The sequence below is a fragment of the Rissa tridactyla genome, chromosome 3 (assembly GCF_028500815.1).
Source record: "Rissa tridactyla isolate bRisTri1 chromosome 3, bRisTri1.patW.cur.20221130, whole genome shotgun sequence".
NCBI lineage: Eukaryota > Metazoa > Chordata > Aves > Charadriiformes > Laridae > Rissa > Rissa tridactyla.
In genome coordinates, this window is record NC_071468.1 from 84,235,867 (window position 1) to 84,307,955 (window position 72,089).

A 72,089-nucleotide genomic window follows, 5' to 3' on the forward strand; every position below is an offset into this window, starting at 1 on the left:
ATACTTAGAATCTGAAAAGGTTATCCACCCCTTGGAGACTAATCTCCTAATATACTATTTTTGTCAGAAAGCACCTCAATTGCTTCTCAAACAAGCCCATTATTTTTGCCTCACAAATCATTCAGAGTGATGTTTATAACTGCCTGCTTATAGAAAAAGGTCCTTTTATGTGGGAATTCAAGTTTTATTTACTTTCAGTCACTTTCCTTTGTTCTATCATCTAAAGTGACAGCCTATATTTGAAACAGTGTCTTGTAATGTTCCTGCCCCGGAAGACAACCAGACCAGCAAGAGAGAAATCAGCACACTTCCCTCCCTTGGCCTTGTAGAAGAAACAGCCGGAATGGGGCAGACTATCAAAATACTTAGCTTTTTGGGCTGCTCACCACAAACAGTCTTTTCAGTTTTGCATCCACTGTAAAAGACCTTCTCTTCTCACTTTTTAGGCTTACTTTTTTCTTTCTCACTTTTCCACACATAGATATACACAAGTATATATGACATCGAGGGTACCAAATAACCTGGTGGTCCCAGCAACTTCGCCCTACACACTGAGAACAACAGCAGGAGTTCAGGTTTCATAGCCCCTTGATCTTTCCACTCAATGTAAAGTTTGGACTTTGAATTTCTTTTCAGATCCATTTGCAGCACTGCCATAGGAAGTATGGAAAAGAAATGTTGGTAAATGTTGCAGCCTGCTAGCTCCCCAACCTCACAGTCAGTTTTCATTTTTTATAGAGCACAGAACTTATATTCTTATCCCCTTCTGACATCCTCATGTCTCACCCTAATCTGTGGGAACTCATAGATCCTACTCTTTCTTTGGCACAGTTAAAAACATTGGCTATTGCTAGGTCATGTACTGCTCATTTTGAACCATGCTATACCAATCTGCCTACTTGTTTGCTTGCCATATGTTTTTATTTATTATTTTTTCTTAGGACAAATGCCTTTTTGAATTTTGAAATTCTCTCAAGCAGACTCTATGTCTTTATGAGGTCCACTGCATGGATTCTCAGTTCATGGACTGCTTCAGTGTACGTATGAAGAAATTCTCCCTTGTACATGTTCTTTTATATCTTTTTTATCTTTGTTTGATTTACAATTTTTGCTACAAATATGTCAAGTAATACAATAGAATATTTTGAGATTATAAGCCTAGAAAAAAGACTAGTCAAGGTTAAATTAAAATTAATTTAGAAGATCCCAGTTTGAAAGCAAATATAGAGCTCTCCAGAAAGCAATTACTGAAAAGGAGCTTTCAAACACAAGAAAATTGTACAATATCTGGTGTACTTGGAAACTACACAAAACCATGGTCTTATGGCTTCAGAGACTAATCCTCAGTGCAAGTTCAAAAGATACAAAGCCCTAGACAATCTTATACGTCAGTTCAATTTTTTAATGTTTATAAGTATTTGAATTAAAATTCACAATGATACTTCAAAATTTTCACTTCAAATATGATTGCAGACAGGCCAATCAGAAGTATTGGTATATTCCTTATGAACATGAATACCATCAATAAGTGGAGGCTAGATCCATTAAGGGATTTATATATCACCTAAGTCAAAGCACGTGGTCATGCAGAGGGAAAGAAAAACATTTGATTCCCCATAGCTATACTGAATAAAGCTTTTCAACTGAGAGTGGAAAGAGGCAGCATAAAGCAAGAAGGTGGTTGAAACCAATCCAGGGCTACCTGTTAGGGAATGCCAAGCATCAGCATACAACTGAAATTCCTCTTCATTCTGCATCCCAGAAGCATCATTCAAATGCCCTGTTTCAAGGCAGATACTTCTATCATGCCTTCTCCGTATGGCTGGCAGGATGAAGAGCAATGCGAAGGCAAGCTAATGTCAGCAGGTGAGAGCAACCAATAGAAACAAGCCAAGGAAAAGCATCACATCAGCTTGAAACAAACCTGGCTACTCAACAAGACTGAAACATCCTAAACAGCAGTGTCGTAGGCAGGAAACAACAAGAGTGCCCACTAGTTACCTCTCCAAAGGAAAGAGACTGCAAATTGTTATGGAGAGTTAGTTTTTCTTACCCTATTTACCAAACTTTACAGAGTTTTCTTCTCCTATTAATAAAAATACAGTTTGTTAGCTATGTGATTTGTATGTGCAAACTGAAGAGAGTTATCTCCCTGATCATCATTATGTTCAGTAAAATTTTTGTGGGTTTCTATGGGTTTTTTTGCAGTGATTTTCTTAAACTTGGACCAGGTCTTGTTGTTGACAATAAAGTCTGGCAGAGAGGTTATGCAGGCATTACTCTTTGCTAGTAGTTATATATATATGTGCTTTGTTAGTATTGCTATATAATAGCCCTACAGAAGTTGTCACATAAGTAGGATAAAAATTTGTCATCATCATTAGTCTGAGAAGATCTAAACATCAGAACTTTTTTTGCCACTTCCCAGAAGTGTCCTGAGCAGCTGCTTATAGGCTGCTCTTCGTGAAGAGACGCTTTCTCTCTCGCACTGCTCTACAGAAAAATATTGTCTCCTTGCATAGTTTCTAATCGAAAAATACCAAGATGCAATGCTGTATAACCAATAACTGGGTCTTCATTAGGGCAATCCAAGTGTCTTCTGTTTCAGAGACAAGAAAGAAGTCTACAGTGGTTGAGACAGTAAGAAGGTGATTACTTCCTTTCCAAGACGATCGTAACTATCAGGGCATTTAATAGAAAACCTCATGATGTAGATATTGGCTCTGTAGATATTGGTGGAGTTCAAAGGAATGACAAGGCAAATTTAGACAGAGAAAAGTTACTACCTGCATCTTGGAGGAACTTTACACTTATGGAGCTTCAGTCACAGTTTGTACTGGCACAAGTTTGGGGGTCTCCAGGATTTGTTTAAAATCATGTAAGATGTTTCAATATCTCATTTTACATAATGTCCTTTCAGGTTCAGCCCAAATTCTGTAGTTTCAGTTAGTCAGCATTTGAAATTAAATGGTAAGAATTTCAAGGCTGGTAAATTTCGTCAGAATTTTCCTAGATGTTTTTATGCTCTGATTGATTCTTCATTCTGGAATAGATTTGATCTTTAAATATCACTGTCTTTGTACGTATTTTGATAGTAACTCTGAATGATCCCTGACTGTAGCAAAAGCATCACTTCAGGTTGTTGGAAAATTCACTATGGAAGGTCATAATGAGAGTTCATTATTATAGAAAACATTATATAATTTCCATCAGAAAACTGCTTGACATAGGATATTGCAATACAGTCATGTCCACTTTTCACCAAATCTTAATAAGAATATCAGCTTTATAGGGAAGTCAGAAAAAACATGGACCTATATTGCAAAATAGCACAGAACACTTTGCAGTAAGAAAACTATGCATACCCAAGTTCCCAACATTTTAAAATAATTGAAAAGTATTCTTGTTCCCCAAAAGACTCTATGTACCTAATTTAAAATTAATGGAAATGATACTTTAACTTCTGAATCTATTTACTGACTATTTACTTAATCATCAGTTTCATGGAAGCAAAATGAGAAAGTAGAAAAACATGTAACAGACGGAGAGCAAATCTGACCCAAATGGCATCATATAGAAAAGCATACAGAGTTTGCAGGACAAAAGTAATTTACTACATAACATCTGGTGCCAGTTATGGACTGGCTTCCTTGGAATGCTGATGTAGAAAAGTGAGAAATAATGGCAGCCAATAACACTGTGGAACATCATCTCACTTATGGCTGATATACGGTCAGGGCTTCACCTGCAATTTAAGATGAATAAGACTATTTTGAACTTATACTTCTATAGTTTTTCTCTTTGCCAGTTCTGTCTGCAGAACAGCATTTTATTCAATAGAGAAGGAGGAAGATTCACTGTTTTGGAAGTCTGGTGGTCAAAAGAGAGACTTTAAAAGAGTTATATAAGCATAATAAATGCACTTTGTATTCTAATGTTGTTAAAGGTCATGCAAAGCCATACGAAGTATTTTGATTCCTAAGGCAAGTGTACCTCACCTGCATTCTTCACCATCACTGCTACCTGTTAATTCTTCCCGCTTTCCTTACCAGTGTCTCTGTAGGCAAGCTTTAGCTGTGATGGACTTCCATCACTCATTCCTGTGAAACAGCAGTGTATAGCAGGTCATATTTTCCTCCTTTTGGGGTCTGCATTCAAAAAAAAGCAGAGATGCTTCACTTACCCCATTCGCTACAGCTGCAAAATCAGAGTAGTTCACCTTCAGTGAAAGATATTAAAAAAGAGATGGAGACTGTAACACTCCTTTTTCTTCTTCTTTGGCACATGCTGTGAATTTTGTTGAAGTCAAAGCATTTCACAATAAGTTGAGCTGCAGCTGCAATGTGTCAACAAGATCTGTCTTCTCATACATTCTACAGCCAAACAGCAGGTGTATGACAAAATTTTTGGTTCAAAAACATGCATGCCACATACCACAAATTAGCTTAGCCATCTCTGACAGTTTGTATAAACATTTTGCATCTTAAGCAATGTCACACGTGGCATTCATAATCTGTTAGAAGACAAACTGTGCCCATTTTTGTTACCCTCTGAATCTGCCTACTTCCAAGGAGAAACAAATGCAAGGTTGGTTTGTTTGTTTGTTGGTGAGGAAGATTGTTGGAATTTTTCCTGGTTTGATTATTTTGCGTAAAAAATTCAGCTTTAGTAACACTATCCAAGCACTAGTTTGAGCTCAGCATGACAAAAGTAAAGTAGAAGAAATGGCCAGATCCTGTATGGGTGACTCAGAGAAGTAACATTTCCTGCTTGCTTTCTTTGTTCCTTTGTGTATGGGATTGAGATGGGAGGGAAAAGGCAGAAGGATGTAAATTACTGCAGTCCTTGAAAAGTCTATTATGGTCAGAGAATAAAGGCAGAACTCATACAGAAGCTCTGCTGACTCCCCTTACGTGTTTGCCTTCTCTCTGTCCAGTTACCGGAGAGCGGAGTCATTCAGAGACCAGTAGCTGTGCCCTGTAACAGACCTGATCCAGGTCCCAGGTGCATCTTCCTGCTCCATTCAGGTGCAAAGGGTACCAGGGAAGGGCTTTAGTCATACAACAAGATCAGTGTTAACACAACGGCACAGTAGGGAAAGGTGCCCTTTGTAGAGGACAATGCAATGTACAATGTTCCTGGAATTCAAGACATAAAAAAGTGTGAAACATCAAAAGTTATCACTTGAAGCATTTTTTATAGCAAGGGTTCAAATTTATCTTAAAAGAAAGAAAATGAGTGCAAAGATTTCAGGATGTGCAAGGGATTTTTTTCTTACTTTAAACTTTGGAAATGATCCTACAAATTAAATTCCTGATAGACTAGGAAAGTAGGAAAAAAATAAAGCCCAAGTATTTGCTAATATTCCTGCTAATGGGTATTTTATGGAGACTTTTATATTTAATATTCTCTTTCAAAATACTTCATTACATTTTTATATGTTAAATACTTATTTTATTACTGAAAAGAACAGTTACATGAAACTGAAAGAAGGATTCACAAGATGACATTAACTACCATTTGAATTACCAGTAGTGTGGCACTTGGAAAACCAAGCAAAACTAAATCGATTTTAGCAACATTTCTATTAGAATTAAGTAGCGAGGTATTGGAATAAGAAAATACATTGCATATCAGCTAGAGACTGTAGCAGAATCTGACACTGGAACATAAATAATGGTAAAAAGATAAAGAGTACATAGTAGACATGTATAGACTATATATACACCTGCCGTGATTTCAGTTCGGATAGAGTTAACTTTTTTACTAGCAGCGGGTATAGTGCTATGATTTTGGATTTGGGATGAGAAATACTTTTGATAGCTCACTGGTGGTTTTGGTTGTTGCTAGGCAATCAAGGCCAGCGATTAGGCTCGGGATGCACAAGAACCTGGGAGGCAATACAGCCAGGACAGAGCACCCCAACTGACCAAAGGGCTATTCCATACCATGTAACGTCACGCTCAGTGTATAAAGCTGGGGGAAGAAGAATGAAGAGGGGACGTTCAGAATGATGGTATTTGTCTTCCCAAGTAACAGTTATCCATTATGGAGCCCTGCTTTCCTGGAGATGGCTGAACACCTGCCTACTGATGGGAAGCAATGAATGATTTGTTTTGCTTTGCTTGCAGGCGCAGCTTTTGCTCAACCCAGGAGTTTTTCCTCACTTTTACTCTTCTGATTCCCTCCCCCATCGTGGCTTGGGGGAGTGAGAGAGTGGCTGCATGGTTCCAGTTGCCAGCTGGGGTTAAACCACAACACCATATATCACATTAAAGTTTCAGTCTTTATCATCTCATGTTTTGTCTTAATCATATGAGTTAACTATAGTGCAATATTTAGTTTTCCAAATTTATTTACCTTCTCAAGGTCCAGTATTAGTAGCATATTTTCAATTTGGGATGATCTGTATGTCCTTTATAGCTTCCACAGCTACTTGTGTAAGGAAAAAATAGGTAACGGGCTAGTAAATGCTTCTCCTAAAAAGGCAATTATATACTCTGTTTGCCTGCCCTCCGAACAAATGATTATAATGTAATATTTCTATACATGACCAAATCTCATTTGATATTTATATTATACACCTTGTCTACATAGGAAAACATTTTCTATATAAGCTCGGATGTTAATGGAAATCAACAATTTTATACTAATGCTAGCTATCCATGCAGATGTTTTTAACTTGTAGAAGGAAAGTTTTTATCATTCCACTTTATATCAGTAAGGATGAGTTTTAAGTTAAAGACGTAATTTTCTTTCTAAATAAGATTTTTATCATGGGGGATGAATTTCTAAGAAATGCAGAATTATATTGGTATAAGAAGTAAAACTTTTTCCATCAACAAAGCCTACAGCAAGATAACATGGGCTAATATTAGAGGTAAGGAATCAGAACAAAGCGCTTCAATGTAAAGGGCATTTGAATTAAAAGACTTTGAGCTCATAATGACAAGCCATGAGCCATGACTTTGTTTGTGTCAAGATTTTTCTCCGCAATAATTAATAGAAATGAAAACAGAATTACAAGAACAGTTGTAGAAAGAGAACATGTCTTGCATACAATCACCTACTTATTTGAGGTGCATGCATGGGCCATTTTATGAAGTTCTCAAGAGTGGGAAATAGAAGGGAATGAGCAAGAGCAGCCAGCAGTGGGCAGCTTGAAACTATTGTCAAAAACACCACCACCTACAGTATGGCAAAGCTTCAATCTAGGCATGTATATTTGGTCAATAATATTACATACTTCCAAAGACAGGCCATTTAAGCAGAATAAGAAGACTGAAGAAGGCAGAGCTTCAGAGAGACAGGTCTGGTGAAAATGTTAATGATGTGCAAAATGTTGTTATTCTGGAGAAGAGAAAAATGTTCCTTCCCTTATTCACATCTGAAATAAAATGAAGGATGGAAAGCCACAAGAACTGTAGAATTGCTGCTACATACAGTCAATTACTGATGATTGGAAGAAAAACAATAAGAAAAGGTGGACCAGCAATCACTTACTAGTATAGAAAATACTATTATTATGTAAGATTTGAGGATACCATGGTTTAAAACAGAAACAAAAGCAGGAAAAACTATAATGGAAAAAATTCTCCTTGAATCAACTGATCGCAAGAGGAATACAGAAAAAAAGACATACTCTTTATAAGTAGGATTAAGTACATCGATGCAAGTGTTTGCAATATGACAATTGGAGATTGAACCTTAAGTCAGCAAAACTATTAAAAAGTTCTGTGTAAAACATCAAAATGTTTCTTAAAAATCCAAACCAATTTTTTATACATAGCTTATGAACTTTGGAATTGTCATGACTTTTTTTGCAGGAAACTGAAAAAAGTTATGCTATTTTAAGTGTCCAAAGGACTTATCAAATTACAACAAAGGTGGAACAAACTTGAAAACCCGATATTTTCTTTGTAGGTAGTTCGCAAATATGGCAAGGGTTTAAATTCACCAAATACATATTTTCTTAATGCAGTTTATTAATGTATTTTGTTAATGCAATTCTTACACTTCTTTAATGTGTCTCACTCTCAGAAAGTCACTGTCTCATACATGTACGTAACTAAAAGCACACAGACACACATGCACAAAGACCCACCTCTCCACATACTTGAGTAGCTATGACATTGTCTCTTTAAAAGAGCAACCAGTATTTGCCTGCACTAGCCAGTACATTATACACTGAAGAGAAATAGGAACACATAGATCTGTTCGAATACACATGTAGAAGCTATGGCAAAGCCAATGAAATTTTTTATCCATGAAAATTACAAAATGAATGCATAATAGAAAATCTATTAAGCAAAGAAAACAGTAGCCAAAATTGGGTACTAGTCCAAATTTCATCTTTATTTACCCAATATACTTAATGTTTAGGCAGTTTTCTAAATTTATAAGTGTTTGCATAAATGGTCTTTTTCAATTACTGACCTGTAATTTACTACAATTGTTTGCCTTTGTGTTGCCAGCATTTGATATACCTCTTAACAGATTGGTCTATGTTCACATATGATATAGACATTTCAGCTTGAATAAATCCCAGAGGCCTGACCCTGGATATAGCCAATAAACAAGGTCTCAAAATCTGTTTTAATGCAATAAGTATGGATTTTTGTGTGCTAAACAATCTTAGAACCTAATCCCTTCAGTGTCTGATTAATCAATAATATAAACATTAATTGCTACCTCTTGTCTTATAGCATAGAACAAAAACAGTCTTTCAGTTTAAGAATCAGGGCTCAGCTCTCTGAAAATCTTTAATTAATGTAAGTTCATAGACAAGAAATTATAAATAGTAGTAGAAATATATATGTGTATTTAATCAGTGAGACACAGGCAATGATTAGTATGGAAACTGCAAAATATATTATTAGGATTCAGTCACGTGATTATAAATTTGACTGTGTAGTGCATGTAGGAAAAAGGGAATTGATGCAAAAGAAAAAGCTTTACCAGAAATTATGCATGCTGAATGTAGAAAGGTGTTTTGAAATTACTCAAATTCTGCCTCCCTGTGTATTCATGGAATTTCTCTTTTTCCAATCTGGTGTCTATGGACAGAAATTGAAGACAGAATGTGACCCTGCATTATTTTCATTGCTCAATTTACCTTTTTAGTGGTAAGTAGCATAGTAGTATTTTAGTGGTAGTAAGCACGCAAAGCAGAATGATATCTAATTTCATTAACAAACAACGCCTTATTAACTTAGGAGAGTTCCTGTCCATGTGTCTATCATTGCAGTGGCTGTGAGATAAGGTAGGACCCTTCTTGCTTCAAGAAAGACCTTGTTTCCACTGTGAACACAACATATCAGTGCCCATTCATTCACTCCAAGGATAAACAACAGAGCTTAGTTCACAAGCATTTGAAGAAACTCCTTTCCCCTCTTAAGACAGCATGGTCTTATTCATCCGGTCTTTTGGGAACTGTCCTGGTAAGGTATTATCTTCAGACCATGTCTGTGTATTATCTGGTGAGGGTGAGCTAGCTGATGCCAAACCCACGTCAGGAATCACGTTAAGAAACACTAAGGACATCAGCCAGTGCTTGAGCAAATGTGGACATCCCATTTTTCTTACCATTACTGCTGCAATCAGGGAGACCAGACGACAGCTGGTCGTCTCAGAGGAGAGTTTTATTTAATCAAACACACATGAGATTTGGGGAGCCACTATAGGTTACCCAAAAGGCTTCTCTGTGTGTTAGGCGTCCCCTTGGGCACATGACTGGGTCATCCTATGCTGATCAAGGGCCACAGATTTCTTTGCTCAGTTTCTTTTCTTTTGTAATGTGTCAAGCAAATATTAAGACCATTGTTTGAACATTCTTTTTACATCCCTCCGTGGGTGCACAGGCTGGTTCCCTGTAGCTGTCTGCCTAATAATTTAATGAACATGGTTGAAATTTTCTATAAGTATATGACTAGCAAAAGCAATCTAATTATCATGCCAGGTAATACAAATAGGAATTCAATCCTTTGCTTCAGATGCTAACACACCAAAGTGAAACTTTCACCTTTTCATTGTTCTATTTACTTTATGGTTGTTTTTAGTTTGGTTTTGTTTGGTTTTGTTTTTTTTTCCTGTAAGAAGACATCAGACATTAAGACAACTTTTATTCCAGTTTAAGCCTAGGAGATGCATATTTTTAGATATATACAAAGAGTTCTACTGCAGGATACTCTGCACTGCCTTTTTGCTTTCGGTGGTGTGAATCACTTTGCATGGTGCATAACAACAGAACTGATTCTGAGATAAAATATTCGACAAAAATTAGCAGCTAAGTTAAAAAGATGTGATTGGTTACAGATAGTAGCCAGATGAGGGATAATATTTCCTTACTGTAGTGTACAGAGATTGAGACCTAAATTGTGTCTAGCTCGCAGGGGATGAGTGGTATGTAGGCATGCATGGAGAGAGAAGAGTAGCTTCACTGTTGGAGATAATTGCCTTATTTCCACCAAAAAGCAGCTGGACATTTTAATGGACTGAACTGGAGGGAGGAAAACATGAACTGTCAAGTTTGAGTTAGAGTTTAGCCAGCAGCAGGTAAAAGAGACTCAATCTGTGTCTATGTGAGCCATATTGGATCCTATAGGAGCACAGCCTCGGTTTTGCCATTCAGCAGAGAGACCAGACTATGGACTGGGCTATCACAGGAAGGTGATGGCACTGCTTTACACCCTGGTGAATGCAGTACTCCTGAAACAGTCCTAGTAAGTTCCTTTGTTCACTTCTGAGCCACTGGGACTTTCCTCCTCAAGTGTCTTCTCTCTCAGTATCTCTGTATTTTGGTCTTCTGTAAAACATGGGCATCTCTTTGGACTTACGACAAGGCCACTGTTTAAGTCTGTTAAATGAGCCAAGAGATAATTCTCCTTCCAGCAAGACAGATGAGCTATGCAAGCTTCTCTCAACTGAAAATCACAAAATAGTTATCTATCCCCAATAAGACAAAGCAGTGTGAACATAATGGCTTGGTATTTACTGTCACTCAAGAACTGAATGACATGAAGCATGATGAGCTAGAGCTATATTTCTGTCCCTAAATATATACTATAAGATGATGAAAATAATGGAAACGCATATTTTCTACTAGAACATGCAAGTTCCACCGCATTCATGAAGATAAAACTTACAACGTGTCATGGCTAACATTTTGACTGAAGTTACCAAACTATTTCAAGACAATAAAACCCCTGCACTCTCTAGGTACTCTGTACATTTTCTCTAATTTTTGTTTCACTGTGATTTGGGAAGCAGTTATAAAATGATATAACATTTTTCCCAGAAGGAGGCTTAGATCTTTATTTTCCATTTACATGGCTTCATGAAACAATAGTACTTTGGTACTAAGGCAAACTAATCAGAGAGTCACCACTACTCACAGTGGTGTTCAGCAATAACCAGAGTGTAAAATTGTGTTGAATATCTCCTGCTGCTGTTTCCACACAGGAGCTTTAACTTTGCTGCTGCAGTGTGGATGGTTCTTGTTAGAAGGCAAAATGAATTTAGCAGATTGACTTCTTTTGAGGAAATATATTCTGACAAATATCTGGAAGCATTCTAGGGAAAGAAAGGCTCATGTCAAACACATTGATCAGTCGTATTGACACACACAGTGCTGTCAAAATTCCAGACAGCATTCCTCCCAACCAAATTACCCAAACTTTCAATGCATCGAAGTCAAAATATTTTGCAATGAACGTTTGAAATTTAAACTCCAATACTATTGGTTTTGGCTGTCCAGATGAACAGAGTTAGGAAATACTTCCCTGTTATTTCCAAGAACTTTTCTAGCTCATCTTATTTAGTAGTTTACTGGATATGCATTACAAAGGCTTGTCGAGTTTGGTGGAAGAGCCAATGCAGCAATAAATACATACATGCTGCTAATCAGAGGAGACATGTACAACAACAAGACAACTAGCAAGTGAATATGGGGAATATATTTTAGGTTCAAATGCACATAGCATGCTTTCCTTAAGACTGAAGAACAAGAATAATAATAATGGGAATGACAACAAGAAGTCCATTCAATTAAATTCTGGAGTGGGAACAGAAAATGTAAAGAAAATTGAAGTTCCAATCGCGATACAGCTTTAAGTGACGTCAGAAATCTTATCTAGGAGAAAAAAACATTGAAAAGATAAGAAGACAGAAACTCAGCTGGTATAAATCACAAGCAGTTTACTGCCTTCAGTGATTTCTGCTGGCTGGGAATCCGTTTCAAGGTCATTAGGTGTACACTGGTAATTCTTGAAAAGAAACTTTGAAGACCCTTGAAAGTAAGAAAGTCCACTTCCTATGAATGATTAACAATTTCAGACTCTACAGTTTGAACTGTCACAACTGTAGCCGTACTACCTTAGTTGCCTATAGACAAGAGAAAGCAGTCATATTCCCATCGCAGTGCTACTGATTAGCTTAGTCCCAGGATGATGCGCTAAAGGCCATTACAGTTCCAGGGTTGTCAGGCAGGAATAAATTTTCATCTGGTTTAATATAATATTTATGCTGAAATCAAGTGCCTTTCCTCATACCAGTCACCTGTAACTGTGGGAAATACCATTGTGGTGTTATTTTCCCAGTCGGTTGTATTCTGCATCTTAGTGCCTCCTGCTGATATTAGCCTCCATAAGGCTCCAAGGCTATAACATTTCCACAGAGTTTAAAGAGCCCTGTGGGACTACTTTTTCTGAAGCATCAATATAGTTTGAAAAATATACACTTTCAGGATTACTGTTAGCCCCAAAAAAATAAAGTGATAAGCTGATAAAAAAAAAAAAAGTTATAATAATGTTAAATCAAAGTTCCTTTGTGCTGTAACTTTAAAAATCTTATGATTTTAACAGGACAAATATTGTCTTTGGGTATCTCTTTATCATATAAGCTTAGTCACAAAACAAAATATGTAAGAGTTTTACCTGAAGTCAGGTATAGGATAAGTTTTACTGAATGAAAAGGGTATAAAATCTGTTCTCTGACAGGTAATAATTAAAAAAAAATTATTGCACCTAGCACCTCAGTTGACTGATTTGTTATATGATATAGAAAAAATGTTTACAAGAGTTTATAACCATTTATAATAGGTTATAGTTAGTATAAGCCTATTCCTATAATATTTAAATCAAAACTAAAGAGATCATTATCAAAATATAATTAATAATTTTTGCACTGAAATTGTTTGGGAGAAGAGAACAGTACTTAAAGGAACCGTGAGGAGACATCCTGTTGTTTTATTCTGTATCAGGACTTCAAGTCAGTGAAAAAGGCCGAGCTTGAAATGCTATAAAGATTAGAATACACTTACAGGCTTATTTCAAAATAAGGAAAATGTTTAACTCAGAACCCATCGAAAATCTAACTCATAGTTACAGGATCTAGAAGCTTATAACTGAAATCCTGATCACATTTTTTAGGATTTTTGTTCCAATTTGGCAATTTAGTAAGTTGCCTGGAAACTAGATTAAATGAAATCTTTTTACATAGAAAAAGAACATGTCTTTCATCAGAAAACAGAATTAAGATTAAGTGAAGGTATCATTGTAGATGGGGCAGTTGAAAGGCTCCATGGATTTCCTTCTGATGAGACACTGAGTGAGATTCTGTTCACTTGAATTGGAATAGAGTGCCGAAAAACTTCTTTAGGTTGCCCCTAAAGCAACTCAGTCTGTCTGGTTTTCAGACGCAGTTGAAGCTGCCACGCTATATCAGGAATCTCCCTGCCCACCCTGAGGATTTCCAAGGGCTCAGTTGCAGTCTTCCATGCACAGGTGTGGTCCCTGCTTTCAGGAATGCAAGTGCATTTAATATAAGACGAAAGAAAACAAGAGAGAATCCCAGGCGGGGAGACCTGTATCTTTCCTGACTGTAAATGCATGTCTTCAGTCTAGGACCAGGATTCCTTTCACCTGGCCCTGTGACTGGGAATGGCTGTTCAGAGCACTGGTAGCATTGTGGACCCCCAAGACAGGGCAGGGCCTGGAGCTCAGACCAGCTCTCTTCCCACATCCAGGTGTTCTAACCACAGAGACATGACTCTGTGTCATAGCAGGCAAGAAATTAGATACTAGTTGAAGAGACACACATAACATTTCTAGTTAATTTCCTTCTTTTTGGAAAAGAGAGACAGGTACCTATTTTTAGCCAGCTCCATCATCCTCTGAGGGTCTCTGCGTTTGCTAGGAAGAGAAAATGAAGACTACTCAGGTTGTAGGGATGGATCCTCCTCTGTGGGTCCTCAGAGATCGTAACGTCTCTTCATGGAGCATTTTGATGAAATGGATGCTGTCCCACTGCCTTCCCAGGGGCCAGGTATCAAACTTTGAGGTTGAAGATGGCTATTTATGTCAGACTTAGTCAAATTAATTTTTTGCAAATGTTATCTGATTTCTTGAAAATAAGTATGGTAAATACCTTCTTGTAAAATTATACTTTTGTTCTCTCCCATTGTACTCCTTGATACAATCTTTGGCGTGGCAATATTTATAAAGACCTTTTTTTTTTTTTTTTTTTTTAAACCAGCACATTATTGTTTGAAGCTGTAAAATCATTGGTCACTTTTAAATATTAGAATTAGTAACCCGAGTTTCTCCTTCTTCCCATTAGGACACGCATTTGTTTCATGAGAACTAGATTATCTGGAAACCAAGCTTCCATTTTATATTGATCTGCAGTGCTTATAAAATAATTCTTTACTCTTGAACTGCAAAGGAACTAACTTTATTGGGAGATTAAACCTAATAAAACTTTACACAGTGCAATAGCTCTCTGTTACTTTCAGCATAACTGTTTACACAGGCAGTATCTAAAGCAAACATTTCCTGACCCATTTTTGGCTCCTTTTCAGTATTGTGTTATATTTAATGTAACACTTATAGGCCAAGTCAATTTGGCGAAGCTGAATTTCCTCTGAACGTGTTGGTTGTCAGGGAGCTACTTTTCAGGTCAGTAGTTTTGTAAATACAGTTCTGAAAGGGGAGGTATGGCTGGTTGTGGAGGTACTCGTTCCTAAACTGCTTCTTGTGTGAACTGCGCGTGCGCAATACCATAGCAACAGTAGCGTACCATGGGTTCATCATGGTGGATTCCAGAACAAAACCCTTCTTCTCTTCCTGTTAAAAGATCCATACACACCAGGAAGACTCATTTTTCTGCAGCTTAACCTCTGGCCAGGGCTTAGCCAATGGCCTTGTCACAAGCCTGCAACCCAAAAACACTTCTCAATGATAATATGTTAAGAATTACTCAATGTTAAGAATAATTCCTCTGTCCTCGATGTCCTGTACTCTGTCTCTGTGTACCTCTGTACAATCCTCCTAGATCTCCTTTTCCTCCCTTCTCCTTCCTCTACCTGCTGTTTTCCTGAGTCTGTGATGTCTGCCTATTCATGCTGAAGACCTATTCATTGTGTCTTTGAGTCATCTGAAGGTCTAATAGACTCTCCTTTAAAACCGATAGTTCCCACTCCTATCCCTCATCTTTCTCCAAACCTCAGTGGTGTTGCTCAGCCAGCAAAGAGGTTTTACACTTACTACTACTTCAGGCTTTCCAAAAGACTCAGGTATCTCTTTTCATGTCTCAGGCTTTTCCTTTATACTGAACACCAGATATGAAAAATTTCAGTCTAAACGGTCTAAATACGGGTTGCATTCCATCGAAAGTTTCAGGTTGCTTACTTCATTTTGCCTTCAGGCTGTCATCAAGCTTCTGTTTGTGTGATCTCATCACCTTGTGTCATAGGTTACCCAGCTTAAAATGTTAATTCTACTCACAGTAGCAGAAAAAACACCAACTGAAGATATATTTTCAAATCATCAACACAAATAAAATGTTAAATGTGTAATAAACCCTGGTGGTTAGTTTTTTGGGGTTTTTTAAATGTTTTTAAAATCCTTAATGAAAATCAAACGCTTTATATCTGTGGAAAATCAAAACCCATTATACTTGCTCAAACAGAAAATAAAAATATTCACATATCTAAAAGTTAATACACTGAAAAGTAAAACTACATTGAAAAGTACATTATAGGGAGTTAACTTTTTTCCCAGTATTCTAGATTCAGATAGATGTGAATTTCTAATTTATATTTCAGTTGCCATCTAATTGAGAAACAGTGGATCTTTTTGGGAGGGAATAAAGGAGACAGAAAGGAAAAAAAAATGTTTGCATTCTATTGGAGGGCTTTGCAGAGGAAAATATACATTCTAAATTAATTACACATAAGTATTATCTGATGCCAAAGTTATATATATTTACAGTACATCTTTTACAGCAATTCTTCCATGTCAGTGCTGGAAGTGTAATTTACATCCTAACAAGTGCATTAATCTCCTTTGAACTTGAAGAAAGGTGCCCCTATGGGTATGATATATTCCTGCATATCGAGCAGTTTATCCTTTTGCAATTGAATCTTAATTTTGAAAGATAAAACACAGTACTTAATTTAAATTTCTCCATCCATAAGCAAAGCAATAGATAATACAAAATTAAATATGTTCTAGCAAGCAAGTAAATTGTACTGATGGAAGACTCCAGAAACTCTTTTAAGTATTTTAGTAAGGTGGTTTTAAATTTTGAAATAATACATGAGTTGCATTCATTATAATAAGAGGAAAATAAAAGATTTAGATAAACTGTTACAAAACTTACATAAATTCACACTTTTTTCTCATTATCTTAAACCTATTAACTGTAGTAGATCTAATGTAGATCTGCTTGGCTTTGCATCAAGCTCTAGACCTACAAATCTGGATTTCATTTGAATTCAAACCTTAAAGTCAGCTTTTCCCGAATTATTATGGAAACAAAACTTCTATTGAAGACATCCTTTTTTTGATGTGACAAAGATTCAGTAAAAGAAAAAAACAAACTCTAATTGTATGTTTCTGCAAAATACCTGAATCCACTTTTTTTTTTTTTTTGTTACTGTGATCCGGTGAGAAGGAGTACAGACAGGATGTTTCATACCAAATCCTACTCTTAAGACATTTGAGAAAGCTTCATAGCTTCAAGTAATTCAGATAAATTTGGATATAAAATTGAATCCTGAATTTAATGACTGTGAGCTTTGGAATATTTATCTTAAACAAGCTTAAGGTCCGGCCATCCCTGAATTCTAATACACAGAATGGTTTTCCTCCTTTAATTGTTAAGTCTGCCTCTGGACGAAGTCTCTTTATCTAACTTTTTTTTTTTTTTTTTTTTTTAAATCTTGGTATCAGGTATACAACTCTAATTGGACGTATTCAAAAGATACTCTTTATAGTTTATGCCATAAAAAACACAGAGTGAAAATCACAGAAAACATGCATGACCCTGGAGAATTTGCAAATTCAAAAATGTACACATTAGCAAGGAATACACAGAAACAAATTACAAAACACTTGTGATCTCCCATCTGCATGTATCTGTCACTGCACATACACAATAGCTGATTCTACAGGAGATGCAGAAGGACATATGTATGCAGCCAGAATTAAGTCATCAGGCAAGAGACAGTAATATATTCACACAAATAATAGTTTTGTGATTGCTTTATAAAACTATCATCAATTGTTTAAAATCTTTCACAATAAACACCTACTTCTTGGCATGTTAAGGAACACAGATATAATTGTCTGAGCTGACAAAGTGTAGAAGGATAAATAATTAGAAGGCTAGTATTTAAAAACACTTCTAGCGCTAGATGGAATAATGACAAATAATAAATCACTCATAAAAGTTACAGGGTTTAGAGAGGATACTGGCCTGGGGTGCTGCCTAAAGGTGCTGTCATGGTGCCCGATACACACTTTTTTCTCAGGCAACTTCAGCTTCTCATTGGACACAGAGAATTCTGCTGAATTTTAATTGCAAACCATGGGGCCTGTATTACTTCTACAACTGTCTCTGGGATATCATTTAAGACTCTGTCTTTCCAGAGGGATTTTTAGTATCTTCTGTCATTCACAATGATGCTGTCATTCCCACTTCGCACACATGAGGCATAATTAGTGATGCTTAGTAGCCTGTATCCTCTGGTCTGGCCCTATTCCGCTTTATAGCACACAGTTTTCCTTTTACAGTTGGCTGCAAAAGCAAAGAGGAATTATCTTTGTGCTTTGGGTGTAGGTTTTCCTATCAGTGCAACACTCAGGCAATGACCATATGTACTGCATCTCCTTCCTCTGTTGAGAATTTACAATGTCAGTTTGTGAGATCACTGAAAATAATAATAATTAATTTTGTGTTGATTGACAGGCTAATTCCTTTGCAGAATAATATGCAAGGGCAATTATCAGTCAGTGCTAGCCACATGTCTATGTAAATTGTATTAGAGATGCTTAAGGCAGAGGTTAAAAAAGGTTTAAAAGCTTGTGCAATACCTCATACAGTTAAATCAAATCATGACCAGTTAGACAGTTGAATCAAAGTTGTTTTGTATTTAAAAAAGCCTTCTTATAACCGTGTTGGCTTTGTGAGGTTTTTTTGGAGGAATGAAACAAGCCCTCTACTGTCGAATTAGAACTATCTTCTGATGACACTTTAAAAAAAAATCAAAACCTATTAATAGTGTAACAATGTGCCATTTCTGCATTTTGTATTGACTACTTCAAGTTTTCATTTAGAACTGATTCTTTTAAAATAAATCATATTTTAATATGTAGTTCAGAAAATACAATATGCCCAAATCACATTCATATTATTTCTACCCTAGCAACACTTTTGATCAAATCAAAATTGATTGTTTTCTAATCAAAAATGTTAACCTTTTCAATTTTTGTTCCAGTCTGGAATTTAAAAAATAAAGGTATTAGGGAAATTGCAGTGCTCAGAAAGATTTATTCTTTATACTCATATGTAAAATTGATGCCTTACTAGAGGCAAATTAATTGATTATATAAGTTATTTTCATCATTTACCGACATAAAGTTTCAGCTGCATATCCAGGAGGCTTTTAACATACACTGATGAGGAAATATAGAATGGCACGTACAAAAATGTAGAAAATGTGAAACTAACAGAGTTCAATTTCAAAGTAGTCAAGTCCTATTTATTGTGACTCCGAGGTAAATTTATACATAGGCAATCAGAAAGAGGCATTTTCCATCTAGGTGCCTCTAAGTGCCTGACTACCTCAGAGATGTCAGAGGGGTACTACTTTTTTATTAGGGGAAGCACTCCTTGGCTTTTTTTGTTAGAAAGTGAGCATTTCTATGAACATGACCACATGTGTAGTTTGAAGGTGAAAACTTAGATATTTTAATGAGCCTTGTCTGGTAGAAATCATCTCAGCATCACTAAAGCCAGCAGAGTTACAACAATTGGTACCAGAACAGAATCTTGCCATAGAACTTTATTTTAAAAGATAGATGGTGCTGATATCTTCTGAAAATATTTCTTGAGCTTCACACATTTGTGATTTGTTCTGGACTTTCAGTGACCTATTCATTTCCTGGAAATGAAGGATAATGCAATCATCTTAAGACTCAGTACGGTGATGAAGAACTGCAAAGAGCTGCAGTAAAACGTAAAATATATATACATGCATGTACCTGTACATGCACTTATGTACAATTTTTTACATATAAATATGTATATATTATTGCTTAGTCAAAATGATGTTTAAGAGGATGAATTTTGACTCTGTGGTAGTCAGGACAAAATACTCCACTTTCACTCATTTCAAATGTGTCTGTAGTGTTATGCAAAATGTCCTCTGATTTAGGTGAGAGGTTTTTTTAAAGCACATTTTATAATAAAACTTTTGTTTTGCAGGGGAGGGGGAAAGATTGATTACTTGCCCACTTTATAAACAGGTCACATTTATGGTGGGAAATAAAATTCAGCCATCATTTCCTGATTTGTTTTTTCTCCTCAAAGTTTCTTTTACTCCGCTTCTTCATTAGATATGAAAAAAAAAAATTCTTTAGCAGTTCAAGCATTTAACACTCCCTCTGAAGCTAATCAGAGATTGTGTCCCCCATGATAGACAATGAACCCTCTGAGGAGCTCAGAAAGTACATTCTATTGTTTTTATGTGACTTTCTTAGACTGTTTCCTGAAGGAAATCCTTAGTCCAATAAATTTCTTAATCATTTTGAAAAACATGTTTTATTTTGTTTTGTTTGAGATGTGTGGGGTTGTTTTGTTTTGTTTTTTTCTTTTTCCTTGAAAAGGTGTTTGAAGTCCTTGAATTTACCCCTGGGCCCAATAGCCATCTTTAATTCTCATTTCTAATCCCCAAACACTCTTAATCAAGTCTTCAGTAGTTTTAATTATTATTCAACATCTTATTTAGGATTAAAATTTTTCTATGATTGTACAATGAATACAGATCAGGAAATACTCATTGTATAATCACAATTAAAAGAATAATCCCTCCAACAAAGTTTAGAACAATTTAAACTACCAAGGATTTAAGAGAGCTAAGAGATTGGAAAGGAGATTTATGGCTTGGCAAAACATCCTGAAAGTTAAAACAAATTTGTAAGCATTTTTAGGAAAAAGGAAATTGCTATGATGGGCCAAACATGAAATCTAATCTGTCAGGTTTGATAGACTGTCTTGTATTGTGACCAGTTCAAAGAGTTTCAGAAAAAAAGGTGTAAGAACATTACAGCAAGAGAGTGTAGAAAAATCTGCATTTATAGTTAGAACTCTTCCTTATCTTTGATATCAGAGAAAGCTTAAATCCTGAAGCCTGGAGGTAAAGATCTCTGCAATAAAATTGTTGTTAATGGTAAGAATCCCATGTGCTTTTGTTATCAGTCTGTAAATCCAGCTAAATCATAGAATCATAGAATCATAAGGTTGGAAGGAACCTCTGGAGATTATCTAGTCCAACCCCCGCTCTTTTGGTACGATTATGGCTTCAGAATCTACAGTCTCCAGTGGACTAAAAGATTTCCAGGAAGAGCAGTATAACTGGGCATAAATTAAAAATTTAAATGCATGATAAAATCAGCAGTGATGAAAAATGCATCATGCACAAAAATGCAGTGACACCAAATCTTTTTTTCCCGCTATAACAAGAATGTCACTTCATGAGGTTCATTAGGTAAATTATCATTAGGCTTACAAAAATCAAGTCTCTCACCTATCCAATAAAATACCTACATCTATTTTAGGCCTATAATAAATTCATTATCCTGTGAGTTACTGTATAGATCCTTACCAATAAACACCTTGGTAAAACAGCTGAGAAGGGAAAAAAGATTAATTCAAAAGCAGCATGTTCCTCTCAAGAAGAAAATCTTTTTTATTTCCTGTGAATGGCACTAAAGAGACACAGATGACCCAGTACAACAGGATCTTTTGGTGAGTCTTAATGCAAAAATTCCTGCTGCAGACTACTTGGTGGGTTTCACGGTGATCAAGATGATACAGAAGAACAAGATGGTCAAACATAGCACTGGTCCATTGGTGCTGCTCTCCAGCTATCTCTTTCCCCATCTGGGCAGACCACGTTCACACTCCCGTCAGTACAGGCTTCCATGGGCCTAACGTAGGTTGCACTGCCTTTGCATGGGCTTAGTGCTGTTTTTCCCATGTTCCAGGAACACAGAGGTTTTTGGCCGAGATGTAATGTTTCACATTACAACAGTTTGTCTGCTTTCACCTGCAACATACTTTTCACATGTCAGTACCTTTCCTAGCCCTTCCTTTTCTATTCTGAGTAGTAGCACGCATTTGGGTTTTCTGTGTTATCCTACCCTTTCTTGGCTTTTCCACAACTCTCTGAAAAGCAGGTATTGTGTGGCTTCCCTTTTGAAACGGCTTTTTGGTGTTTTCCTCCTTTTGAATTCATTGAGCATATTAAACTGCATTGGTGCAAGCCCAGTGACAAAATAACTTGAGAGGGAGGTATTCCTAGTTTGTAAAAGAAAATCCTCCAGTGTAAATGGTTGAGTGTCTTAACACGGTTGATTAGGAAAATACGCTCTGAAATTCTCAGACCACACTTGAAAACAGTAGTCTTATCTGTCAAGGGAATAGTGGGAGGAGAGGCAAAAGAAAGGAATTAAACCATTCAGAAGAGAGTTTCCTGGCAGGTGGCTTGATTTGTGCCACTTCAGCAAATGGAGAAAAACAAACAAGCAAAAATTTACAATAACGCTCAAGGTGATTCATTAAGTTACGTTTTCATTAATGTTTGAGGATGTCATTAAAACACTAAAATATTGACAAGTTGTCCATGTATTAGACATTAGCCACTGTATCACACTGGGATATAGCCTAGCATTGCCCTGTATCATACTGGGAGACCGCTTAAAACCGTCCTGTGTTGTCTGTCATCAGTGTTCAGTGTGGGACTTCCTGCAAGTTTTCAAAGACAATAACAAAACCTGGGGATTGTATCCTTTTGAGCAAGTGAGTCACCAAAACATCACAGATGTTCATTACCATATGAATTTAGCACATTTTCTAAATCCCCAGATCACTGTTATCTCTGAATTTACCCTTTGTAGTGAATGGAGGGAAATTGTTATTTTATTTATCTGAAGACTGCATTGTGATAAGCAAAGTGCTGGAAATAATCATATGAAATTCACTGTAGCATAAGACTTTCTGGTAAAGAAAAGAAAAAAAAACAACTTGTTTTTTTGACGGAGAGGGAAGGATATAACAAATTTTAATAGAATATAGCATCATAATTGCTATTTCTGATACAATATATAATTTTTTCTCCTCTCAAGGAAAAAAATCAAATTTTGTATGAGGGAATAGAGAATATATGAAATAACCTATGGGCCTAGTTTTACATGATGTTTATATTCCATCTAAAAAACAAAGGATGACGTCTACACAGTCTTTTGAAGGCACATTTGAGCAGTTCAAAAGCACCTGAGATGATCCAACTCCAACCTTAAAACTGTGCAGGTGAGAGAGGGGCTTGTTAGAGGGGCTGCAGAGCTGTACTAGCTGCTGCAGCACAGGCTTGAAAGTCAGACAAAAAACACAGATCCACAGAAGAAACTCTGTTTGCAAATACCATGCGGTTATGCTCTCAGAAACATTTATTCTTCTGTGGCCTTACGTTATTAGTACCAGTTCTTGAGCCATATTGGCTGGAGCCAGCTAGAGCTCTCCCATAGACTTCCTGGAGATGAGTCAGTAGCTAGCACAGGCCACAGCAGTTCTCATTACTCAGGTAGAGATTCTGGTAGCATGAACACAAGCCGACCTGTGTCAGCTAGCATAATTGATGACTGTGTTTAAATTCCAAATAACCTCAAAAATATATTTTCCTCTTCCTTTGTCTGCTCCTCTTTCTGCATTATTTTTCCTTTAAGCCCAGCTAAATTATTTCCCTTTTAACAAGTTCTCTGTTTCCCTGTACTGAACTTCTTCAGCATGTCTTGCATTTGTTTATGCCATTTTAATTTGTTCACAACTGTGTTTCAAAAATATATTTTAGATGAAGCAAACAGAAAAAAAAACCAAACAGAATATGGCGAGGACTTTAGACAGTGACTTAGTATTTTAGGAAATTCAGATTCAGTGAAGGAAGAAGCCTGAATATAAGGCAAGAGGCATAAAAATACAGAATAAAAATGCAAATGATCCATTCTGGGACCATTACTGTACATAGCTCTGTGCACAGGTAGGCAGGGTGTGGGAAGCATTCAGTTGGCTGGAAACCTGAACACAGCACAGAGGAAGTCCTTCTACAGGTGCCAGCTACAGCTGAAACTCCAGTTTGGGATTCTGAGGAGCAGGTACACTTATTATTATTACTAAGTTGAGTTTGATATTTCTCCAAGACCTGGTGGGAAGGGAAGGGAAGGGGAAAATTCAGCTGATGAACACCCTAGTGTGAAAAGGAAATAAAAGACAATTTATCTGTAGTGTGAAATAATCCCACGACATACAGTTACATGAATTTGTAATGAGAGGTCATTTGATTTTAGTTCTAATATTTACTAGCTTTTCGTTTACAAGACAGACATATTTGCAATCCTCTAAGTCTGCAAGACAACCAAGCAATACCAATGAGCTTGATGTTTCTTCCCAGTTTAAGCTAGATGAGATGACACAAAATGCCAGTACTGTGTAGTCCTAATGATGTGGTTTTAATCAGTAAATTAAGAAAATGTTCAGACAACCTTTCTCAATCACATTTTAGCATGAAGAAATTGAACAAAATTATGAAAGCTGCACAACCATCTTGTATAAATATTGGGGATGTGGGGTGTGCATCTATTTTAAATTAAAATTTCCAGTTTCTACCTGTAGAGGATTGGAAGCCTTTTGGTGCTATAGGGACCAATGGCATCCACACAAGTGTGTGGTCAGCAGTCACATGGGATAATTTAGCCTTCCCAATCAACTCTTTGCCTAGGACCTAAATTAAATGGTTGTCACTGAGTCAGATAACTTGAGGGCTGATACCTGAAAAAGGCATTACTCAACTTCTCGAGACTTCTCAACTATTTAATTATTTAAAAAGGGGACATTGCTTCGTATGACATAAAGCAATAAACCTGATAACTAGACTAACAGAACAATTTGATATTAACTCAGAAAATATAATCATATCTGCTTCACATTTCTGCATAGCTAACTAGTTCAGTTGAAACGGAAAGTTTCAGTGTCTGAACTATTTTGTCCAGACATGAACCCTCCATAAGACCTGAAAGCAAATGAGAGTGATAATCTTTATAACTCCCCTATTGCCAACCTGTAAGTACAAACTTTGCTTGCTTTGTTCTTTATTTATGTTTGAAACACTTGTTCTGACAAATGACATGATCACTGATCTTTCAGTACTAGATATAAAGGGTAGGACCAGGTCAGCTAAATGGTTCATCCCGGCTTGTCTGTATTGCTAATGAAACTCCAGCGTTATTACTTCTTTTCCATCCCTGGGGAATACAATTGACCAGTACCCTTGCATGTTCCAACCCTATGCTTTCCCCACCTGCTGAAAGACACTTCTGAAACCTATTTCCATACGAAAGTATAGTGTCTTTTGTACTCCAGAAAATACAAAGTTAAATCCTAACCAGATGAGGATCCGTCCCAGTTGCTTATTCTGTGTTAACTACTGCCTAGCACTCCTGCTGAGGCAAAATGCCTTGCCAGTACCTCCTGCAGTGGGCTATGTCTTAAAGGCATGCATTAATTGTTAATTAACAGATTATAATTTAAAAAATAAACTCCAAACAGCTCATTATGGTGACATTTAAATCACTCCATTCAGTTAAATAGGGTGACAGTTTATTTAATAATGATCACAGTGTTCCTTTTTTCTGTTGCTTTTTTTTCCTCTTTAGCAGCATTCTGATACAAAAAAGATACTGTCGACAAATGCAATTCAAATGGTCTCTTTATGAAACAAAATTTGTGTGAGCTGATTTGACTCAGGCTGGTATTGTTTCTTGAAGGGCGGGAGGGGCAGCTGCGAGAACAATCTGTTTCTTTTAGGAGCCAACTCCGCATGCCTTACTGTGTAAAACAGTAATAATTGAAAAAAATATCAGTTCAGCTGAATGAGGATTGTAAGATTCAGCTGACTTTACAGTTTTAAGGATATTTTTTTCTTTTTAAGAGTGATTGGCCCTTGTGAAATGTGAGGAGCAAAGAACGTTGCAGGATCTATTTTTATGGAAGGAAGCGTCCTTCTGTATGATCCCCCAGATGAAAAGCTGTCATCCGTCTTCTGAATAATTTTTATCCTCTTCCCTTTCAATGGCTAGTTTTTTGAAACTGCAGAAGACTCCAAGCAATTCTTTATAATTCCCTAAATAAAGACATCAGAGTATTGGCAGAAACAGTACATGAACAGGAATGGGCAGCTGTCTCTGAGAGGGGAAAGAAAAAAAGAAAAAAAAAAAAAAGCATGCTTACCAGCTTAGTTAAAAGCTGTGAAATGTTATTATTGAGCGTATGTCAATGTGATGTGTCCTTCCAGTTTAAAATGGTGCTTTAAAATGGTGCTTCAAGCAGAAGATTTCTCATTTATGATATATTAGCCTAAGTCTATGAACTGTTCTGTGGAAACAGTCTTGCCAGTCCATCAAAGGTAATTAAAGGCAGAGAGTAAACTTCAAAGACAAAGTGCAAATTGAACCGTGCGGGGGGGGAAAAAAAAAAAAAAAAAAAGAAAAAAAAAGAAGAAAGAAAGGAAGGTAAAAAAAATAATCTTTTCATTTGGGAATATTGAAAAAGGCATCTATTGATATCAGGCTACAGAGAAGGTTTTAAGGATGACCAGAAATATAAACTATCCTCTGAATTTTTATTCCATTTCATAGAACTGATGTAAAAAGATAGATCAGGTTGCAGTGTTAAGTGTTACATTGCACATTCTTTATGGTGTCTTATTATTAGGTAGATAATGCATTCTACTAATAGCTTGGACATTTATTGCTATAATTGTCACACGCACCCCTTATTTTTTTCCTTGGATTAGTTCTATTGCTGGTCAAATAATTCATTCTTTTTGTATAGTGCTGTGTCCTAAATAGCTGTGCCAAGTATTCAGTCTGTTCTGTGGAATGTACAACTTTAACTTTGTGTCTGCATGTGTTCATTATAGCAGTCTTTAATTACAGGATCAGATAATATTTCTCAAGTAGCACAGTATAATATTATATTATTTGTTCTGGGATTTTCACTCCATTTTTTTTTCTGGGAACATTCAAAGACACTTTCAATAAATACATTGCAGTGTCAAATTAAAGTTTTATTGTCATTATTTGAAGCATTAAAGTTTTTTAAAAAAATCTTTTAAAAAAAGTAAATTTTGTATTAAATAAGGCATATTCTTCCTCGCTCCTGTCTTGGTTATCTTTCAAAGCTGGCCAAACATCTTGCACAAACCATCTTCACACAGAAAAATAATAACCAGTAATAAAGATAATGACAGTACCAGTAAGTATCATATTCAGAGGGAACAAACCTGCAAAATTTCAATCTGAAAGCTGAAAGTTTCAGAAACCCATGAGAGACTATAATGGACTGTAATGAAAATCATGATTCATTTAACTATAGAGGTAGGTACAGCTCCCATTATAACAAGAGAAAATCACCTTTGCTGTCTTTAGTCAGCTCTAGAGTAAAGGCAAATTGTTTAAATATACCGTGGGATAAATGAATCAGAATTTATTTACCTAGTGAGTAATTCTTCATAGTTTTCATATTTTCAAAATCATAATGCATTGGACTGGTTTTTTACTATTGGGATTTTTCACATATTATGTTCCAATACCTACTTCCAACAAAATCTCTGATCTTTTCAGGTCAGGATAGGGCTAAAACACTAAACCATTACATTGCTCTTTATTTATGATTCAACAGTAGGTGAAAATCTTATTCCCTGCCCCCCATGGGAAATCACCTACTAAAAGTTCCAGTTTCTTTTGATCTTAATCCAAAGCTCATCAAAATCAATAGTTGCGTTTCCATTGACGTCTAGTATGACTAATACTAGCTATTTTGGAGGATAAGAGGAGTGGATATATGTGTGACACAAATGCAACTTTACAGAGAACCATTGGTATCTCTGTTTCCTAACTGCTTGCTCATAGTTTGTGGCTATTTATATAGGGCAAGAAGAGCACTTGAACTATAGGAAAGGAATGAAGGTAAGAAAGTGGATAACAGGAAACCACATAGTGGTTTGAGTTTATGTTTCTATTCCATTTTGATCTAATTTAAAATTAAAAGGCAATGTGTAGAATGTAACATATTTCAGAAGATGAAACAGATGTCTTGTAGGAAAATAAAACTCCTAAGAACAATATTAGAACTAACCAAAAGTTAAAACACTCAATCAATTCAAAGCCAGTAAATCAGAGATTTCACAAAATTTGAAATAGATAGAGGTTTAATATAGAAACAAAACCAGAAGAGAAAAAGAAAAGGGAAAATAAGCTGGTCTCTTTTTACTTTATTTTTCTTCTCTCCATTGTTTGTTACATTTCCTTGTTCTGTGTTAGCTTAAAATTAGATGTGAACTCTAGCCTTTCTTAGTGTTTTTTACACAGAACTTTGCTGGAATTACTCATATGCATGAAGTCAAACACATTTTTAAAAGGGATCATGATTTATTTGCAAATGGTTACTTCTTTATTAGACCAAAAATTATTCTTTTCATGTAGCAAAGAATGTTTGCTAGCATTTTTGTAGCAAGCATTTTTTTTGTTGAAAAAAGAAAAGGGAAGAAAACATTTTGAGTCTGGGTCTTGATATATTGCAATAGATTTGTTATTCCATACCAAGGTTTTTCTTTTCAGTTTAGCCAATAGGTTATAAACTGCAAGAAGTATTTTCTCTTTCTGAATGTTATTTCTACAGTATTTAGTAACTGTCTGTGTCTTGGGCTCAGCATTGAAATTTACTTCTTAAAGGTGAAATGAGAACTGGCTGCATGAAATGTTTTTTTCTCAGGCCTTTATTGCTGGAAGGGTGAAACACATGGAGTAGGACAAGACCACGCTGAAAAGTCACAAATGATTGTTACTTGGCTTGATAGCTTGTAATTAACAGTTGTTTCTGGTAAATGTCTATTGTTATATTTCATCACCTGGACAGAGCACAGATGTGTAGCCTCTGCAATCCTACCTGATCTGTAGAGTGTGTGTCTTTTCTCGTATTTATTTGGCATTATCCACTACAAACAGGACAAGGAATTTTCTGTAGGGCAGAAATAAATGATAAAAGCTAATCCTGAATATAGACTTCAGAAAATTATCATGTCTTTAACATTACTTTGCGAAGAAATTGGTTGCAGCCCAGTAAAGTTCTGTCCTCATTTTCACCTGTTCATGTCTATATGAATGCCAATGGCAGGAGTATATTTCTCAGTGCCTGAACATTCACCTCCAAGCCCCAAATCAAACCAAAAAAATCTTTAAATCTCCTTCAAGAAGAAATTATTTATTTATTTCACTGTCAGTCCATGTTTAATGATTATTAGGGCAACCAATTAATTAAAATGAACTACATGAAAATTAATGCAATTAAAATGAAACGAGAGATGGGATTACAGCCTCTGTACTTTGCACTGGTCTACCTGGTAACTTTTATGTCCTTGGTGATCAGTTTAGTGAGGTCTGAGAAGAAGGGAAGGTAGCTCAAAGATGTGCGTGTTCTAAAAGTTTTGCCAACTCTGGAGACAGAGTAAAGAACAGAAATTATTGTTCCCTCTGCAGAAAGAACAATTATAAGTCAGCCAATTTGGAGAGGATAGGATGACGCTGGGGAGACTGGGAGCTCAGAGCTGTGAGTTGTGTGTGTGTGGGAGGGGGCATGGAATTGGTTAGGAATACAGGACGCAGTCTCATAGGAAAACCGACTTCATTAATTCTGCTAATTTAACTTAGCTTTAACTTTAACTCCTAAGCACAGTAACAAGAAGGCGAAAGTTTTAAATGGGTGAATGCACATTGTAAATTGGTTATTATAAGCCTGACATATAGATACATTTATATCTATACATGCATACACAGATATTTATATATCTGTATGCGCGTATAGGTATGTGTGTCTGTATATGTACATATATAATATGTATACATATATGCAAATGTGTATATGTGCTTGTAATAGAGAAGATGCCAGTAGATGGCACTCAAGAATGTATAACTGATGGGTTTGTTGGCTGCCTTTTCATGAAGAAATCCATAAGAAATCTAATCTGTTCTTGAAATTATGATGGATGGCCTCCACCTAAGAAAAAAGCATAACAAAGTCTCTACTTGAAACTAATGCAATGGTTCTCTAACCTCCAAAAAGTCTTTCTCTGCATTGTCTAGGGAGAGTTTGCATGTACTGAGGCTCAGGTGGGACAATTGTTAACACTATGGCTGCCTCCAAAGTACTATGTGAAAAGATTCAGATGGTATTTATTTTTTGTCTCTGACTGCACCTGTCCTGGCGTGATGCTTCACTATCAAGCTAAACTTTTTTATCAGCTGAATTAGGGCAGCTGCATCCAAACAGCCTGATGGGAGTTAACTAAACATTGTGTATTCTGGATATAGTCCAGAGAATAGCTCACCCAAGACAAAACCATGAAGACTTTTCTAATAATTTACATAGACAATTGGCCCTGCTTAGTTTCCAGATATAGATTTCTTATTTAGCTTTTGTAAGTGGCATTTTATCTGCAACAGAAACAATGAAAAAAATGTGTATGAATGCACTGAAGTCGGGAAGAACTAAGTGGAAATTGTTCCTAGTAAAAAGCGATTTAAGAAAAAGTTGTAACCTCAGCAGATGGAGATTTTTGTTCTTTATTAATCCAGAAGTTCGATAGTCTAGAAAATACAACTGTGTCTACAGGCAGCACATGCATACTACACTGCATCTAGACTTCAGTCTTGCCACCCCTACCAGCATGTCTGCATGTCAGAAGATGACCCAGGTCTACACCGCCCTCCCATATCCCTAGATTCTTCTTGGAAGGAAATCTGAGCACTGAGATGTGAATTGAACCACACAGCACAACTGTAGCTCCTCAGGTCTGGAGAGCTGGGAGAAAAGAAATACCAGCACCTCCATATAGACACAACCAGAACATTTAAAAGAAAAACAAAACCAACCAAACAAACAAAAAAAAAACCGGGGCCAGGGTGGGGGGGGGTGGGGAGGAGGGGGGGGGGAGAGAGGGAGAGGAGCATCAGCTTTTGACATTGAAAGTGAGAAGCTCAAGAAATCAATAATGAAAAAATGACACCCAGACTGCAAAAGCACTGGGTCCATAGCCTTGTAAAGATCACATTTTAAACCACATGCTGGATAAAAGTAGCTTGAAGCCACATGTAAAGAAACACTCCTGGTGGTTGGTTTGTTGCTTTGTGTTTCGGCTTTTTTTATTTCTGCTGTCTTCAAGAAAATGGGCTCTTGTTGTCTAAGAATAAACGGCATTTATCATAGCTTATTTCATTATGAAAATTCCTCTCCTATGAGATATCCATCTTAGGTCTAAAAGTTTCACCTGACTGCTCAGATGAAGAGAGATAGCGGTAGTGTTCATCCTGGGTTTGGAAGACCAAGGAATGTTTTTTACAAGTTGCTTCCTTTCTGAAGATCTGCAGCTTTAAGCCTTTCTCATTCAACCTTAAAGAAATTAAACCTCGAGTGGGACTTAATTTGGGAGCAGACTCGAAATACTCACAGAAGAGCAAATTTATTCCTCCATATTCTAGCTTGAACTTTCTCTTTGTCAAGTTTACGTACACTCTACTGTCCATCCCCTGTATCTTCATTTTCCTTAAAAGGCCTTGTTTTGATATCTAAATCTTATCTGGCATGAAATGAAGTCAGTTGTATCATTCTAATTTCCATGAATAATCTCATTCATAAACACACCATGAACATATAACACACACATGCAGAGAGTGGAATCTGGGTATTTATTCCGCAACATAAAATGTTTGGATCAGCCACAATAGTTTTCCATGAGAAATGTTTTTGCCTGTCAACCATTTTAAATAGCCAGAAAAGAGAGAAAGCCTGAATAAAACTTTGTCTGAAAGGCTACAGAGAAGTCAGAAAACAAGTGATGCTGACTTCTTGCCAATGAAGCTGTTTCCTTTTATTAACAAATTAAATAATTTCCGAGATATGCTATACTCAGAGGCGACTGTCATTCCTGATCTAGTTTTCACACAGTATTTTTTCTACTTTTTCTCAGCTGTAATGAAAAGACTAGCAGAACAAATTGAGAGAAAAGGACAGGTGAATCTGTTGAGAGGCTCTCTAATGACTGCTTACTGCAGCATTCTTTGCATGATAGCTTAATTAACTAGTTACGGTACATATCTGCTATCCTTAGTGAGTACTTATTAAAACTTTTATGTATACTCACACATGAAGCTTTGAACACAGCTTTTAAGATACAAGGGCTTTTTTTTTTTTTTTCATGATGCTTTTGCTCTAATTCTCTTAGCAATCAGCTAACCCTAATTATATTTAGTCTACAAAAGGCTGCTGTATGCTGTTGTAATATGCCACCTGAGAGATACCTCCTTGAAGTTTGGTAGAGTTTAATAAAAAACTAGTTAGTGAAGGCTAAATCCCGGAAAGAACTAATGCCACAAAGTCACTTCGGTTACATGGGAATTCTCCCTTAATGGTACAGACACGTGCAACTCCTAAAAGCTTTAACTGGTTCGATAGATTCCTGCTTCTTGCTACATTTCCTGTTCAGCCACAGTTACTTAAGAAACGTTATTTTAGATTTGTAGGAGTTTTACAAGTGTTACATAAATTGCTTAGACACCTTTATGTGAAAGAGAAGGGTTCATTTTGCTTCCTCTCTCAAAGTAACAAAAACAATTTCACTTTTCTCTCACATCCCAAATAGCAAATCACTTAAATTCTTTAAGAAAAGAGCACGTTTATAATATTCTATACAGTATAATATATTATGAAGCATAAAGTGCTTTGTTGAATAAGTATTCAGTTACGTATATAATGAAAATTACTCAGATGCTTATGTTTTCTGTTGACTCACCTATTGTAGGAATGACTAAACTAGCCTACACAAATATAAATGGCAACATTCTTATGACATAAAACTCTATAATAATATCATCACAGAATTTGGTATGCAAATCAGCATGGCAAACTTCCCACCTTCCTTCCAGAATTCTCCTATTCTATAGGATGAGCTTTTTCCACATATGACAGCTTCATGCATGGGCTATATAACAGAAGAATCACACATGCTACTATCAGTAAGAGTCCCCTTTTTCTTTAAGACACGAGGCCATTGTGGTACAATGTCATTAGTCTGGCTATACTTTGGAAGGCAAATGACTGTCAGCTGAGCAGTCACAAGGCAACAACCACTGCCATGAAACACATTACCGTTATTACTTTTTTAACGTCATTTAAACTATTAGGAAATTATTTTGAGGGACTTTTCAAAGCCTAAATAATGACTCTGAGGTCCAGCTGATGTAAGCACCCACAATTCTTTTAAACAGACTTGAGCCATGTCATTTTGTACACTATGAGGACTCGGAAAAGTGATTGGTAAAGATATTTTTTTTGACCTAGTCTTTGGTAATAATGTATTTTTTATTAAATACTCTGTTTACTAGTACTAATACTCATAAACAAGAAAAAGAGCTTATTAGTCCATGCAAAATCCAGCTATATCACTTCCAATACCTGAGATATTTTAATTCTATACTTAAATATTTCTCCTCTACCTTGTTTCAGGTTAGAGGTAGGAACCTAAATACTAAGTACTTTCTTTCTACATTTTTTTTTTCTCTCAGGCTGTATCTGCATTAGTGACTATCAACCTGTGAAAAGAGCATTGTGTTCTCATTAAAGGCAAAGCTGCAATACAAAGTAGGTCAAAAGAAAGGAGCACCTGACACAGAACACAGCTTCCAGAGATCATAGCTAAAAAAGAAAAACACCCATCTGTAGTGCCATTGCTAATGACAAGCTGAACCCAGGTGAAAAGGTTCCTTTCAGGAGAGAACTAGGAGGAGGGGCAGTGCAATAAATACAGTGACACATGCCTGCTTGCCTGAAGAGTTTCCTCTCGCTCAGCCCTGATACCCCTCCATCAATCACGGCTGATGCCTGCATTACAGTCTAATTCCTAAGACACATCTCCTGTCATCCGGAAAGATCAAAGGGGAGGCTTGCTCAGGGACAAGGGAACATGTTAATCGCAATCCCACCCCTTTGTTTGTAAATCCTTCGCAAGATTCCAATTGCAGTGAATTAATTGAATTGGTTCTCACATGATGACACTGATTTTACCTGTTTTTTTCCTTTTTCCTTTTTTTTTTTTAATTTCTTAAAAGAAATATAGATTGTGATGTCTTCAGCAGCCAGCATTTCAAGAATATGAATATGATCTTGAAGCGTTATGATTACAAAGCACTGGGAATCTACATGTATTTTCTCTCATACGAGAACTGCATTAACATTTCACTTACTTAACCTCCCAGTAGAATTGTGAAGGTATCATTTATAAGAATTGTATAGGTAGTATAGGAAGAAGAGAGGATTGATTGATTCAGGAGGGAAAATCATATTTCTTTCAGGCATATTCCTAAATTGCTTGACACACATTTGCTTATATGTGAAGGCTGTACTTGAAGGAAAGCTGATATCTGAGCTTGAATAAAATACATTTCAAGGTAGAACTGGAAGAATTAGCAAGGAAACAGCTGAGATTCAGCCTGCACAATGTTTGTATATACAAACAAAAAATTTACACCAAATTTCCACCGAATTTAAACCACTTTTTAATCCAATAAAATTTCATTAAATACACTTATTTCAATTTCACACTGATTTATTTAAGCTTAATTTAAGCCATTTCCTGCAACCTTGTTACTGGTTGACTTGGACTATGTCTGCCTTAAAGACTTTGTTACAGTTCAAATAGCCAAGGTACAGAGAGTGAACTTAAGCTCGCACATCTGAGCTGGCATAAATCGCTACTACAGATTCTGTTCTACCATCAAAGACGTCCTTTAGCTTGATTTGTTTCAAGACAGTGAATTTATTATATTGATACAAAGGTTCAGTTTGATAATGGCTCTATTAGGAGCACTTTGCTGGTTTACTGTATTGGTATTTCTATAATGGTAAAGTGTTTCTAGTATAGATGCTTCTAGTATAGATGCTTCTGGATATTAAATTGAACCAAACCTGATTTAAACTCAGAATAAGAGCATCATCCCAGCTTTTCACATATAAACAACCCCTGTGAAATAGTGAAATAAAAAGGAGTTTGTTAACCCCAATATATAGTATTTTCCCAAGGCAAATATTTTCTGATGGCGAACGAAGAAAGTATTAAACCTCACTTTAAATAACAATAAAAGCCATATTCAAGGCTGTCAAAAATCCCAGACTGTCCCTGAAGTTAACACAGCTGAACTCCTCTAGACTATCTGCATAACTGTATCAGCTTCTTTATTCTTTTAGAGATACGATATATTTATATTAAGCTTTGAATCTCTATGAAGAAAGGGACTTTAGAAAGGTTTCACAGAATGATTTAGCCAGGCAATGAAATGGAACATGTAGAAGTTCATGTTTGTGTGTCGTTCCAAGTAAAGATGTAGAAGGAGACAAAAAAAAGTCCTTGAGGGGGACTATTATGAAGTCCTTGAGGGGGAGTTTAAAGCTATTTAAAAAGAAAAAAAAAAGGCATTAAATAAAAGATTTTAAAATAACATCTTTTGTTATTATGTTACTGGCAGTGGTATTTCAAGAACTGATCCAATATCTCTAAGTCAAAGGAAAATTAATATTGCCTTCAAACTTGGATTCTTATATGAAAGCAATGTTTCCTTCTATACTGTGAATTTTCTGGAGTTAAGAGTCAGCGCTAGGGCCCTTTAAAGTTCCCTTGTGAATTTGCCAGGGTGAATTTTCCTGGTAGTTTGATTCTGAACATCATATTAAAATTTTATGTCATATATAGATAAATATTCAAACAATTTTAGCCTGATTTTAATGAAATAATGTGTCCATTCCTTCCTTCCAGAATTCTAAAAGAAAAATGTCACTTTCACTTTTTTCTCTTTTGATTTTAGAATTAAATTATGGTAGTCTATCAACAAATGTTCACCTAGTTGACATGAATGCAAAAATCATGCAGGGTGGAAATGGCTCACATCCACATAAGTGTGAAAAATTAAAAAAAAAAAAGTCAGGAGGGAAATACGGTACACTGAAGATGTTTCTTTTACTTGTTTTCTTCATGTCACAGCTGCAAAAGTAGGCGAGACTTGATTTAGACTCTTTAGAATTTTTGTAACCTTGGTAAAACTTGATGATATTTCATGTCTCACTGAAATAAAGAAAAGAGAAGAATTTGTTCCTAGAGTATTTATTTATATCCTATGGATGTCTGAAGGTATCAATGTTGTTTTGTACTAAAACACAGAAGTGGTCTAGGAGCCTGTATCAACATGAATGTCTAGTGAATATGTAATGTAGGCATCCATGCCACAGTCTGCTCCATGTTTTGTTTTAATATTTAAATGTTTTGGTCTTCACAGGTTCCTGAGATGATGAACTCCATAGTTCCTCAAACGTGACAAGACAAAACCAATTCCTTGAATTACTTCTTAGTGTTCCTTTTTCTTCAAGAAGAACCCGTGTGCCCTCTTTGTAAATTACATCTCCTTAAATTTGAGTCTCTAAAATAACTTTATAAAAACCGTCATCCTCTGTCATGTCGCTTCATGGGAGGAATGACATACTACGCAGCTTTAAGAGTTTTTGGTGAATGACTAAATGTATTTTACTGGCTGAGTCACTCTTTGTTATAAATTTGTTAAGAAGGTAAGAGAAGTACTCCAGTAAGTCACTCACATCCAAAAAAGCCAGGGTAAAGTTTTGGTGTGCCAGTTTTGTCTATCCATAGATAGACAACTTTTTTCTTTATTACCAAATTTTGGTATGGAGCAGAAGTTGTTGATTTACATGCTGGGTGAAACTATTTTGGGAGACTTGCTATCTTCAGGTTTTTTAATTATTATTATATGTATTTCTGTGAACTGAAATCTAAGCCAGTTTATCGTAATAGTTTAGGTCAGCTGCTCCACTGCAGAGACAATAAACTTTAGGAGAGGGGCAAGACAAACACTGGGAAGTGACTACTTCAGCAGTCACATTCCAATTTTCCATTACCCTTGAGTCAACAACCTAAACCCTTAGGTTGCCAGTTCCCAAGATAATCCTGAAGGTCTTTTCAAAGACTGTATGAGATTTGCCATTTATATTTTTCTGGTATTGAGATAAATGCTAACAAAGACTGCAGCAGCCCAGAAGTTTCACAAATGAGCTTCTTTACAATGCTTATGAATATCACTTTTGTATTTATTTATTTACTGAAACAATTTTAAATCAGTTTTCCAACTCATCTCCCCTTAAAACAAAACAAACACCACCATCCTTGCAGGTGTTTCTCTGACTTGCTTTGTACTGAAAGTAAATGCAATAATTAAGTTAGTCTGACTGTAATGGTCTCCTTTCCTGCTTCTTTCATAACTCGATCATTACTAGCTCTCAGGAGCTTCTTGCTTCTGAAATGTTTGAAAATATTTTATACTCTTGGTAGGTCACTTTCTCATATTCCTGTGGCCTGCCTTACTGTAATTTTATGTGGAACTTTCCAGAGATGATGTTTCCAGAACTTTTTATTCTCCTTGATTAGAAGCTACTTTGTCTTTCTGGAGGAGGTCTTTCTAGTTGAATGTTTCACTTCAGGAGAGATGCTAACGATGAAGAGAGAGTGCAAAAGTAAGTAGAAAGAACTGCAAGAAGATTAGAAAGAATGACTGCAAGACTGAGGAGACTGAAGCAGCCAAGGGAGGGGTGGGGGACAGGGACACAGAAAAAAAAACAAACAAACAAAACCATAGAGAATACTGAATGGGGACATTAAAAACAGTTGTCAAGTACACAAGAGGCTACTGTAAGAAGAAAAGTACTTTGTACTCTGTATCCATGGTGGTTAGGATGGACTTCAACAGCAGCAACAAAATTTCAGGCTGTGTGGAAAGAAAAGCTTCCTCGTGTAATGATAATGAAGCTCTGAACTAGGTTAGATGTGGGGTTTGTGTCCAGTACTGAAGGTCTTTCAGAACATCGTAGAAATATACACACTGGACATCATGTAAGCATAGCTGATTCTGACTGGGCCAGGGGATGTGTTAAATGACAGCCTGAGGCCTCTTTCATACCTATTTTTATCTGATTTTATCATTCTAATAACTTCATTTATTCTGAGTTTTTAGCAAGCTGGCTTATGGCACCTCCCTTTAGAGTCTATTTCTTTATTTGTGCCGTATATAGAGCCTCTAATGTGGCTAATTTAATCTCTATGGCACCTGTTTAGCCTTGCTTAAGTGCCTTTTAATTAACTTGCATGTGTTTATGTAATTATTCTTTTAAAAAGATAATACTATTTTTTGCGTCTTTCCTCCATGAGACAGACTATGTTTGCCTTATTTCAGACACTGTTAGAGAGTGAATTTTTTGTAAGTTAATTCAGTTTGAGTATTTTTAGTTTCTTATTAAATCTTTCTATGAGAAAGCCTTATTTTGGATAAGTTAACATATTGAGCATCTCTCCCACAGTAGTTAGAAGAGGTAATGACATTTAGATATTGGCAATGAACTAATCAATCCTTGTGTCAATATTCCTACCACTGATTTTGTAAACTTGAGAAGGTTGGTAAGTGTATCTGATTCTTGTAAAATGTGGCATGTGTACTTTCATAATGCAAGAGACACGGTGAAGCTCCTTACAGCAGGCAGAATAGATTAACCACTGTAGGTCTAATTTCTAAATGCAAATTCATTTTCTTTTGTGTAATGTAATTTCCTTTTATTGGGTATAATGTATAACTTCTCCTAATCTTTTCCTGACAAAGATTTTCATTTTTGTCATCTTAATACAGAATGGGTTCTTGATTTACTTTTCTGTTTTGGCAGGATCTTTTATAGCACCACAGTATTGCAGGACCCAGTTTATTTTCTGTTTCTTTACAAAGGGGTGAAGGCAGCAGACACTTTCATAAGTTAAATATGTAGATTCTTGACATCCCAGCTTTCTCTCCCACAAAGTGACTTCAGAATTGACGAAAGATGAAGGAGAATCTGCTTGCTGTCTAAAGTTCTTATAATCTGTATCGTTCTCAAACCTTTACATGACTGGATGATATATAGTCCTAAACCTGAAGGTAGAGATCAGATACGAGAAACATTACATATATCATTTCTCTCCCTTCATAGCCACTAAAATCTCACCTATTTTATACACTAATTTTATGATGAGATGAAATACTGGTATTTTCCTGTTTGCAAGACAGAGTCAGTTTAGATGAGCTGCCTTTTAAAGAGCCGTAGAATAGATTTATCCCGTTTTAGGTAACCATTTCACTCTTTAAATGTAGCCTGATTTCTATAGGACTATAGGACTCTCTCTTCTGAGAGAAAACACCCAATGTTTCTGTTCTGTTTCTTTTCAGTCCCATACCCATCCAGGGAATTAAGGAACAAGGCTGCGCAAAATAGGAGTTCACAGGCAACAGTGAAAAGCAGTTACAGGTTATTCTGTGCTGCTTTTAATATTCTACTTAAATTTTATGATAAAGTTTGTGTTTGTATCTAGACAGCCTTTAACAACTTTCTTACCTCCTTGGGGCTCCCAAAAAAATGCTATGCAGTAGTCCTCAAAAGCTCCATATCAAGGGATCCTGACAATTAAGAAAGGGCAGTGTGATTGTCTAAGTAGTTTTGAAATATTGGCTTGCTGCCTACGCAAAACGAAACAAAGGCTTACTCTGGCTTTTAGGTCAGACGAATACAGGCCAAGCTTCAGCTCTGATTTGCCCCATACGAGGAAATATAATGGAGTGGAAGCAGCAGCGACTTAATATAGGAGTTAAAATTACCCGTGACTGAAGTGAGCACATCAATCAAAAGTTTTGGCATGTAATGAGCTAGAAAAACTGGTGTGGCAGGTTTGGGGGCAGGAAAAGGCTTCATTCTGTATTCAGCAGTTTCCAAATTACCATGACATCCCTTTGCATAAACCACCCGACTTCCAGCAGGTGGATTTTACAGGCATTGTGCTGCCAGCACAAAGATGGATCAAGTGGGAGCATTCAAAATAGCTTCCTGTTTTGTGTTCTTAAAATCAGAATTCCATGAAGTCTGCCAAAATTCTTAACATTTTTAGAAGCTAGACTATAAAATAATGAAAGGGACAGAAAATCAAGAATGAAAAATGTGACAGGTTTCATACATTACACAAGCAACAGTGCTTGCTTTCTGTGCCCTGAAAAATCCAATTTTTTAATATAAAGAGCTACATTAAAATGAATCAGAGAGAAATGCTCTAATCTTTCTGAGGTGTCTTCCTAATGCATGCATGTCATTCAGTGTTCATTGCAATAACACGTAGCATCTCCTCTCTTACCACCTGAATGTTTTTTGATTTATTATTCCTATCTTGATCTTTTAGAAAAAGATACTGACATGTTTACATGTCTAAAATCATTAGCTAAAAAATCTCTCCTAAATACATAATGATTGCAAAAGTGCGTTTGGGAAGAGATCAGATGCATGTTATGACACTTTTCTATAAATGCCTTTCAGGCATCTATATATAGGGGATCAAATTCTTCTTTTAGATTCCCACATGGTAGTGTGAGTCGGGTAGGAAATCCTTGCAATCATCCCAGAGAAGATCTCAGGCAGTGCAGGGCTTCAGGGTGTGCTTCTAAGTTGTACATTGTTCTAGGAGATTTTATCTTCTTTTTTTTTTTTTTTTTTTAAAAAACCCTTTTTTTTAAAAAAACCTTAGGTATCCTAAGGTTTAAAAGCAAACTACACGTTTGCTGTTTCTATCCTCTTTGTTTAAAAATAAAGCCATTTTAGTGGCTTTATTACATTGCAAGCAATGCTAAAACATGTTTCTCAAGGAGTGTTAAACTAGACTCTGGTGATGCTGCAGGACTGCTAACCCACCCAACTGGATGTTTGCTCTGAGTCACTGCAAAGCACACAACACAGATGTTCACAGAATTGCTAGAGAAATCCAGTGTTCAGTGGTCATTCCAGCTCTGTGGAATGATGATCTAGTTTCAGGATACACTGAGTTGTAAAATAAAGCATTACAGACTGGAGACGGTTCATCTGGAACTGTTTTCCTTTTTTCTTATTTATTTCAATGCAGGACAAGACCTTAACATTTCAGCCAGAAGAGGAGATAAGAAAAGATGGAAGAGAAGGAAGAGGAGAAGGAAAATTGCAAAGCTACAAGAACTACAGGAACAGATGGGCTTTGCAAATTGATAGGTTAAACACTTAATGCAGGTGTTTTCTGGAAGCTGAAGAAGGCTTTAGTCCACAAGACGTTTTAAACTAAAATCAAAACATATCTTGAAGAATGATTCAATGCCTAGTACTTGAGCTGGACACGTTACTGTTAGCTGGAAAACTGAGGTGAACTCTAGGCTCCATTGCAATCGATAGATGTTTGCCATTGATTTCTGTGGAGGCAGGACTTTCTCCCAGCTTCTCCTCATCTGTGTATTACTGGAAACTTCCCCTCTGTTTTTGCTTTCTAGCGCGAATCTCAGCACACAAGAGACAATTGTCCCCTTACAAAAATTTCAGCTGTGACTCTTACTTCACAATCCTGTTCTTCTGTCCTCGTGTCATCTCTTCCTCCTCTCCCCATGAACAGATTGTTTATAAACCCTTTTCTTTTAATAAAAATGCATTCTGTAACAGGTTCAAAAGAAAAGCCCTCATAAGCCATTTAATTTATTATACTATGTGTGAAAGCAGAAGCCAGGGATATTTTTGAAGTGCAGAATTTTACAGGAATAGCAAAATTAAAAGGCAGATAACTTACTGGTCATATTGTTTTGCTTTCATAACTGTCCCTTTTTTTTGGTCAGAGAAGAATTAAAAAAAAATCTTCATTAAAGAGCACGTGCTTGAAGTCTGGCACTTAAATGATATATACTGGCTCTAGATCAAGAGGATTCTTCTGATGTCTTTTTTTTTTCCCTCAGTGACTAAATTCACAATCCCCTCCCAAGCCCCCACCTTTCTCTTTCCCTACTTTTAATGGGATAAAGTCTTCTGAGCTAAAGCCAAAAATTGTTTTGAATTTAATCTGTCTGTCTGTGTCTCCTTTTCAGGGTTGACAGCAATTTGTTGTTCTGCATATTTCATGCCACTTAAAATCAAATCCAAACATTCCATTAATATAGGCAAAACATTAAAATGGTTAAGTTACTTATATCTGCAACAAAGACTTGATCTAACAAAAATCTTTCCAGTGACTTCAGTGGTAGCTGTATCAAATCCTGTGTTCCTTGCATCAAATTCTGTATTTTATCTTTTCTTTTTGAGAATTACTTTCAAAAGATAATTCACAATTTCTGCGGAAGTTTAAAATTCTTAAATAATTGTTAAGTTACTTACATTTCTCAGCCTCTATATCCAGTATGTTCCTTTTAAATTTGTTTCCCTAGTCCTATGGCTCTTCTGGGGAAAAAAAGAAAAAAAAAAAAAAGGTCATGCCTAGGCACAGTTATGGATGAGTTCTTTGGAAAGGGGAAAAACAAACTGCCTGCATTAAGTCTCAAAGTCAAGAAAAAACAAAACCCAAATGATTTATTGAAAATATACTTTAAAAAAGGAAATGAGCTTACAATTAAGATTTTAAAAGAAATCTTTCAGACAAGCCAAGTTGGTTAATCAGTACCTGATTTTGCCTAAATGAAAAAGAAATGGAATACTTATTTTTCCTTCTAGCCAGGGATAATGTCTCTTTAAGCTAAGGGAATTAAATGTCTGTTTTTATCTGTCTTTTCCCCCTGCAGTACATAATCACTGTCTGTCACACTTTGATGTCATAATCATCCACTGAAGCTTCACTGTTAAAAAGTAAATCTGCTTAACGCACCAAAAAAAAAAAAAAAAGCACTTGCTTTTTATTGCCTCAGCAGCAACAAATTTGAATTACAGAAGTGTGGTATTATGTCACTCTGATCTCAATGAAACCATTTTGAAAGGCAGAAGTGCATTTTTAAAACAATACCTTAATGATTTCAAACAGTAACTGCAACTGTTTTCTACTAAGTAAGCATAAAGAGTTCTTTCTTGTCTGTAATGTATGTGAGCACCATGACCTCAGTGTCAAATAGTACTTCACAATATCTTTTTGCAATCATTTTTCCATACAGGAAGACATCTAAACCTTGGTATAGATTTCAACTGTGACTGAAATGCCCTTTTATGTATTTAGTTTTTCAAAAAGGTTGGCTTACATTTGGATCAGCTGGCCCAAAATGAAGACAGTATCCAGTTCATTTCTGGAACAAAGTTGAAAGTGGCCATCTATTTGATGTTATATTATATTTTAATGCCAAGTGAAAGTGCTAGCTCCTGTTTAAAATTTTCTGCTATTTATTTGCACCAGTCTATTTTTTTCTGTTGTTTTTCTTCTTTTTAATTCCTGTCCAGTTTTTATCTAACCTACTGAGACATTTAACATATGATTCACTGCATCCCTCTGTTAAGATTAATTACAATAATTAATGAAGAGAAAGGACTTTCTCATTTCCAGTAATTGTTGACATTCTCCTGCTGGACACCATGCTATTTGGTCAGCTATCGTGAAAAGGAAAAAATAAGAAATCAAAGAGAGAAGGCAGAAACAAGACTGAAGCAATCTATACTCAATATCAGTAGGTCACATTATTTTTTTTTTGCAATATTTCCATTTTTGCTATAGGGTTCCCAAAAACCAATTCCAATTTCCACAAAAATGTTGACAAAAAAATCTTCTCAGTGTAAAAGTATAACCGAATGTTAGCATCAAACCTTAGGAAATCACCTCCATCATACATTGCGCTTCCTGATTTTATCCTTGATATATTACCAAGAAATATTTTTTTAAATAATAATGCTAATATTATTATCATTAACAACAATAGCAACAACAATGAATTTCCAACGTTATTCTAACACAATGTTGTTGGCAAGCACTCCTGAACTGGTGCTTATTTTATATAGCTGGTCTGTAGAGAAGCTGTAGCCAAATGCCAAAAATACCTCTTTGCTCCATAGAATACTCAATGTTCTTTTTATTATGTTAAGGAGTTGATCATTTCAGTTTAATTATCCTTTGATAAGAAAATATAATACTTACAGTGCAAACCGCTTTCCCTATTATATTTCTCTGGTGTTTTTTCGTGCCTATTGGGTTTTCAAATGGTATTTCTCTATACAGTATAAGGGTGGAAACTGTGGTTCCAATATATTTACATTCATTGCAAATAGTATGATATAAAATCAGTTGGTTCACTCAACAGAGTAAGTAGAAAAGATTGTTGCATTTCATTACCCATATCATGTAGCAATTTTAACATAGTTTAGTCTTTGACTGCCTCAATAACAGCCAGAATAGCCAAGGAAAAAAAGGTTTATTTCTGCACAGTCCCCACATTTGATCAACTGCACTAAAAATCCATGAAAGGCATCCATGTGAAGGATTGATCAAGGAGTGCAGATAACTTGTATTGGTGTCAAATAAAACCGATGCTGAGAAACTCATCTCAAAAACTCACCAATGTGAACCTAAAATATCTCTCATTTTGTATTTTTAATGACAAAACACTAAGGAGAATATAGATACAATGAGGTTCTTGTAAACACGGGCAATAAATTGATGCTTTTCTTAAAATTAAGAAAAAATTGGAACCATAACACAGCATCTTTGGGATCAAGGAAAGAAACACTGTCTTTTCTCAGGACAAGTGTCTGTCAGCTTGAATATGATCTCATTTTCTTTCATATTATTCTGAATACACCAGTTTAATAATATTATGGACACTTTAATGCATAACAGTCTATTAAAAAAAAAAAAAGGAAGGAAATAAATTATATGTGGGTTTCTTTTAAGATACAGCAACTATTGTTTGAGTTTCTATGCCTGTTCTTTCATTATCCCAAAATGAGTTTCCTTTCAGAGAGCGCAGAATGGTTTGACACAACAAAACAAACAGCTCTCCTCCCCCTCCCTATTAGACTCTCAAGCCACGTGCAGGTCCGCACTGCTGCGCTAAGCACAGTGTGTTTTATAAATCAGTCAATTCATGCTTCTCCACAACAGCAGACTCAGCTTAATGGTGCATGCTACTTTTAAATGTACAACTTTAAAATTATTTTTCCCCTTGGCACCTGTGAGTGTGGGGAACCAGTAACATTATCTCAACTCAAGCCTTCTTCAAGGAAGCATGACTGACTTGAGCTCTGTCACCGCAAAGCAAACACAATCCTGAATCACAAGGTGTCTTCTGTCTTTAGGAGAAGTTGGGCTATGAAAAAGACGACTGCATTTGCGTTGTGATTTGGGGCTACATAATGATGCCTGCTTCCTGTTGACTTTATAAACTTGCTTCAGTAACAACCACAGTGTGGAAATTATGACATTACGATATTAACAAATGTATTTTTTTTATCTAAATATCAAAGAAGAGAGGTGATGTCCACATCACAGGGTTGCAGCTGACTTTCTGTTTTAGAGCCTAATATAATTCAAGTGACAGTTCAATAGTTACTAGAGGCACTTAAAATGTAAATATGTAAATATCTTTACTGACTCCAACAGAGTTGCTGACATCTTGAAATTGTAAGTTAAACAAGCATTGCAGAGAGAAGTAATGTCTTCTGATAAACCTAGTGATATAGTTAGGGAAAGAAAGACACAAAATCCATTTCTATGTTCAATTACCAGTTAGTTTAGTGAACGATCACTCCCCATAAACCTTGCTTCCTTTCTAAACCTTGGCTGTCATAGCTAATGTTCCACTCCATTCTTAATTTTAGGCATATAATTAAGAATTTCCTGCCTCAGAGACTCTGTGAAAGCTCTGAGATATTTTAAAGTAATTCAAATGACAACCAGCATATACAATTTTTAAAGTTACTACTGATGCAGATGTATTCTAAGTCTACATTTTGACCCTAACACTTCACTGTGTGTGAGCATCAGCCATGTGATTCCTGGCAAATCTGATGTGTGGTAGTGAGAGCAACAGAGTGACTTGGTCTCCTGTTATTTCCATAAACATATGTTATGCTGAAGGAGAGTATCTTCCATATCGTGGATTACCTATGCTATCAAAGTCTTCATCTCCTAATGTAATCCTTACCTACTTATATTAGGAATTCACTTTGCCCAGTTTTACATGTGTATCTCGTTAAAAAAGGGATTTTATTTTTTTTAATGGAAGCAATCATTCAGGTTATCAAAGTTCTTTCTAAGAATCTTGGTTCTTTGGAATTATTTAACCACCTCTGAAAAATTCCAGGACAACTAGGAAAGATACACAGAAGGAAACAAAGACGGTCACAGGTATCGAAGTGTTTCTATATAAAGACTAGTTTGGACAAGAGGCCACAAAAAGACATAAAATACGGTCTTATAAAATCATGAATTCTAAAAGAAGTTTAATAGGAAATCTGTTTTTCTCACTACAAGATCGGAGTAATATTTAATGAAATGATCAGGCAGCAGGCTTAAAACAGACAAAAGGAATCACACTTGTTAAACTGATTATCTTTGAAATTACATTATGCAGATTTAATATGTCTTGTCACAAAATGAAAATGTTATAATTTCTGGAGGTGTGAAAAAATAAACAGAATATAAGTGTGTCATAGTTCTGTGGGGGGAAAAAAAGGGGCAACAGATTTAAGAGTATTTAACTCTGGGTTTTGTTCTTACTTGCCATTAATTCACTGCTATTCTTCTATTTCTATAACTATATTTTTGCATGTGTTATTTCTGGCTTGACATCATCTCAGTTGTAGGTTGTAAAGTAGAACCCATACTCTTGAAAGCAACATCTAAGAAAAGGTAATGTAACTCAACACATGCTTTTGACATTTACAGATAGTTACTGTACCCCAAGTACTACTCACGAGAGTTCTTTCTTGTGTATAACAACCACTGGTTGTTCTTAGTTTTAGATTTTTGAAATACTGTATGCATAAAATCATAGAAATGCACTATGACTAGACAATTTCACAGAACAAATATAAACTATCACTGACACGTGTTTGTCTAAACTGTTAATAACCTTCAGTGACCTTAAAGGAAATGTGAACAGATAATTTTTTTGCTTGTTTGCTATAATAGGCATTTCTATTTTTTTTCTCTTTAACTGGTATAATTTCAAAGACATACATTGAAGGCCAGAATTGCATCCCATATACTTTTATAAGAACGTAAAGCACGTCCCTTCCATGAGGCTTCTTTGGAGATTGCTGACCACAAGGGACAGAGAGTACATACATCAACCTCCCAAATGTACATATGTGTATCTGTGTTACAAAGGAGTTTTCTCAAGCGACTTCTTCAAATGGAAGACATAGGGACAGGCTTCTTCTCATAATTCAATGTATCTTGAAGTGTTTGAACTGCTCTACTTTTTTGCCCTTTCTACACATTCCATATCACTCAGCTGCAGCGTCATGATGTGGTTTGCCCACTGCAAAAAGTTATCTTCTAAGCAAATTTCAGGTATCTGAAACTGATCTTTGATCTTTTTTATGACAAGGTTATTTTTTCTTGCAATTTTTACTGCTATCCAGTCATGCTTGATATTAAATGCTAGTGCTGCCTCACGCTCACTACAGCATTAACAAACACCCCCATGACTGTAAGACATCTCAGCAGCTAATCCATTTTGCAAGGAAATACTCCATGTACTTGTAATAAGCATATTCTGACAATGAAAATGGAACTTTCTCCATTTCTCTATGTAGGAGAATCAGCAAAAAAAAAAATCTGTCAGGCCATCTAATTTGCTGACCATACGTATCTCTTGCCTGGCGGCAAACATTTCACATCTTGCAGACAAGTAGTAATATTCACACCTTATATTGTTGATTAGCAGTTTGGTGACCATGCAAAGTTTAATCCCACCAACTTGTCTCCTCTACATTTAACAAGTCTTGCTGTATTTACAGGTGTTGTATTAAACAAGCAGATAGCCATTCTTCAGTTTTCCTTGGGATTTATTTCACAGAGAATCAGAACTGCAGTATGTGGCCACTGGCTTTCTTTTTCTTGTTTACTTCATTGGCAGTAGCATTATCTCCGTTTTAAATCCAAAATAGCTCAATGTTTTGCAAACTATGTCTTATATACTTAATGGCGGTACAGCGTATTACCATGAATTCTACTCTTAGGACTGAAACAGGATCAATAAAATTCCTCACTGATCTTGCTCCATTCTCCTGATCCTCCATCTTTCTAGCAGAGCAACTCCACCAACAGGAGTGTGAGTCTTGATGCACACTTAGTAGCTATGCTTTTCATACCAATAGATTTCACATCATGCCTATCTGAAGAAAAAAATGCAATTGCCAATGTAAGTTCATCTTAAAGACCCAGCATGACTCCCACTGGCATTAAAAAGAATACACAGAGTCTTCACAAAAGGAAGCTGATGCTGTGCAATAGTGAGAGCTTTTTGAGAATTATGACTCACCTTAAAGGCCTCGAATGGAAAGGAACATCTAGTGGCTTTTTATTGACATTATACCTTTGTACCTGTGAAAACTGTCCCTACAGATCTATTAGAAAAGGGTAATAGAATTAAAAATACTTGTTAGAATTAATTCAATAATATCTCATGACTAATTCTTACAGAACTAGAAAAACTTCAGTCCTGATATTGCACTCAGGGCTTAAAAGTAGTTGGTGGCAGATGTCTGGTAGATTATGAGTACTACTAGTATAACAACACAAAAAAACAAAATTAATAAACCGGCTTTAAATATACATTTTGTATGATTTTGGAAGCCTTTCTTTCAATAATTTTTAAAATTGAGAAAGACTGGATCCCTGATGTTAGTAAGTTTTACCACAAACTCTTTTAGCTGGTTTGTAGCTCCCATGTTCCTTAGCTGAACGACACTTTTGAATCAGAACATCCCATACTTATGGCTGAAATTTAGAAAAATGAAGAAATCATGAAGTTTTTCAAACACACTTGCTATAAATGGAAGCAGAGGAATATCATCATATTCTTTGTCTTTAAATACAGATATTAACCTAGTTTAGAAAGAACTTAAAATGAAATAGAATGTTCTATGTTTGCAGCTGGGTTTTGAATGACATTTTAATATTTTTTTCATAAACTAAACTCTTTTATGTTATGAGATATACTGCTCAATTCAATTAGTTTATTTTGATGACTGGGTGGTATTTATTGGTAGCTTTTTTGACATTCCTGTAAAAGGTCTTATTTGAGTACAAGTTCCAGGAATATACTTTTACATCTTTTATTCATTGTTATCTTCACATCTTCTCTAGGTAAGAAAGAGAATTGTCCATATCCAAATACTGGAAGTCATTGCTGGTCGTTGTGTAAGTGTGTACATTAAAAGCATGATCCTGGCACTGACATGTAGAAATTACTGTTTATTGTATCCATCATTAATCATTAATCTTGCTTTTTTCTCCTTGTGTTTTATCTGATAAGGCTTTTATTTTCTTAAGGACATGAATTCTTTGAGCCATGGTCTGTCTTTTTCTTTTGTATGTGTGCCTGACAGAGTCAAATCTTATTCTGTTGTATAGAAGTAAACAATAAAAATAGAAATTATAATAGTAGATTATGGTCTTGAATTAATGGCTAAACAAAGCACAGTTTCCTGCTAAGAGAACAGAAAGTGAATCTTCACAGACAGCAGGGAATAAGAACACAAAAATTCAGAGAATCCCCCTTCCCTTTCCCACAGGCACCTATATAGGCATAGAAAGAGGAGGGAGAATGGAAAGATTTACTCAAGATAATACAATAATGTTGCTATCGATAGCAATCCACCTGCAGAGACGGCTCTAATTTTTGTTTTAGGGACAACGAATAAATAAGCACTTGAACAATATTTCTATGTTTCCAAAGTTTAAGGCTCTACAGAAGGACTGATTCGAAAAGCAAACTCTGTAGTGATTTGATGAATTACACCCTCTTCATTTGCACAAATTAAGAAACTGTAAATACAAGTCAGAGCCTATATAAAACACTTAAGGTCATTCTTGTTTGTTGCACTCTTAATTCTAAAATACAGGGACTGCAGCATTGTAGACAGGGACCCGATTTGTTCAATAAACCCATAATACTGAAAAAAACCAAAAAAAGATATAAAAGATTCGGCAGTACCACAACAGTACCAACAGGCAGAAGAAATTCAGCTTGTTTAGCAGACCGCTTCAATTGAGGGAGCTCATGGGCATACGTGCTAATGCTGAGTTCGCAGTGAAAAAGATGCAGTATTTGCCTTTGCACTTCTTAGCTGGTGGGCATCCCTCCACTGAGGCTGCTGTGTGGGACTGGTATAAGTCCAGTTCCAGTTCGTGCTCCCTGTCCTGATGTGCTATGTTGCCAGGGTTGGCACCTCCATGGGTGGGAAACCCAAGAATCAGGATTAGAAATTCCTGGTGAGGATGGGTACCTTGTTCCCCATGGAAGACCTTCCCCTGGAAGGAAAAGCTAAAGTCTGTATGAAAAAAAGGTGCGGAGGAATGCTCCCACACATACATTCAAGAAAATGCACATTTGTGCAAGTTTCCGATTTACATCTGACAGATAAAAGCATGTCTGACAATAAGAAACATCTAATACAAAGCCTTACTTATATAGTTTTATATGTGCACACAAAAGAACCCATAAGCTGGACAGAGCAATTGTATGTATGATGCATACCATTTTTATGCATTTTTTTTTGATTTAAATAAAGACCAGGCTTATCACGAACTATAACAACTGTTCACCTGATATTCCTAGAACCAGCTCAGCACCAAACGGACTCAACAAGCAAATTGCCAATTAGTCTTCAGATTAGAATTAACACATCTAAAAGAAATTACTATACCTATTGAGGGGGTGGGGTGGGGGATGATGGGGGTGAGTTTATCACTAATGTAAACATGATAAATGGTCTTGTAAACTCCCCCCTTGGAATTTATAGTTGTTGATGTAAATTCAGTGAGACAATAAAATTATTTTATAAAATGTCTGATAGGTATTTTTGTTTCGTTTAATTTACAAATCCTGGAAAAAATGAATTTGATAAAAATAAGAATACTTTCTTCATAAAATATTGTCTGTGGTTGGGATTTAAGTGACTTTCCTTGTATTTCTCTTGGTGACTTAGTATAAATACACATTTATGGAAATTGCATTTTATTTAAGTTTTAAAATTAAAGTATACATTAGAAAACAAACAAGACCCCCAAAACAATGCAATATGGACTGGAAGCATATTTCCAGTAGAAAAATTATAAGATGAGGCTGTAATCATAAAATAAGAAGTTTTTTGTGTATTCTGGCTGCAATTCAGAATAAACATTGAATTGACACTCTGAGAGGAAAAGAGAAGGAAGGAACATTTTGCTTTGGACTAAACATTTATGTGATTTCACTACACCAACACAGAAGGCGTTTTGTTTCGATTTATCTTTTTTTCAGTGGAATAGTTTGAAATCTTGAGAAATGAGAAAAAAAATGATGCATATGTTTTAATTATCAAGACAATTAACTGTCTTGTTTGCATTTTCATGATTGCTAGCTGCTTGTAATGCATTAAGAATGAAAACAAATTGTCCTCTCAATTTCTTTCCTGTCTTCTGAAACTGTAGGGTCATTAGCTTTCTGGCACTCTGATTACAGACAATTGTTTGTATTGGCAAGTTTCAGATCAAGACGATATAACCACAACATTTTATCTCATCTCTGAACTTCTGTTTACTCAGTTCCATAGCCAATGGACAAGATTACTGAAAAATGATTCCATATCTTTCCTTACATAAGGATGGGATGTTTAATCTCTGCCGCTGTAGCTGTAGCGGTTGGTGCATTGTGTATAACTATACAGATTATTCTAAAAGCTGCTACTATCTTTACATATAGAATGATGGATTTCCTAATTAAAAAAAAAAACAAACAAAAAACAAAACCAAAAACAAAACAGTGATATGAAATACCTAACTCATTGTAGTCAGTGGAATTTTAGATAATCCCCAAAGCCATTTATAAAGAAAAAAGATCGCTTTGTATACACTGCTGTTTGCTGATAGTCATAGATGCTCTCACCTTACCTTGGGATTGTCTTTTTGTTGTTGTTATTTGTTTATTTGTTTATAAATGTAACCTTCCCTTCCCTACTAAACAAAAGTAATCTCTCTGGAATGTGGAAAGCTCTTTATATTTTTGGTGTAACTTTAGGCATTATTAAGTTTTGAGAAAATAAGAAAACTATGGAGGGAAAGCAGCTGAAAAAATCCCTAGGAAAAAAAATAAATTCAATTAAAAAAAAAATCCATGTGACAAGAAGAAATTAGAAATTCAAGGTTAAGAGCAGCAAACAGGTATGTGGTGCAAATGAACGTAAATTATGACCTTGACCAAATAATAATTATGAGAAATATACTTTTTTCCCTACAAGACTGATATATTTATTTTGTCACAAACTTAAATTTAGTATAAGGGTTTTTTTTCTGATCTATCCCATTTTGAAAAACTAAATCCACACCAGAATGTTTCTGATTCAGATCACATTAATAGGCTAATTATCTACTGAGGAAAATTAATTAGGATTTCCCCTGTAACCTTTTCTCTGAAGATGCTGGAATGCACTGGGAGGCCCTGATTTACTGTAAAATTAGTAGACTTGGGTCCAAAATTTTCATTGGAATAGAACATATATCTTGTTTTGTAGGTTAAAATTCTACCAATGGACGTGAAGAGAAAGGTTTTATATGAAAGCGGGCATTGCCCTTGTGATTAAATTACCTCTAGGACCACGTTTTTTCTTACTGGAGGAACAGACAGATCTGAGACTAATTTAGAATAGTATCACGTTACAGTAGTCAGGACATCAATGACTGCATGATCTGCTTTACTCTAATAATAAGTTCTGTGAAACCACGTCTTTCCCATATTTATTCTCTTTTACCATGGCTATTTCCTATGTTCCAGGAAGTTTTATCCACTCTAATGATCATACTGAAGGAGAATTCTCTCCAAGGATGGCATGGCTTCTTGTAGCCACCAGGATATCATAAAAATAATAGTACAATTTTATTTTTTTTTTCCATTTTGGAATTGTTTACACAAAATAAATATACTAATTTTCTTTCTTAATACAGACAATCTGGTTCCTAAATGAATTCATCTTTTCATTTATTACTGTATGAACAGCATTATATGAATGAACACCATGGCAGGGGGTTGGACCTAGATGATCTCTAAGGTCCCTTCCAACCTGAACCATTCTATGATTCTATGATTCTATGAATACATATTTATATCCTCTCCACTAGATCAAAAACATCTGTTGGGAACTTGGTCCATGGCTTGGAGGGATGCAGTGTATTGAAAATTTGAACTAGATTCACAGCACTTTGTCACAGTCCATAAGCATGACTTATCCCACTTACTACGTATAATCTCTGTAAGATACTTCTTAATAAACACACTATATTCCATAAAGAAGAAGGATTTGGAATCAGGGCTAATATCTTAAGTTAAACAAGTAGGTGTGATAGGGACAATAAGATGAGTTTGGGGAACATGACTTCTTTATGAGATCCCTCATGAGGCATATTCTATCTGCGATCTTGGTTGCATTTCCTTAGGGTTGTTATTTCCTCTTTTAGGGAAATAACAATGGGATGAAGTAATCTCACAGAAGAACTTTCATTTTTAACAGCATTTCTGCCTGTTTCTACTAAAATATGACTATCTTTAGTCTCTACAGTAGTTTTAGGGCAGGTATTTGATCCGGATCAGAGTTGAAGGTGACCATATTTTTGGTCAACATTGTTTTATGTGTGGGACAAACAAGTAAGCAAACAAGATCAGTTTCTGTATTCCTCATTCTTGGTACAGGTGCATGTTTTGAAGATATTTTATCCTCATTATGAAAGAGGACTTTCTTAATTGGGGTAATTATTTAAGGTTATAGATGAGTCAATTAACATCAATGAACACTTTGCGTGATTGTTTCCAGTGAAATGCATGCAGCCATGCTTTAGAGGATAGTCGACTCAGCAGGAAAAATCAGAAAGAACAGAGAAGTGTATTCATTATAGTTGAAAGGATCATGACTTAGTCTACTAATCCAGGCTGTGTGTAGTCATCTGGTCATTCTTACACTGAGCTCATATCTTGAGGTTAAAATACAGAGTGCAGATATCTTAAACAAAGATAGATGTCTGACCTGTGACCAGAGATCTGGAAGGTCTACACTGGTAGTCTGAAAAAGGTACAGAAAGGGTCCCTATGTCCAGGGCAGGCTCATTATCCATGAAACATTGCCAAACATTTGCTACCCTACCCTAAAAATATGAGTCTCTGTCTGGTTGTGGGCAGGATGCCAAGGATATGTCTGTATGTCTCAGTATCAGTATATTCAGTATATGCGTTACAAAAGTGATTCCCAGAAGAAATGATTGATGCCTTTTGTACTACAGCAAGAAAATGGTCCAATACTGGAGGCACAGCTGATTTAAGGCTAGGTTGTAGAGCTTCAGTGTTAGTCATAAATTTATTTTTCAATATTCAGGCCAATGTATTAGCAAATAACAAAATGTAGCTCACACACCTATAAGAACAGTTTTAATGAAGAATTTTATTCAAGCTTATTTCGTTACTTTTTTCTTGGTAGTGTGAACTGTGAATTAAGTTGAATACAAAAGGTTTTCACTGCACTGAATTACCTGTTTCACCTTGAAAAGCCACACAAAATGAAGCTCTTAAAGCCTTTTGAAAATGACCTTTTTCCTCAGCAATGATTTATCTTTCCCCTCGAAAATCCCTTTTACAAAAGGGAGTATGATTAAAGGAAGCCAAGCAGCACAAACACTCAGTGAAGATCCTGCTTATCTGGAACTCACTTGACAATGTATGTTTTTGGGGTCGGGAATGCTGCAGGTTCAAGGGATAATTCTGCCTTTCAAGCACTTCAATTTATTTCATGCCTGAGCACTGTCATTGTACGCAGACAAGATGAAACGCATCGTTGTGTAAAGAAATTGAAATGAAATCCTACTTGACCCAGCAGGATGGGGCATTATGTTTGACTCAGTAGTGATTCCTGGAATAATATCTAATTCCAGGAGGAAAATTTCTTGATATGGCCACCTGCTGTGAGTGTCTTTGTCCAGGGATCACAAGTTGTTCTGGGTGACTGGGCTCAGGACATGCCTAGAAGAAAGCAGCCAGCCTCCTGCTGGCATTTAGATCTCTTCATTTTCTGTATGCTGCCATTCAGTGGGAATGAGTGAATGAAGAGCAGGGGAAAGCTGAAGCACTTCCACAGGAAGACACGCGCTCCAGCAGAAGTGAGAGCTAAAACCCATTTGACCCAGGTTTCGCATGCAGGTTTCTTGAGGGGAGGGGAAATCTGAAATTAAGAGTAATTGTTTTTTTCCTTGCCAGGCAAGGTTTTAATTTTTTTCGGTCATGCAGGCCAGTCACTGGGATGTCATTCCCCACTTGGTTCCTGTGAAGTGTTTACTTTGAAAAGGCTGCACACCACCAGATTAAATAAAATGGGAGCGCTCCATGTCTCACAAGAGGGAATCGTGCAGACAGCTTTATTACTTCTGTCAGAGAACAAAGGTTTTCCCAGCATGCAGGGGATTATTAGGCCAGCAGCAAATAAATGGAATGCGTGGCATCAAAACTTCAAATATGACTAACAGAGAGGAGAGGGGGGAGAATCCATAATTGATTTCTCTGCTGCTACAGTACGAAGAATAAAACTATTCAGGTGATGCCACCTGGCCAGCTTCACTGTTGGGGCAGAATGCACTTTTGATGCAAAATTCCATAATTGCTACTAATATAATTACTATGGAAATTGATAATTACCCCCCACCCCAATTAATCCATCTGTACAGTACCAAAATATCCTTATATATAGTAGAAACAACATTCATTCCTGCCAGGAAAAAAGACCATCCTCCTCTTCCCTTCACTATTGGTTTTAAACTCCTAAAAAGTTCATTAGAAGACCAAGTATTTATTTATTGAATTGACTAAATGATTTGATATTGCAAATGCATACCAACACAGGCAGCCTGTTCCTTTCTTTTCTTTCCTTTTTTTTTTTTCTCCTTTTCTTTTAATGGCAGTTTTTAACAGGAAAACTCTGTCCTCACACTGTTTCTTTTACTATTTTATCTACTCTTAAATGCCAGTTAGAGTTGGGGTCAAGGAATTTTCATATGTTCTTTTAGTCTGACGTGCCATATTTCCTGCATTGGCAGCTTTGTACAGTGCAGCTGAGAGGACTGACTGCACAAATACTATCTATGCCATGGCAGGAATGAGTTTCTGAATATCGTGGAAATCACAGAAGGTCATATCCTGTAAAAAAGAGACTGGAAGCATAGCCTGCACAATACATGTACCTGTCAGAGAACAGCAAAAATATGGAGGATCTTTCTCTGTCTTCATCTTTCTTTACCTTTCTTTGCCTTCTTTCTCTATAGAACTAAAAGTGCTCATGATTAAAAAAGAAGTTTTTGTAATAAAAAGCTAGAGAGAGAGAAATACCTATAGCAAATATTTACTTTCTTTTCATAATCACTTCTGCTTTCTGTTATATCCTTACACCAAAACCAACAGGAGTGTACTGGCCTAAACAGGGTGCTGAATTTACCCTTTGATATTTCAATTGCAGACACTGCAGTTAGGAAGCAGCAAAAAAGTGCATTTGCTGCAGTGTATTATTCAACTTCTGTGCATCTCCCTGGCTCTGTGCAATACTAGTGTTCATGTTTTCAGGCTTTATGTTACAGCACTTCATTTTGCAGACGCCTGAGAAGTTAAGGACCCAAAATGGAATAAGAGAGCGGATAGGCTCAAAGTTATTATTTTTTAAAATGCCAAGAACAGTTTAGAGCCATGAATGCCTTAGGCCATGAAGTAATCCTAGTGCCCATAATGAAAAGAATTTGTCAGGCTAAGACATGTCAATTTACATTAAAAGAAAAGGAGTCTCACTCACAGGCACAACATCTAACAGTTAGGACCAAATTCTGGTCCCGTTCAGATCAGTAGGAGTTTTTGCCATCAACTTGAACAGCAGTAGGAGCAAAACCCTTCAGGCCATATTTTCAGTGGCAACTTCCTTAGCTTTATGGCACAGTTGGGACTGGCAATGAATCGTATCTCGATTATATGATTAATTATCATCACAATAAGATAGGCCAGGTCATAACCCTTCTTCAAAGCCAGGCTTTAGTGTGCTACTAAAATATGACTAGTCATAACAACAGGCATTTCTTGTAACCTGAGGCATCCTTCATCCCTAAATAAACCTGGAAAAGTTTCTATTTGACCCGTTAGAATCCAAATGGTGCTGTGTATGTGGCACTGTAAATGTTTTAACTGCCTGGGGAATAATCCCTTGAACTGCTGATTTGCCAACTGAAAAGAATCAGCTTTGCTATTTAATCCTATTGATACTTAATATAGCACATACAGTGTCAGTGTTTTCTAGCTGGTTGTAAGTTCTTACAGTCACAAAAGGAACAAAATAATTTCAACAGTGTTACGCTGTCTGTGGAACAAGTATATACACTATCATAAAATCCAGAGTACTAATCAAACTATTGTCCTCTGTAGTTTTAGAGCAAGCCCATGCCAAGATAGCCCATCTGTTTTTATACACTTATGTATCTAATATGACAATTGGCATATAGAGAGAAGGTTGGACGGGGAGAAGAAGAATGTGGTACATGTCCTATAGTCAAAGTGATTTAACTATAAGGAGTAGATTTTGAGGAAAGAAGGGAAAGGACTATGGTTTGGTTCAGGTCTACTACTCCATACATTTAAGTACCTTGAAGTAACCGATGATTGCAAAGAATACAGAAAATATTGCAAGTCTCTTGTCAAGTCTAGAATTTCTCTCCATTTTCTGTTTGACTGTATAAATAGAAGATTTGAAAAGCTGAGCCTGAAATTAGAGAAATGATACAAAAATAGGACATCAGTTCATGCCTATCCAAGTGGATGAAATAGGAGAAAGCTATCCATGAGCAGGAAAATTGAGGGGAGTCCAGAGACAAGTTGTGATTTCAGGAATTACTTTTCTGCATGAATATACATGTAGGGAGAGCTTACTTCTTCACTGTCAGCAATGACAATAAACAATATCTAAACAAGAATCAGAAACGGCAAAGCTAATGGAGGAGGAAGGAGCTTGAGCGGGTACTCCATTTCACATTGAAGCAAACAGTATGAATGAACTGAGTTTGTAGAGCTAAACCCTAGCTCCCACAGCATGGATGGAAGCTTTACTTTCAACCCTTCTCTAACAAACAGGTGGCCTCAGTAAATTCTTTTCCAATTTAACGTCCTAGTAATAAAGCAAGAGAAGAAGGATATTTATCACACACACATTGTTGGCACAGGGTGACAGAGAATGCTTTTGAGTTTTCAGTCACAGAAGGAGTACTGTCTATGCTACTTTGAGAAGTTAGAAATCTTTGAGCAAGCTGCACCGAGAAGAAATAGTTTGCTTTCTCTTAATGTAATTAAAATCCACTTTGGAGGAAATGTTGCTCTTTGACAAGTAGGTGTTCTGAGAAAGTGCTTCATGTAGTTTTGTGGGAACCTCTTATTTCACAACTGTTATGCATATATAACAATTTACAGTTAAAAAATATCACAGATTTCCCCCCTAGCAATAAGCTGACCTTCTGTCTCAGATATCAATACTGGCACAGGGACAACCATCAATAAACAGAATTTGTCTGCTTTTCTGAAGTAGACAAGTTGTCCTGTGACAAACTGACAGGTATTGCTGTATCTCTTTTTCCTGTGAAAAGCAGAATGAAGAACTCATATCCCTTAAGCAATAGGAGTGCTTGAATTTAAAAGATTCAGAAGTTTCGTTCCCCTAAGCATCCAAAATTCAGATATGAATCTAACCTAAGAGTTCAAAATTCCCTCACAGGGAAATGTTCTATCTGTTGCTGAATTCTGGTCCAGAGAGCTTGAGAGCCCAGTTGTCCTCTGGCGTTCATTGGCACCTATTGGCACTTTATATGATCAATCACCTAGATTTAAAGTTTCTGGGGGAGAAAAAAAAAAAATCACACCTTTAATTTTGGCTGTACATCTCTATGTATATCTTTAGTCCTATAAGAAGATAATTAATAAATACATCCCAGATCTTCCCAGGTGCCTGAAATGCTTCAAATTATAGAGTGTGACTCAAAAACCCCAGAGTGCTTCAGTTCTGAATGATTCCAGCGCTTCAGAGATGTGCCATGTGCTTTGAAGCAAGATTAAAAAAGAAATACTTAAAGCACTAGGAAACTTGAAAGGCATTGCAGCAAAATCCAGCAGAAATACTCACAGACTTGCTTCAGTATGAGCAGTGTCATGTACAGAGGTGCAGGTGGCAAGAAAGAAGATCCTGTCAGTTCTGAGCACAGCTAAACAACTGTAACATTAAAGACCTCGGCTGTGAAAAGAAGACAAACCCAGGGGACTTTTCCTCACAGTTTTGCTAGATGTGGCTGCTGATGTTCCCCATTTTCAGCTCAGTCAGTAGTGGGGCTGAATGCATATTCGAAAGATGCAAATACGCATGCGTAAAACAGAAACATGTCAGGCCACAGAAACCATGCCAGATCAACACAAACAGGAGAGGACAGCCTTACTGGCAGCCACATTAACACTAACATGGGTGCATCCCTCAAATCCCAAACTAGACCTTAAAGGATCATTCACTAACCATGTCCAGACCCTCAGACTTTTTTATGCACTTTCCAGCTCTGACGTTGAGCCATTCCAGGTTCTATCTCCTCCTTTTCCAACTCACCAGCTACGGCAGCATGAAGTGCATTACAAAATTACAAAAACATACACACAGAGCCTTGCATAGGAAATACAGCTAGAGTTTAATAAGACGATAGGGCAGATTGCAAGAATCAGATGCAGACCTTGACCAGAGAATTTTACTACGCTACTGTTTACACATGACCAGCACATTGTGTTCCCCTTCCTCCCCATTTTCCCACACTTGTTTCTGCATAATCCACTTTATCTCTCCCTTTTTTCACCAGTGGTCCTCTTTCTAAACATCTCCTAATACATTTAGGAAGTTTTGTACATCTCCAAAATTCCCTTTCAACATCTCATTATAAGTTATTTTTCTCATGAAATCTATGAGCATCTTGCTTTCCCTTCTTGTAATCACTTACAGTGTTCTGGTTGAATATCTCTGAGGTTGTGCTTGAGTAGTTCCTTCCATAGCCCAACAATTTCAAGTGACCTCAAAGTTCTCCTCTTTTGTATTGTCTCCTTCCTTTTCTGCTTTTCATGAGCTAAATGTGTGTTCTTGTACAGAGGAGAGAAGAAAATCCTCCATGTTGGTAGATCCACTCCTGAGGAACTGACTTGCTGGCCTAAATTTGCCCTGTCTGTCAAATTTCCTTTTTGCTAAGACAGAAGGCTCTCCCATGGAGACCAAAACAGCAGACAGTTTTTACTTTTGCATCTGATGAACAGGCTGAGTCCTGCACCCTTCCTCAACAAAACAGGGCAAAACCCAAGTGCTGCATCGCCCTATTTCATAAACAACATTGTTACACATCATAAACAACAGTGTTAAAACTCAATATAGCAATACACCCCCAAAGTAGTTTTTTTCTCTAAGGTACTTTCATTTTTTGCTTCATCTGTTTAGTAGAAGTTGGTTCCATTATTTTGACCTGTCTTTATTTCAGTTAAAACTAATTTGGTTTATTTGCTAGTGTAACTCAAGGACCTACCAGAAGAAATCTGGATCAGAATTATAATATTTAATTTTTGAATGACTGAAATATCCCTGCAATAATATGTAGCATCTTAAAATCGTTCAAGTTTTTCTTTTGCACACTGTGTCTACTGAGGAATTACGCCTCCTCCTATCCACTTTATGAAAATTTCTCCTAATTTGCAGAGGAAAGGGCAGAATCTGTTATCATTTTTAACTTTTGGTGGTTCTCACATACTTTTAGTACTAGAAATTTATGACGGGAGGGCAACTGGGAACTTGCTGTTTATAATTATCACCCCTCCCATGATTATAATTAGTTATTCTCAGTTACTGTTGACATGTGCAGGTAATATATAGCAGAAGGATATCAAATACAGCTTGAAAATCAGTGAAGTGAGTGGTTTTTAAGATGACTCTCCAGAAGGGTTGCACTATGAAGTAGTCCTTGAGAGTTCACAATTCAAAGACATGCAATCATTTTCATCACTATCCGTGAAGTCAGAAAATTCCACTGTTTAAATTCCTTGATGTTTCTTTGCCTAATATTGATTAAAAAAAAATCCTATCACAGTCTATTTATTCTTAAAATCTACTGATCAAATAAACATGAAATAATATTTTGATTTACCTGCAGCAGGATTGTCATGCTCCCTTGAATTTTTCATTAAGTGCTTTTATTTCTTTTTTAATTGCCTGGAATATCTTAATGTTCCAAAGTCACACAAGTGCCAATGGACAGAATTCATGGTATATTGCAGGTGGTTCAATTCCAGAGTGAGTGTTTACAGTCTCAGTGTGTCCAAAAGCACTTTTCTTAAAGCATATTTTCAATTTCTAAGAAAAAAACAGTATCTATACTTGGATGCTACATTATCCATATGTGTATGAATACATCAGTATTTGTTTCCTAGATTATGTTCTTGCAAAAGACAGGAACACTTCATGGTTCTTGGGTAGATATTATAATCAGGATTTGAAAAAAAAAATAGATATTGAAGACACAGCTGATCATTAAACATTTTTACCACTGCCTTATTTGTGGCCATGTAGCAATGAGTGGGGAGATGGAAGGGAAAAAAAGCCCTCAGTCCATGAGAGAAGTAAAAAGGTTGCACACGTTTAATCACAGAACTGAGAGTGAGATCATTCCTGTACCTAAGCCTTGAAGAAACTGTGGTATTACAGCTGTAATGTGTTCAGCATCTTAAGTAGCCTTCACACTTGACAAAGAATGTGTGTGCATGCAAACTTTGAGAAGATCCTTTAGGAATTATAGTTAAAAACTCTCAGAAGGTGTTTGTTCTCACGATGATGATTAGATTTTAATTAGCATAAGAGCAGTCAAACTCCCAGAGCCTCAATTACTTACCAGCTTGGACACTAAATGCTATTCATATCAACAAGATATAACTGGAAAACTGAATCCTCATTGAAACTAAAATTAGCATTTTCAAAATCAATAAGCAATCCCCTATATTTATAGCACTCCCAGAGGACTGAGATATACTTTCCAAAGTGTTATTAGACTCAGAAACCTCCAAAATCCCAACAAGTAACACAAGTTTCTGTGTATATGCTGCAGACTTTGTGTAAACATTTGAAGGGTTCACTGCTTGCCTCTATAAACTGCCTCTATAGTACAGCTGCTGTCTACATAGATTATGCCCCAGAATACAAAGGCTAAGAATCTTTTTGATTATAGTATGTATACAACATTCTATTTCTATAGATTTTTATCTGTATTTTGCAAAATTTCTCCAATGGTTTATGGATGTTTTTTAATCATTCGTCTGGAGAGAGAGATCCTGAAAGAATCGCAGGCTAATTTAGGCTTAATTTGAAAAGGATGTCTTATGGTCACCTAGTTCAGTCCTCAACTCAAAGCAGAGTAAACTACAGCAGGTTGATTAGGACCACATCTAATAGAGTTTGAAAATCTCCAAGGATGGAAATTCAATAATTGCTCTGGGCAACCTGATTTAAAGATTAACCACCTTCGTAACAAACAAAAGTTTTCTCATGTCTGGTCAGAATATCTCTTCCAATTTTTCTCCATTGCCTCTTATCCTGTCACTGTGCATCACTATACACCTCCGACAACAGTCTCGCTCCGTCTTATCTGTATCCTCGCATGAAACAGATCACAACAGCAAATGGGTCTCCCCTCCACCTTCCTTTCTTTGGGATGAACAAATCCAGTTTTTTCTGCCTCTCAGGGTATATCACAAGCTCCAGTGTGTCTACATCATGTTGGTGGTCCAAGGAATCACTCTAGTATCTCAATACCTCTCTTCCATTGGGGAGCAAAACAGTACACTACATATGGTATCACAAGCACAGGGCAGAGAAAAAAAGCTTCCCTGGACCTGCTGTCTATACTTTTGCTAACACAGGTCACTATGCAGTTGGTCTTCATCTCTCCAAGGTCAGAGTGTCAACTTGTGATCAGCTTGTTGTCCACCTGAGACCTCAGTTCCTTTTCTGAGCAGCTGCTTTCAATTCTTTTGGTGCCCAGCCTGTGTTGCTGAATTTCACAGTTGTCTTTGATGTACTTCCTGAGGTTCCTATCTGCCCATTTCTCCAGACTGTCCATGCAGCAGCGCTACCCTCTCATGTATTGTCTGCTCACTCCAACTTGGCCTTGCTGGGCAAACGTACTGAGAGAGGATTCTACCCCTCATCCACATTGTTAATAAATATGTTAAATAGTACTGTCCCCATTGCAAGTAGCCAGCATGATTTATACCACTGATGATAACCCTTGAGTCTGGTAGTCTGCTGTGTAGTCCACTCTTACGTTGTCCATATCTCACCAATTTTCTTGTAAGAATATTATGTGAGACGGTATTACTGCAGTCAAGGTGTAGCGCATCGACTGCTCTCCCTTTATGCATTGAGCCTGTCTTCTCATCACATAGTGCAATTGGGCTGGTAAGATAGAATTTGCTCTGGGCAAACCCATCCTGCTTTTTCCCTGCCGTTTTCTTGCCCTTTGTGTGCTTGGAAATTGCTTCAGAGGAGTTTGCTCCATGATCTTTCCAGGAACTGAAATGAGACTGACTTGCCAGAAGGTCTTCAAAACCCTCAGTCTTGCCTTTCTTGAAGATGATTGCGATGTTTGCCTTTTTCCACCCAGCTTTGCATCACTTATTAGTCCCACTGAGCATCAGTCTATCTGTAAGCAGGTATGGAGAATTATTTTCATGGATCTATTTGGAAGTTTACTGCCCTGCTTTTTACTGTGTGAAAACTGGTAAGTTTCTTTCAAACATGTGATCCTGTATGTTTTTTCTGGCAACAGGGACTACAAATAAAATTAATTTCTTCTAACCTTTAGGTACCTGCAGAGTCCAATTCTAAGTTTGAGCTAGTACAGTACACAGCTTTTACATCTAAACTCTGGTTTTTGAGTTGATGGAAAGACACAGGCACTTCTAGTGTATAACTTGTCATACAGCAGAAATTATTTAGGGTAGAAAACATGGGAATGTAATTTCCTGATGAAAATCAAAGTAAAATAAATTATGAAGAATTTATTGCTAAATTTCATTTTGATCACCACATGAGTATCAGCTTTGTTAGTTTTATGGAAATTGCCAGAACATACAGACATAGACAACAGGTACACAAGGTGTCATTTCCACGTCTGGTGATATTTTCAGAAACGTCTAATTGCATCAGTGTTTCTAGTGGCCAAATTTTTACATATCTGGAGAAAACTGAATAGTGATATGGAGATGGGCTTAAACGGTATTAAAAAGATATAACCCAATGACTTTCAAAGATGCATGCATTCTATATCACATGAATACTTTCTGGTCTTCCACCATCAGCTAAAAGAAGCTATGGTTCTAGCAGTAATGATCTTTGGTATAACCCTGAGGCATGTGGCTAGTTCTCACTCAGAAGAGTGAGAAGAGAAAAATATCTCTTTGATGAATAACAAGTTTTTTTTAACAACTTTAACTTACCAGAGTTGCTGCTATGAACATATTATGGCTGGTTTATAATAACTGAAGTATTTATATGTGTCATTATATACCCGCAAGACACACACACATGTATATGTGCATGTATATATGCATGTATGTAGCGGTGAATTCATGAAATGTTAACTAATAATCCAAAACAAACTACCAGTTGATATGGTGATAAGAAGCACCCTTGGCAGACTTACAGGAAGAGTGGGAGACTAACTGATGTGGTTTGGGGTGGGGTTTTTTTCATTTGATATATAACAGGACCTCTGTTAAGTAAAATTAATACTGTATTTTTATGTGTGTGTGTGTGTATACACAGTATAATTACCTGGAATAAAGTCTTTGGTTGAGGAGGAGGAAGCACTTGTAATTTAAGGAATGTAACTATACCGAAATCAAGACAAAACCTTTTTGTCCTTGTAATCCAGAGTTCAGATTACAACTAAAAGACACAAAGAGATCATATAATAATGATATATTTAGATATTTGGTGTATTATTATTTGCTGAGCCAAAACTGATTTTTGAAGACAAATTAGATGATTTTTTGTTCTTGTTGTTGTCATTCTGTGAGGTGGATGACAGGAAAGGAACCTAACTGAATATGAGCGCAGATGAGAAAAAAAAAAAAAAAGCCCTGCATGCCAGGCAAGAAACTGAACAGGAGAGGAACACCCGAAAAGTCCCACTAACCATGCCAAAAGGCAAACAGAAGGGCTACAGCAGAAGTTAAGGAACCTCATGCAGTGTAAGAGAGGAATTGAAGCTTTCCTGCAGTAAACTCTGGAATATTATTTGCAGAGCAGACTGTAGCTTTCCAGCAGGATGTTAACTAATTGCCTCTGACAGAGATAATTCACCAGGCTAGACAAAATGAACAAGGCCTGTGGAGACCTAGCATTTTCTAGCGATCAAAGATGGCTGAGTTTTGATAGAATAAGTTTGAAGTGTTTCTCATAACTACTAAAATGATATGAAAAGGCCTTTTTCAATTTGAAGATCCTTAAAATGGTTCCAAAGTAAACTTGAACCCCTTTAGATGTTTTACAATTGAGAGATACGTATATATGTGTATACACAAGTGCATGGTCTAACAGTTAAAAGCCAAATACCTACGCAGCCACTCACTGACTCCTCCTCCCTAGCAGCACAGGGAAAGATAAGAGGATGAGAAAGCTGAAGGGTTCAGATAGAGACAGGGAGATGTCTTACCAATTACTGCTGCAGGCAAAACAGACTTGACTTGATGAAAATTAATTTATTGCCAATTAAAATATATCCAGATAGTCGGAAACAGAAAGACAAAGATTAAAACACTAGTCTTCTCCCTTCTCCCATACTTAAATTCACTCCATTCCCCTACCTGCTCCTCCAAGTGGTGCGGGGTGGGCGGGGGGCTATGGTCAGCACGCAGCAGTTCCTCTCTGCTACTCCTTCCTTCTCACATTTTTCCTCAGCTCCAGTATGGGTCCTCCACAGGCTGCAGGAAATATCTTCTCCACCATGCAACATCTTCTCTTCCTCCTCCTTCTCTGACCTCAGCATTCCCTCTGCTGTTTCTCACTCTTTTGTTTTCATTTGGGGTTTCTTCCCTCCTCCTCTGTCTGTCTGTCTGGCATTTTCTGCCCTTTCTTAAATATGTTTTCACAGACATGTCACACACTTGGCTGACGGGCTCAGCTGAGGCCAACAGTAGGTTCATTGCGGAAACAGCTGTGTCCAGCACAGGGCAGCCCTAGCTTCTTCTCACAGAGGCCACTTCTACAGTCCCCCACCACTACCAATACCTTGCCACCTAAACCCAATACATACAGCCTGTAGGAACTTGCTTTTCTTCGTCATTTTTGATAGATTCTTTAAAAGCAGTTCATGGATCATTAAGGACCCTTTCTCTGCAGACAAAAAATGACTCCTCAGATAATTGTATTCTTTCCTTTCTGCCTACCTTTGCAAATTGTTATTTTAGTTTAATAAACTGTATGACTGCATATTTACACTGCTCAGACTCAACGAAGCCTGATGTAGAGGCATCTGATTCATCTCCACCTAACACCAACCCAAAGTGAAGAGCTCTAACCCATAATGACCCAAGATGATACATCCACATAGATCAGTGCAACACTCGTTGGAGATGCAGATTGGGTTTGAAAGCAGGTTGCCCACCTTAAACTTATCAGCTAACCACCTTAACCTAGCATTATCATCGTGTGTGGTGATAACATTGTAGAATATTTTAAATGGCTTGTTTTTCATTTTGCTGTCTTGGGAGCAGTGGAGTGGAGATGCAATATAAAGCATTCTTTAATCGAGCACAAGGTTGAACATTACTCAGTGGTACATCTTTGTACAACGTGCTATTTTCATTCATAGACCATACCTGAGCTTCTAGAGGAATCCATGTAGACTTACTACTTACACTGCCTGGTAGCAATAGAGTAAGTACTTCCTAGTACAGTAAGAAGCATTTTAGTCAGTATAGTACGGTGCAGTTGTGTTTATTAGAATAAATGCTGTGTTAATGATAATGTATTAAAATTAGGCACATGCACACCCAAGCATCCTTCCATTGCTAGATGATTATATTACATTTCTAGGTGGCAAATAACAGATAGAAAGGGACTTAATCTGATGATTAAGATGAAAATGTCCAAAAGGATCAACAATACCTACTGAAAACCACCTCTCACTCTTTGTTGTAGTGACACAGTTGAAATGAGAATTAGTAAAATTGAGAGGGAGCTGACGGCAGTAATTTTCTGTGGGGGCTTTTAGAATCAATCCCCACCTGTACTGAATTAGGCCAAATCTATAGACATTGAGGACACATTGCATATGTCATTTTCCCAAATGCATTTAAAATTAGGTTACCAAAAGGGAGGGGAGACTTGACTTTTCAAATAGTGTGACTCACTGTTGATGAATTGTGTTAAATTCTACTGCTTTACTTGTCATGTTATGATTTTTTTTAATAGATAAGAGCACTAAGAACACCTAGATAACATTTTAAAGCACTTATATAAAACAGAATGAATAAATTAAATAACTCAAGGTACGTCTTCGAACTTTCAATGACTTGATATAGAAGCGTACTATCAGAAAGCAAATGATGACGTGGACACTTTTAGAATTAGTGAGAGGGAAAAAAAACACACCCAAACCCACCAAAAAACCCTTCAGCTAATACTTATATCTCCACCCTAGGAGTCATAGGTAAGGAAAGTCTTCTAGTTTTCCAAGCAATTTATGCTGAAGTCTCCCTGTTGTCTCTTCAGTGAAACAGTGTCTCTGATTTTGCAGCAGAAGTATGTAGCATGCACTCAAAAGACTGTTTGGCTCTTGATTTCAAATGTTATGACTTGTCACTTTTGGCTGTTGTCAGAAAATAGCCCATAAATGAGTCAGTAGATTAGAGTGAACATTATAAGCATTAAATTAATGAAAATCATCCAGAGGTGTGTCTGTGGAGAAGCAGTCCTGGGTGAAGACAGAAATCATGTGATCTAGGCAAGAGCATCTCTTTTTAAATCTGTGTAAGGAAGAATGTGTTAATAAAAACATCTGCAGATCTGGTTATAGGTAAGTCTAGCACGGAGGAAAGTGGACTTAGGAGAGAGAAGAGCAAATGGATGATGAGTGCTGTCCTAAGAATATGAAAGAGGACACGTTCTACTGGGCATTTAGTGTTCCTTTGTATTCCTGTGACCTTTAAAGTTAAACTCTTTGCTGCATTTGATCACTTTCTGTTCCAAAAGATAATGGGTTAATGTGAGATGATTTCAATGAAGATTTGTAGGTTTTACTTTAAGCAATTCATCCCAGTAATGTGTAGCATAACAGTGAGAAAGTTATTTTTTTTCTTCCTAACAGATGAAGTCTGTTTCCAGTCAATTTATCTTCAGAGAAAAATAAAATCACAGTTTTGAACCAGGGTGGATTTCATACATGTTAAGAAACTCTCTGGTTGTATTTTGGGGGCCTTGTTCAACCCTTCGTTATTTATGTCTTTCGCAGGAAGCAAAATGTCCAGTTACTTTGTTATTTGCTTCTTTAAATTTCTTAAAGTTCCTAGAATTGTATTAGTTCAGTGATGCTGCATGGGTACGTGTGGTACATTGTTGCGCTACAGCTGGTCACACAACAATGTGTGTTATAAAGTGATCCAAATTCCAGTGGGTGTTGCACTTTGTCACCAACTCAAAGAAGATGACTTTTTAAAGGAGATGCCTTATAGTTTTATTCACTGTAGACAGCTGGAAGATTCACATTTGCGAAAGGCAAACAATAAACCATTAGTTCAGCAAATCCTGAACTGTTTGTTTAAATTAAAAATTTAATACAATTAAAAAAATAAAAAAAAAAAAGAGAGAGAGCAGGGAATCAAATAGAATATATTAATTTATTTCCACATACAGGCTACATCTTTATGTGCCGACTCAGGAGAATATTGTGTAGGGAAATACAGAAATAGGAAGGATGATTCTGACTCTGCTTTTCACAGCTGAAGTCAATAACATTTTGGATTTAGACAGGAAGTTTGACATACTTGTAAATGCACATGTAAAACATGTAAAATGCAATCCACTAATGTTAGATCCAATAAAAAGAAAAAAATCAATCTGACTTCTGCAAGGCCATAGAAATCCTTTATACCACAACCAATTTGTCAGTGCTTGTATGGCCCTAAGCATCAGACAAGATTGCCGTTTTCTCATTTAAAAAATAACTTTGTTTATTAGGACTGTGATTTCTGATACATATCAAATATATTGCTTCTGTGTAGTAAGTGCATTAGCATCTGATGACCAAGATATTATAAAATCTGAGCTCTCAGATACTGGCCTCCGGTTTTCTTACTGTAGAGCTGAAGGATCTCTTGCCTAAGGCTACTAGCAGAGCTACATTATGAAAGACAGATGAAATGCCATGGGGAAAACACGGTTCCCACCTTTCTCATTCCCCCCACTGTGGAGCTGGCACTTCTCACTGCAGGTGTTGCCTTTATGGCATGACTGCTAAACACAAGGATGCAGAAGTTGATCATCAAGACAGATTTCCTGCCAAGCAAGAGAGCAGTGTATGTAACCAGCACACCAGAAAATAATATGTGACCATGGAGTTTATAAAGAGAGAAATTTAACATAAATCTGACCCAAGGCACCATAGCAAAATTTAACTAGACATTCAGATCCAAACTGTGCAAATAACATCTCTCTGGAGTCACAGGTGTGGAAATTGCATGCCATTTCTGCACTATGGGAAATAATTGGATTACTATAGTATAGCACTGTGCATATCAACTGTTATTTCTTTTATTCTTTTATTGGAACTTAGGTCAGTGTTATGGAAGATCTGCAGTTCGGCAGAGGGAATTAAATGAAAACTATTTTTGTTATCACATGATTTGAGTCATCGTACAATTAGTGCAAGAGAGTCGTACTTTACAGAAATTTTCTCAAACAGATGAGCACTGTTTGACAGCAATTTTCTTTGGATTTATTTTCATTATTTGTTTTATATTTCTTTACTATATGTATCTAAATACACACATAACTATGAACATATATACCAACTCACAGCATTATATTTAATTATATAATTATTGTCATCACCAATCTGGTACTATGCTGCATATTTTACAAGAAAGATTAAGCATAATTATTGTTAATAATTTTTCATATTGCTTGGAAACATATATATAAAGAGCTGGTCATAACCGGCAAAGAAAGCAGTTAGAAAATACAAAAAAAATCAGGCTGCTTAACAAATTCAGTTGTGGTTCCACATTGGTTTGATGAATGAATAGAAAGCTTGTTTGCTTAATTTCTCAGAATGCATAGTTTAATTTTTACATGAAAAGAATACGGCTAAGCTGTATTCTTACAGCTCTGCCTAACTAGGCAGAGCAGAATAACACAATATGAGGAAGAAACCATAGTAGAAAGTCAAGTCTCTATGTGAGTGCTCTACCAGCTTGCCATATGCTGATTTTTGTCTAATGAATATTCAGAAAAGTGAGAGAGTGTAGACAGATATGATAAATGGGCTACCACACTGTAGATATATTTTATTTGGAACATTCTTCTGGAAAAAAAGAAAAAGAAAAAGGAAGAAAAAAAGGAAAATGCAACTTCTTATGCCCATTGGGCAGTGAAGAGAATGTATCTCCACCCATCTCCTGTGTCTCTCTAGGACATATTCTAATCACTGAACTTTACATTATATATAGGTGTATCCTTTAGTTGGAAAAGTTGAACAGAGGAATGCCTAGCAGGGAACATGTGTGAGAGTGAACATTTAGCTCCTTATATCTTTAAAGAGGCATTCCCTGAAGCACATATTTTGTGGTTTAGAGAATTTTGCTGAAAGAAACCAAGCAAACAAAAATTAAAGAAAACGAGCATCTACAGAGATTATGTGGTACCAAAGCCGATGGGTTGCCTAAGCAACCTAAACTGGCTGATAATGTCTTTTGAAGATCTACACTTTTCAGTCCCTGTGTGACCCATTACATAGAATGTGAAACAAATCCACACGAGGCCTAGGAATAATCAGGGCTTCATACCATTGCTCCTCTGACCAGCTCCAGAGCCAGTGCTGGCCTACGTCTGAGCAGGAGCATGTCCCAAATGTATTTGCTGTCACAATAATAAAAATTAATTTAGTCAAGTTCTTTTATATTCCATCTAGAAGGTGGTCACTGGTGAAACAGTAACTAAGTTCTGTTTCTCCTAAAAACAGATTCTCCTAAAATCTGTATTCTCCTAAAAAAATCCTACTTTGTGTTGCACATCAAAAAGGCAGACAAAAGCTACACTGTTTTTTTTGTAATGCTATACAGACTTCAAATTAGGTGCCAAGAAATTTCTCACTCATGGGAACTAGAAAAATCAGGATAATAATGATAATCAGGGAAAGTATAATGAAAAATTAAAACTGAGTTCAGAGGACATTTGAACAACACATAACTGCAGGCAGAAGATGGATCATACTTGTCAATGGCAGAGCAAGTTTCTATCAAATTTCTGTCAGCTCTGAGAACTGCTTAAAGTGAAGAGCACATCTCTCTTTTCCAATGAAAAAGAAACATGCTTCCCTAAACAGTTAAAATTTGGATACCTTAACAGTTATAGGTTACAGTCCTAAACACACCTGTTCAGCTGTTGTCTACTCTTTGCTAATTGACACAGAGTGTACCCTAAAGCTTCATGAGTAACATAGTGTTTTATTTGTAGATCACAGTTATGACAGATATGGGCAATGGAGCAGGTATCTCTGGATCCAGATACCTAGACAGCCTTCTCGCCTTGTTATCCAAGAGGCGTGATATAGTGATTGTACACAAAATGCTTTGAATGTTCGCCCAAGGGATTAATCTCAAGACAGATAGTAGTGGTGGACAATTCTTTATTTTAAAATTAAAGAACAGAGTAACCTTTCCAATCTTTTTAAAATAGCCTAAAGAAAATCTTTCCTCAGACCAAGGGGTCAGACCAAGCTATATATCTCACCAGGAGTTTTCTAAACACAAATAAAGAGGATATTTCAGAAGGGTTATTTTTAATTTCTCTTGTTAAAGATGAGTCACTAGACAGAAGTGAATTCAATGAGAAGAGAATGGAGGGAGGAAACATGAGTCTTTTCAGATGGAATGACAAAAGTTTCTGTATTTTATTTATTTTATCTAGAGATAATTTTGTATAGGGAGAGAGTCCTAAGAGTAAGGACCTGTGATCTCTTTACTCTTAGGGTAAAGACCTACTCAGGAATTAAGAGAATCAGCAGT